At 46.8% G+C, this 70,953-nt stretch overlaps 3 protein-coding genes across 3 annotated transcripts in view; all 3 read right to left on the bottom strand.

Moving 5' to 3' along the window:
- The window catches only part of SERPINA11 (serpin family A member 11), a 9,921-nt gene extending 6,994 nt beyond the window's left edge, over nt 1–2,927 (bottom strand). Inside the window, exons 1-2 of the mRNA XM_005896207.3 lie at nt 2,285–2,927; nt 1–195 (exon numbers count right to left, since the gene is read on the bottom strand). The exon at nt 1–195 is cut by the window's left edge and continues 79 nt beyond it. Of these exons, the coding sequence (XP_005896269.1) occupies nt 1–195; nt 2,285–2,927 (838 nt within the window). The remainder of the gene's footprint in view (nt 196–2,284) is intronic.
- A 6,458-nt stretch (nt 2,928–9,385) lies between these two features.
- LOC102281257 (uterine milk protein) lies at nt 9,386–29,428 on the bottom strand. The gene is made up of 6 exons (XM_070358482.1): nt 29,311–29,428; nt 20,289–20,488; nt 16,792–17,452; nt 13,885–14,152; nt 11,926–12,073; nt 9,386–9,721 (listed from the first exon to the last, which is right to left on the bottom strand). The coding sequence occupies exons 3-6, from the start codon at nt 17,426–17,428 to the stop codon at nt 9,434–9,436; spliced, it is 1,341 nt and encodes a 446-aa protein (XP_070214583.1). The 5' UTR covers nt 17,429–17,452; nt 20,289–20,488; nt 29,311–29,428; the 3' UTR covers nt 9,386–9,433.
- A 20,008-nt stretch (nt 29,429–49,436) lies between these two features.
- LOC102281536 (serpin A12) lies at nt 49,437–58,680 on the bottom strand. The gene is made up of 4 exons (XM_005896209.3): nt 58,047–58,680; nt 56,122–56,392; nt 52,262–52,409; nt 49,437–49,628 (listed from the first exon to the last, which is right to left on the bottom strand). Exons 1-4 carry the CDS (start codon nt 58,678–58,680, stop codon nt 49,437–49,439), a joined length of 1,245 nt encoding a protein of 414 aa, XP_005896271.3.
- Between the last annotated feature and the right edge of the window lie 12,273 nt (nt 58,681–70,953).

Below are 70,953 nucleotides of genomic sequence, written 5' to 3' on the forward strand. Positions count from 1 at the left end.
CAGGGAGGATCAGCAGGGCCTGGGCATTTCCACTGTATTCCAGCTGCAGGACAGTGCAGGCCACCTCCTGGTCATAGAGGAACCTGTGCATTTCCTTCTGGTGCATCATGGGGATACGGAGAGAGGTCCTCCCATCCACAAAGAAGCTCTCTTGCTTCTGGGTCTGGTAACGATTGAAAGGATGCTTCCACTTGGCTTAGGACAAAAAACCCACAAAACCATGAGAAGACATTCTAGAAGGGCAAGCCTGGGGAGACATACACTAAGCTGCACTGGTTAGAGATGCAGGATCTCTCACAGTCCTGTCCACGTGTGCAGTACTTTCTTTCTTTCTACTTACCATCTCCACCCACAATCATCTCCTGACTTGACCTCCTGAAAACACTGGTCTTGGTGATGGGGGGAGGGGGCTGGCTCATCCTGTCCTTCATGCCCACCCCCAATCCATGACCAAGTATTGCTGATTCTGTCTCCAAAGTTACCACTTTATGTGAAGCCACCATCTGACTTTGAACCATTTCGGGAACCTCCTAAGTTGTCTTTGTCCTACCCTTAAGTGAAGTAGCTCAGTCGTGTCTGACTCTTTGCGACCCCGTGGACTGTAGCCCACCAGGCTCCTCCGTCCATGGGATTCTCCAGGCAAGAATACTGGAGTGGGTTGCCATTTCCTTCTCCAGGGGATCTTCCTGATCTAGGGATTGAACCCAGGTCTCCCGCATTGCAGGCAGATGCTTTAACCTCTGAGCCACCAGGGAAGCCCTGTTCTACCCTTATTCTCCTCCAAATCATTTTCCAGATTGTAGCCAGACTGAACTTGCACCAGTCTAATTAAATTTGTTTCTTTCTTGAAAATGTAACGGTAACTCTTTTCCTTGGACCTTTGCACATAGTGTATTTCAACCTGAACCCTCTTCCATTCATTTCTCCCACAGCCTCTTTGCCTGAGTATGTCTAACTCATCCTGTGTGTCTTAGCTTAGATGACTTCTCTTCCGAGAAGCCTTCCCTCGCTCTTTGAATCTGGAAAATTATATCTTCCAAGAACTCCAGTGCACTCGTATCTATTCAGAAGAGTATCACTTTCCTACTGAGTTGTAGTTGTGCTTTTTCTTACTGACAACTCACATGGGACTGTGGCCTCCACAAGAATGAGAAAACTCTGTCTTATTCATATTGTTGTTGTGTGGTTGCCAAGTCGTGTCCAACTTTTTGTAACCCTGTGGACTGTAACCCACCAGGCTCCTCTGTGAATGGGATTTCCCAGGCAAGAATATTGGAGTGGCTTACCATTTCCTTCTCCAGGCAATCCTCCAAACCCAGGGATTGAAACTGTCTCCAGCAGATTTCCCCAAAAGGTAATGAAAGTCCTTGTGATATAGTTAGTACTTAAGGTATGCTTTTGAATGAATGAATAACATTCCTAGAGGCCTTAAACATAAAGCCAAAGTTTACCTTGAAAATCATTCATTCAGCAAATGTCCTTAACCTGAACACATACTTAAACCTGTGTCAGACTCAGGAGAACCAATAATGATTTAGACTCAGACCCTAATGGTGCAAACCCAAGGATGTGAGGAATACACACCAACCCTAGGATACTGGTTGCCTTTAGGGAGGGATGGAAGGAGGAAAATGGGACCAGGGAAGGATTAAGAAGGAATTGAATGTCTCTGCAATATTACTTTAAAAAAAAACCTGAAGTGAATGGCAAAATGTTAGCATGTGTTAATTCTAGGTACATGGAGGTTTTTATGTAATTTTCTACATATTTCTGTAGGTTTGAAATAGGCAATAATATAAAACATAAAATATTTCCCTAATAGTGAATTACTAATAGAAAAGTAAGATTAACTGTAAATTGTATTAAAAAATCAGAGTAAAAGTAGAACAGAAAGAAACATGGCAAAAGAAATCAAATATTGATAAATTAAGAAGTAGTGATATAAGACCAAGGCTTCTCTGGTGACTCAGTGGTAAAGAGTTCACCTGCCAATCCAGGAGACGCAGGTTCAATCCCTGGGTTGGGAAGATCCACTGCAGATGGAAATGGCAACCTACACCAGTATTCTTGCTTAGGAAATCCCATGGACAGAGGATCCTGGAAGCCTACAGCCCATGGAGTGGCAAGAAATCAGACATGACTTAGTGACTAAACAACAATAAAAACAGATAAGACCAGTATTTAAATATAGGGAGGTAACTTCCAGAAGATACAGCTATAAACTTTTAGATAGGTGCCTTTTAGGGGCAGGGTTGGAGACGGAGGAGCCTGAGCCAGTCCTCACCTTTAAAGAACATATAATTCAAGAGAACCATGAGCGTGTCTGGGGTGAACTCCTCCAGGCAGTCCACGACCTGCCCGTACGTTTGCCTGCTCACGTAGCCATTAATCTGCTTCCTAGTTGCATCAGAGTTTGTGAAGTTGGCAGAAAAGGCAAAAACTCCATACAGCTCCCTGATGTTGTCCAAAATGTGCTGCTGAGGCTTCAGCTGTGTGTCCAGGAACAGAGAGTTGCCTAGTTTCAGTTCCAATTTGGGGCTGGGTAGGTCAAGGGTGTGGATGAGGCTCTGGAAACCCCGGTGGATGTCGGCTTCTGGGGTCTCGGTGAGGTTGAAGCCAAGGCCCTCCAGGATCTGAGTCCGGGTATTAGCTTGCACCCCCAGAGAGAGCAGGGCCAGGGTGCTGGAGAGGCTCACTGGGGAGAAGAAGATGTTTCCTGGGGTTTCTGCTGCCAGCTGCTTGTACAGACGCAAAGCGAAGCTGGTAAGGGTGGGTGTGATTTTCTGGTAGGCGGGGAGGGACTCTGAGAGCTGACCACGCGGGGCTTCAGGCACCCTCAGGCTCTTATCTCCATGGGCAGGAAGGGGCTGACAGTGGACAGAGGCCAGGATCCCAGCTCCCAGCAGCCACAGCCATGCTGGCCCCATCCTCTGAAAACAAGATGGGGAACACGTCATCCTTCTTCATAAACAGCCTCGTGTTTACACAGTAAACCCACATCCAGGCTGGATCCCACAGAGATGTCAAGTGGGGCACTGCAGAGGGTGAGGAGGGAGTGAGCAAGCTGGCTCCAGACACTTTCCCCCAGGGCTTCAGTCACAGCAGGAGCCCCTTCTCAGCTTTATGTACTGATTCATCTATAACATTTTGTTGATTTTTCTGAACGATTAACCCCCCTTCCCCCTCCCCAAAATAAACTCCAACAACTTCCCTGGTCTTTACCCTTTGCCTTCCTTCTCCCTGCCTCCCTTCCTTCTTCCTTCCTTCCCTTCTTTCCTTTTTCTTTCTACTTTCTAGTCATTCTTTCAATCATTCATTAACTTTCAAAGACTGGGGTGACCCTCAACAGTATAGGACAAAAGTCAGGACACTGTGACAGGAGGGATGCTGGCCTCCCCTGCACTTGGGTGTGACCTTTAACTAGCATCTTGCCTACTGGAGGGGGTAAGATGCTGCATGAACCTCCTGGCCAGGCTGTCCCAGAAAGAGGCATGCCCTCTACTCTTCTGGTCTCCATGAGCTGGAGTGTGGATGTGACAATCGGCCTCAGAGACCTTATGGGTGAGGGCAGCTCATGAGGCGGGGCAAAGCCACAGGATGAATGGGGCCCGGGGGTTGGGGGGGAGGAGAGAGATTTACTCCATCTCTGTTATCTCCAGTAGCTCTTGTCACTTGCAGGGGCTGAAACCTCTATCTTAACTGATGGAGAGATTTAGGAAAGACATCTGCTGAATTGAGTCTCCCACCCACAAATTCAAATGTTGAAGTCCTAATCCTCAGCATATCAGAAAATGGTCTTGTTGGGAAATAGAGTCATTGAGTTGTAATTAGTTAATATGAGGTTGTGTGCATTCAGGCTAAGTGGCTTTAGTCATGTCCGACTCTTTGCAACCCTACAGGCTGTGGCCCGCTAGGCTCCTCTGTCCATGGGATTCTCCAGGCAAGAATACTAGAGTGGGTTGCCATGTCCTCCTCCAGGGGAATCTTTCTGACCCAGGGATCGAACCTGCGTCTCTTATGTCTCTGAAGCTCTAATCTATATGAGTGGTTGCATGGGCCCTAATCTATATAACTGATGTCCTTATAAAAAGGGGAACTGAACACAGGGACACACACAGGGAGAAGGAGATGTAAGGATGAAGGCAGAGATCAATCAGGGTGATGATTCTACAAGCCAAGGAACACCTAAGATTACAGGAGCAAAGAGAGCAGCCTGGAGCAGACTCCCACCTTGGAGCCTCAGGACCCAGCCTTGCCGACACCTTGATCTTGGATTTCTTGTCCTCAGAACTGTGAGAATCCGTTTCTGTTGTGTAAGCCACCCAGTTTGTGAAAGGTTGTTAATGCAGCCTAGGAAACAAATACAATAGCTCCTGCGCTTTAAGGAGCTCATTGATATGACTCCATTAATATCATCCATAGTATCATAACATCATTAATATCACTCTATTAATATGAAGTGGCCAGAAGAGCCTTCATGCCACCCCTAGGGGGTCAAAGTGCTTCAGGGTGAGGAGTGCAGCATCAGCTCGGGGTGAAGGCTTATCACACACACATCCCCACATCCACACAGAGCATGCACTCAGCACCCCCCCACCCCCACCTTGCTGTCCTCGGTAAGGAGTCCCATCCCCTTGCTCCTTTCAAGACTGACCCTTCTGTTGTCCCATGCCACAGCAGCCATCCACAGCTCACCACCCCATCTTCGTTTGTCTATCCTGATATATTTTATGTTTTAACACACTATTGACCAGGGGATTTTGCAGAAACCAAATCCTATTGCTGGTGTTTTGTTATATAAGTGAATATTGAAATGACTCTGGTCAATAATGTTTCAGTAACAAAAGATATATCTCTGATCAGTACGTTGTTAATCAGCACCTTTAATGCCTTTCACCCAAACCAACAATCTCTGGGCCATTTACATATTTTTGCAGATGGTTTATAGCACCTCTGCCCTAAAAATCCCATTAAACCCCAAGGCCAGTTGTTGGGAGGGAAGAATGTAGTCTCACTATCGATTATGTCAAAACACATTTGCTGGTCAAAGTACTGCAGGCAGATCCCCAAGGCCACGTCCTAACCTCTCCACTGCAGCTCAGGACGTGGCATCACTGACTCAACGGACATGAATTTGAGTAAGCTCCAGGAGTTGGTGATGGACAGGGAGGCCTGGCATGCTGCGGTCCATGGGGTCGCGAAGAGTCAGACATGACTGAGTGACTAAACTGAACTGAATTGAACAGGCCCACTTAGTAATGATTCTCATTCATATTGGGAAACAGAACAGCTTAAAAATTGGACTGCCCCTGGATAAAATTAGAAATACAGCTGTAATAAAACTTTTTCCAGTTTATTCTTTTTATCCCAGTGAAGTTACTACCATTTTCTACTTATTGCACCCTGAGGACACCCAGACCTGCAGAGTTTCTATTTCACAAAGGACTGAACTGTAAGTCAGAGGGCCTGGGTTTGAATCAAGGCTCTGTAGTTAAATCACTGGGTGGCACTGTGTTAAGGAAGCTTTCTGAACTGCTGGTTGATATTTGCAAAATGCAAATGACAATGCCTCCCCCTGGGGGTGGGGTTGCTTAAGGATCGTAAGACATAATATAAAAGCACCTGGCATGTAGGAAGCATGCAGTGCTAATTTTCACCCCTTTCTACTGAGACTGGATGTAGTTACACCAAAGTTATTCCTTTATTCCTTTTCCCAAAAGATCTCAGAAGAAAATTAAGAATCCCATGAATTAGGTATAGTATCCCTATTTATTGTTTCTTTTGTGGTGGAGATGGAGATATTAGCTGTATTGGGTCACTAGTTCCCAGCCTGTTCTCAGATGCTGTGGGAGGGATGTGTGCGAAAGCGGGGATGATATTTTGGATCATCTCGAAGTCTGGAGAAGGAGATGCAACTGCAGTTAGTGGGAGAGAGAAAGCTCTGGAAATGCTAGAATAGACTCAAGCCAGGAAGCACGGTCTGCCCCACATCCCAGCAGTGCCCCAGTGGAGGAAGACTGCTTCTTGTCGTTTCATGGAATCCTTATGAGAACCTAAGACCTCGGTAATATTATCCCTGTTGTACGCATGGGGAAACTGAGTCTCGAGGCCAGACAGACACAAGTGGCAGGAGCATGGGTCAAATTCCAGACCAGGGCCCTGAAGCATCCCTCTTTCATAGAATAAAATGTCCCATCAAGTTGCTACGACCGTGCGATCATTTTGCTTTGGGTTGTATTGCTCTGTTTTCTTGTCTAACTGTGAGAAACTGGAATTTCTCAAAAGAAATTTAAAGGCCAAGTTATTCATAAAAGGTTGTTTAAAACCTGAAGTTCCCGCTTCAAGGCTTAGAAGCAGTACATCATCACATTTTTCCTTCAGGGGACTCAGTTCTGCCATTTACTCTGCCAAAGTGAGAAGGAGGGACTGGTTGGGGGAGGGGGGCGGTGAGCAGGGGGAGGGAGAGGAGAGGGGAGGGAAAGAGAGTGCCGTCATCCCCACCTTCATTTCAGACACGAGCGTGGTACTCACAGCAAGGTCTCTGGGCTGGGGGCCCTGGGTCTTCAGCACCTCCTGGCCTCCTACCCGCAGGAAAATAGTGTTTGACGATCACAGCAGCCTAGTTAATATTTGTCAGGTCAATTCCTAGAACTGGTATGAAGGCCGGAAGTGACGTTTTCTTTACAGTTTGCGTCCTGCTGGCCTGTCCAGCAGAGTGAATTGAGACCCTGGACCCGGCCTGGTCAGTGAAGACATTCACATATGGATGTGACGTCAGGGGGTCGTGACGTGGCAGCTGCTGACCCATTACTGGTGGTTTTGTGTGTCTGGGTCCTGTCCTTTATGAATCACTCTGAATATGAGATGTTAACTACACGTACTGTGGTGATCATTCCACAATATGTGTAAATCAAACCATCATCCAGTACACCTTGAATAAATCCTTCATGGACTCCCTCTGCTAAATGGAACTGAGCCAGGTGGTAGATGCTCCCCTCCCCCAGGGTAAGCAGATAGAGTTTATTCCCTGTGGAATATCCAAGCTCCAAAACTCCAAAAATACAATAGCAGGACCATCAGGAGAGGAAGCTGGGCCTTGCCCAGACAAGAGATAAGGGACCACATATTTCTCATTTTCAAAGTCAAGAAAATCTTCCCAACTGGAAAGCTCCTTGGAGGTTAGAAAGGGAGGGGGCACCACCCCATAGTAAGTGATGTCAGTTACCTGTAGTCCTCTTCGATGGAGCTCATCTTGACTGAGAGATGCACATGTATACATGAGAGGACCCATCTTCCCAACCCAGGAATGGAACTGGAGTCTCCTGCATTGCAGGTGGATTCTTTACCAACTGAGCTATCAGGGAAGCCCAACTATGGGTTCAGAACCAGGCAAACCCAGAAGAAACGCCCTATATAGGTGATTAAAACTGCCACGAGGCACCACTCTCTCTCTCTCTGAGTCTACCCATGTCTGTCTACGTGTCCTGTACTCTTTTCCCCAAATAAACACTTGAATTGTTTCAGTACTTTCTGTACTTATGGGAATTCTTTTCTGCAAAGCCAAGGGGCCAGGGCCTTGTCACTGACCACTGGTCTAGTGATTAGGAGCTGGCTCTCTCCCTGCAGCAACCTAACCTCAGTCTCTGACAAGGAACTGAAAACCTGCTTCAAGCCACTGCAGGTTGGGGCCACTAAAGTCAGGACCAGGCCCTCAACATCCTCTATGATCACCTTCCCTCTCTGCCTCTGCCATGCATCTGCTTGGATATGATCCGTGCCCAAGCATGGGTCTCCTGGCCTGCTTCCATTTGCTTATGCTTCTGACTCCACTTCCTCCACATTTTCTAAAACAATCCACCTCATGGTTCCTCTCTGGAGTTAGCTCTTTACTGGACTACTTTTCCAAGGTACTCTTGTGGCCCATCCCCAAGCCTCTCTTCTTGTAGCTTGGGTTTAAGTGATAATGCCAATGGCAAGGCCTTTTCTTGGGCATCTTTGTTAAAAGAATGAAAGTTCTAGCCCTGAAACGACTCCTCTGGTAGTGGATGGGGTTCCTTCGGGCTCACATCATCCCCAGAACACCCTTGGGTTGTGTCCTAAATCCCACCACAGAGGGACTTTTCATGTTTTGAGGGGGCCCAGGTCTCTCTTGTCCAGTCCAAGGCTCCTGGGTCTACTGGTGGCCCCCAGGAGGTTCTGTCTTGGTCACGTCATTACATGGCTCAGGAGTCAGTGCCCCCTGCCCCATTTTTGTCCACCCGTCCCACTCCTGGCCTTGTGTTTTCAGCACTGAACCTGGAATTTCTACCAGAAGAGTTTCATTTCACCATCTGGCCTTGTCTTCTCTGGCTGCTACGCTGAGCTAACCCATCCAGGCAAGGTCCTGCTGCGTGGGTAGCACTATTGGGTCAGCCTGTTTGGATGTCTTTGTGCCCTTGGCCTCTGGACCTGACTTGTCAAATGTCTGGTTGCCATCAAAGTCCTTGATTCTATATGTCCAAGGAAGTTCATAGCCAGCCGGGTAATACCCAAGTCCCAGCCCACACACACACACACACACACACACCCTATTCTGTGCATGATTGTCCTTTTTTTCCCACACTGCTTTTACTTCCTGTGTGGTAGGGGGCAATAACAACTCTCTCATAGAAGGCTGTTTTAGCTCAGTTGGTAAAGAATCTGCCTGTAATGCAGGGGACCCAGATTCGATCCCTGGGTCGGGAAGATCCCCTGGGGAAGGGAATGGCAACCCACTCCAGTATTCTTGCCTGGAGAATCCCATGGACAGAGGAGCCTGGTGGGCTACAGTCTGTGGGGTTGCAAGAGTCAGACAGGACAGCAACTGACTACCACTACTACTATTAGAAGCTTGCTGTGAAGGTGGAAAGAGGCCAGGGGAGGGACAGAGGAGATGCTGTCAACATACTCGGGACTTTCAACCTCTCTGGTACCCCATTTCTCCCTGGAGCTGGGTGAACATATGGAAGCCCCCCAGGGGTCTGTCCTCTTCCCAGCCTCCTCTCTGCAGTGGGACCTGCCTCTCCCTGGGGCTGCCAGGGGCAGGGGGCAGGGGGTAGAGGGAAAGTACAGATGAAGGGCCACGCTCTGACTGCCAGTTGGGCAGGAAGCAAGGCTGTGAGACAACCCCCGACTGAAACAGCCCTACTGCACCTGCTCACCCACTCAGAATTGCTTCTCTGCCTGTGTCAGCCTTGTTCCAGGATAGAAGACATCCTGGCCAAATGTCCCTGGCAGACCCCCTCAACCCCTTTATGCCGCTCTGTTCCTGGACAGAAGACCAGTGAAGACCCGTCCCCACTCCATTCCCAGACCACACTTCTCAGTTTCAGTGTCTCTGACGCACGGCTGGTGAATTGTACTCTTTTTATTCATGGCCTGCTAAGTTCCTGTGCTGCACAGTGTGGCCCTGGCTCTACTCAACTTGGGGGTTGAGGACTTTGCCCACAAAGAGGTCTCTTTGAGTCTTCTCATCCTCCACAAACAGCAAGAAGGGTCTGTTGACCTTCACGACCACTGGGACCTCCTTTGTGTTCATTGGGACTTTCACGACCACCGGGACCTCCTTTGCCTTCATTGGGACTTTCACGACCGCCGGGACCTCCTTTGCCTTCATTGGGACTTTCAACAGATTATCTGTGTGAATGGCTGTGTCCACGGTTAAGGCGTGCTCGCTCAGCTCTATCTCAGCTTGATGTAGGGCCTGGAAGACACAGATTCTGAGTTAGCCCCAGACCAAGCTGGCTGGAGTGGGGGTGGCAGTGGGGGTGGGGTGTGCCCAGCAATTTCCTATGGCAAGATCGAGAGGCAGCCTCCCCTGACAGCTGATGCCAGTTGAAAGAAGGCTGGTTTCCACTCCTGGAAAGCCACCAGCAGTTGGAGGAAGGCTAGCTTCCACTCCTGGAAAGCTGCCCTTGGCTCCCAGCAACCGAATTCGCCCTTGAACGTCAGATGTCCCCAAAAGGGGTCAATTACTAGGGTTGGGGATTGTTGGGTTCAGACATCCTCAGGGTTGGGCAGATGACTCAAGGAGTCTGCGCATTTAAAAGGGAGGAAAGGGGAAGAAAACAGAGAGGAAGTCTGGGTGATCTGAAGGCTTAGAAAAAATCCCGCAAAATAACTGAGAGATAGTCCTTTCCAACACTTCTATAAAAGGATGTGATGAAAACCACCAGGGAGCTAGGTTTTCTTGTCTCCATCCAACCAAGGACAATTTGCCCTCTGAGAAAAAGCGCTTGTGCCAGAACTCTCATGACCCCCGATCTGCAGGAGGCCCTGCTGGGGAACGTGGCCATGACATTGTTTGTACTGGATTGTGAAGAGCTCAACATCTCCCAAACCCAGCACTCAGGGCACATCTGCTGGGTGGATTTTGTTAGTGGCTCAGGTGGTAAAGAAGCTGCCTGCAGTGCAGGAGACCCGGGTTTGACACCTGGGTTGGGAGGATCCCCTGGAGAAGGGCATGGCAACCCACTCCAGTATTCTTGCCCGGGAAAGCCCATGGATAGAGGAGCCTGGCAGGCTACAGTCTACAGGACTGCAAAAGAGTCAGACATGACTGAGCCACTAGCACTTACTTACTTATACCCACTGGGCCATGGAAAGCACAGCATGCCTGTGGGGTCCCAACCTTGGGAACTCCATCCAATGTCTCTGAGCAGCAGGTCCCTCATCTCCCAATTAAAGAACAGGGTTCTTTGCGTTCATTGGGAGACTAGGCGAGAGAAACCGTGAGAAAGTGTTTTGTGGTTTGTCAAGCGCTGTACCAGGATGAGAGACTGTGATTGCTGTTTACATTCTGGGCAAAGTGTTACAGGGCAGCCACAAGGCAGCCAGCTAGTTAGTGACCTTGGCGGAGTCATTGGAGGGCAACCCCTGTGTCCACCAGGGTGGGTAAAGTTATCTCATGAGTAGATGCTTCCCGGCATCCGAATGTCTAACTGGCATCTCCAGTTTAGCAGAGCTAGTCTCTGCCTGCCCGAGACCCACCCCTTCTTCATCTTTCCTGCCTCAGACTTTGGCTCCATTGTTTCCCACTCTTCTAGCTCACAAACTGACTCCCCTTCCCTCTCCCCAGCTCTGTCTAAAAAGCCCACAGCACCTTCTCATCACCGTTAACTCTCCCTTGAATGCCCCGTCTAACCGCCAATATCTCTCACCTAGGTTACCCACCAAACTTCCTACTGGGTCCCCTCTTCCTCCAGGGACACTGCCTGTTTTCCACATGGCAAAAAGTGATCTTTCATAAAACACTCATGTCAGCCTTGGTGGTCTCCCATGTCGATCAAATAAAACCCCAGTCCTATCCAGGGCCTGGGAGACCCAAGTGACCCGGCTCTGCCTGACTTCTGCCCTCACCTCCTACCAGACTGTGTCTCACTCATCACTCTAGCTGCCTGGGCTTTCTTGTGGTTCTTAAAAAATGTCGGGTTCACATCCCCTCCAGATACACTGGTTGGTCTCTTTGCCCAGAACACGAGTCCCGAGGCATATACCCCCTTGCTTTCCCTTGGCCTTTATCCAGGACTTGGCATAAAGGCCACCCCAGCCCTTCTAATGCCTGCCCACTGCACTCCAGCCCACTGTTCCTGGTTTCTCTGCTTTCTTCCCTTCAGACAGTGTACTGCGGGTGGATGTAGAGCATACAGGTCTGTGGGCATGCTCACTGCCCTGTCAGGAGAACATAATAGCTACGAGAGTCAGATGTTGTCTGGCTGGCCCATGACTTTACCCCCGAATGCCTCCAGGGCTTGAAGCAATAACCTTTGAGTGAGCGAATGATGAAAGGACCCCCAAAGCCCAGGGATCTGGGCAGATAAGAGCTATAACTGCTGTATTAAAAAACTGATTTTCAATCAGGGCTGTGGTGGATAATAAAACAGAGACCCTAGAAATTGCCCCACTCACCTCCAAATTAGGCAGGGGAGCCTTCGATGTGATGGCCTGTGAGATTGCTGTGGTAGTCAGTATATGTTTGGGGTCAATCTTGGGAAGCAGATGCTTAAAGTTTATCTTGAAGGAGATCTTCAACTTGGGCAAAATTAAGCGCACCAGTCTGTTGAGAATGAAAATGACCAGGAAGCTGAGCTATGTCTCTGTCCTGGCATCCACAGGCCGCACCTTGCTTACGCTGAAAGATCTTTTCCTAGTGGAAATGTAATGGAAGTGTTTGCTTCAGGGCTTGCTTGGTGGGGGGCAGATTAAAGATGCTAGGGTCTGAGCTGCAAGGTTGAATTTCCAAGCAAACCACTAACTCAGAATACACTTTACTATTCAAATGATTCCCTCCACAGGCTTTCTGTACCAGAGAAGATGAAGGTCAGACCAAGGGCATCCAGCCCTGAGTCCCTCTAACCCTCCATCTGGAAGCAGCAGTTTAAACTGTATGGTGACCCTAAGCATGCTGAGGGGGTTGGGGGACATGGGGTCCTCTTGCCGCAGGTAGAGCATAGGGAGTTTTCACAGGAGAGGAAGTTCCATCTTGGATGATAATCTTTGAAACAGAAAGGAGGACTCCTCCTTCTACAGATCAGCAACTCTGTAACTAAGGGAGAGTATTAGAAAGTGATTGCAAAAAGTCAGATATGACTTAGCAACTGAACAAAACATTAGAATGTGTAGTGCCAGCCCTCTCACCCAACATTTTTGGTTGCTCACAGACCAATCGGTCTTAGCCTGTGTCAATGCAGTGTTGAGCTTCTGATTGGATAGCGACCCACTCAGCTGGGTTCCTCCACTGCTGAATTCCCTCTGCCCCAACTAGGAATACTGTGGGATGTACAACTGTGGCAGAAAATGACAGATCCACTCTGCGGTGGCTCTCAACTGTAGGAGTAAATGCTATTTACAGATTTCTTCCCAATCTGCACATTTGTTGCCCAAAGACTATTCCCCGACTCCCGCCATTAAGATCAGTGGGCCATTGAAGATCACAGTTTCGCTATGTAATTTATCCACATTGATTGGAGCCCGATGGACATGGTACTCAAGCTGGATCAATTCAATTCTCTCTTCCAGGAATATGTAATTGGAACTGAAAGATGCTCAGTGAGGTGTGGGTTGGAGCATCTGATTGAACGGAAGAGAGTCATGTCTGACCACAGCAGTCTTAGCTTGACATTTTTTACTTCCTTAAGATCATTTCCTACTTAAGATCCCTGATGAACACTCCACCACTGAATTATGTTATATACCCTACTCATTCTCTCATAGCTTTTCTACAAGTTGAAGCTACGTATTTGTTAGTTGACTTTCTACCTTCCCTACCAAACTGAAAATTTCATGAGAGCAGAGATGTGTTTGGCTAATCATTGTATTCCCAGCACCAGGCAGTTTCTGGCATAGAATAGATACTCAGAAAATATTCTGGGGGTGAGTGGATTGTGTGCTAATGTGTGTGGGAAAGCTGGTCTGCTGAGCTGGAGAGGTAGAAAGAAGGACTTGTGACAAGAGAGATGGAGTTCCAGGTGACTTTGCTGTCCCTTGTTCCAATCCCTCATGAGACCTGGCTGTGTTTATTCCCTGAAATTGCATTTCATGTATTTTGTAAGTTTCGTGAAATTCCCATGTATCTTTCCAACCATTCCTCTCTGTATCTAACTTGATCTTTTATGAAGTGGGTTTCTGATATTGTACATGTCACCAAAAGAACCATAATTAACAGTTTAAGGGGCTTCTGACTTGGTAATGGGATTCAGGCCATTATTCTTCCTGTTTGGTTTGTTTCGTTTTCTACAAATATCCTAGGAAATAACTAGATGCCAAACTCGCCCACCCTTGCCGCCCAAATAAGGCTTTTGCATAGAGGAAGTGAGGGCTGAGCAAAAATCTAATTCAAATCTAAAGTATTCCTTCAGAATAGCATACCTGAAGTCACTGATTTTCTGAAGTTTAGCTCGCTTAGCAGTCATCTTTTTAAGATCAGTGTCAAATTGTCCAGCATCTGGAAGCATGAGAGTTAGGGACACATTTCCTTTGCAAGGCATCTTAACCATCGTAGCATGTAGCTCCTCTGACCGGCTGTAAAGCATCCGTTCTGTCTTTCTCATCATGTCCACCTGCACTTTGGTTTGGTCATTTACAAAGAAGTCCTCCTTCTGGGTGAGTTTGGGCTGAAAAGCTCTTTTCAAGATGCCTGGGAAAATCAGGAAGGAAAAGTCAAAGAGTGATCTGGTGGAAAAGTCATCACCACCTTCATGTTTGGGGTCCCCAGAGGTGATCTGCTTGAGAAGGAAGCAGTCCATTTAAGGTGACACCTTGACTCTAGTGAGCAGAATAGTTAAAAATTCTAGACTGATGCAAAGGAAATAAAGGCAAACACATGATTTTCAAAAATAATCACCCTACAATTTCTTTAACTCTGTATTTCTCAAAAGATGTTTACCAAAATAACTGCCTTTGGAACTATAACACCAAGAAAGGATTTTGTCATCAAATAATTCAGGAAACATTGATCACAGCATCCTTCTTTGAAAATTTCTACTGCATTTGAGTGTTTTAAGAGTTCAAAAAATGGTAAAGAAATCTATTTAAAATTTATTAAGCTTGCTGTTAAGTAGAAGCTAACACAACATTGTAAAGCAATTATACTCCAAAAAATTAATTATTTAAAATAAAGTATATTAATTTTATTCAAGGAGGTAAGCTTTTTATCAGAAAGGCACACACACCTCAGTACACATGCACATCCCTGCATGAAATTCTATTTTAAATAATGCAATTCCCGGTGGGTTTTAAGAAACATTCAAAGTACACACCAGTTAAAAAAGGCATCCATCACCCAGAGTGATGGCCATCTGGTCTGGTCTGGAAAATCTCTACAAGTGTTAGTCTTGCTTCTGATTCTAGAGGCAGACTCACGGTCCTCTCTGTTCTGTTGCTGCTACTTGCTTTTTCTAGAGAGTGATATGGATAAAGCTTTTGGAAAACTGTTGGAAGCTGGAGGGCTACAGTCCATGAGGTCGCAAAGAGCTGGACATGACTAAACCACCACTGCCAAGGGGGAATCATGCTGGAGAGTTCTCTGGAATATCCAGAGAAGCGATCCCTCCAAGATCATTCATGTTAGGACTTCCCTGGCAGTCCAGTGGTTAAGACTCCCTGCTCCCAATGCAGGGGGCACAAGTTCAATCCCTGGTTGGGGAAATAAGATCCCTTAGGCCACACAGTGCAGTAAAAAAAAAAAAAAAAAGATCATTTGTGGAGCACTTTTTATGTCCCAGGTATGTAGTTTGGAACTGTGGGCCTAAATATGAATAACAGGTGGTCCCAGTGGCTTCAGCAAGCATCCTACGCTGGGAAGCACTGTTTTGTGATCAGTTCCCTCACTTATCATGCACAGGACAAACATTATTCATGTCCTGGTAGGAACCCTGTTTAATCAGTAATAGAATATCCATGAATTGACTCATTTAAACCTAAAATTTCTTGAACTCAAAAAATGTTCCAGGTACCATACTACATACTGAGGTTACAGCAATGAATAAAACAGAGAGCTGATTTATGTTTTAAGAAAACTGTTCTGGCCTTGTAATGGAGAAAAGGTTGGAGGCAGGCATGAATGGCAACAGCGTAATCAACTTTGGAAAGTCATCTAGGCAAGAGTTAGTGCTGGCCTGGGCTAGAAACCTCTGGGCTAGGCTTCTCAGATGGCGAGAAGTCAACACATTCCAGGTCGACTCTGCAGGCAGAACCCATATGACTTGTGTTCTTGGATCTGGAGGTTTTGTCTGGAGCAGCTGGGTAGATTGCACTGTGATTCTCTGAGATGAGGAGACACAGGGTGTTGGGGGTGGTGCCAGGTTGGGGAATTGTGTTTGGGGGTCTGTGAAACATCCCCCCAAAGGTATTAGAATCTGGACCTCAGGGGAGGTGGTCCGGGCCTAATCTAGAGACTAGGGAATAGAGTACAGATGGTGTTTGAGGTTGTGAACCCAGGTGAGGTGAGAGACATTTCTAGAAGTCAGGAGAAGAGAAAACAGCAAAGGAGACAAGAAAGGGATGGGCTCTGGGCTAAGAGGAAGGTGGGAGGAGTCCTTGGGCAGGGAAGACAGAAAGGGAGCCACCTTGAGGATGACGAGGGCACAGCTATTTCTTCGCTGTGATGGAAGGGGAGAGTGAGAGGAGAGGCGTGTGTGCCTCAGACAGCACGTGGAGGACATCTTGCCTGACCTGCTTTCTTGTCCCCATTCGGGCAATAGGAGAGGTCACAGCTGAGAGTCAATAGAAGAAGGAGACAGGAGATACTGAGTGGAGGAAGAAGACGTAAATAGACACCAGCGAGGGGTGACTGAGGCCACCTGAAGAAACATTGGTGATGTCAAGATCTGTGACCAGGAATTCACACTGATATTTTAGACACCTGGTGTGTGACCCTGAATTCAACACTGGACGCAGCTGCAGAAAGCATCTCATCTTGCACTAATCCGAGACCATACACGACAAGTGAATTAGCCGATGTTCATGGCTCTGCAAAAAAAGATTTCTTTGTTTTCCCCTTTTTTATCAGCGAGAGTGATCACATTTTATTCCAAAATATCTTAAGCACCACAAACAAGATGACTGAGAGGATTAAGAGAAGAGACGCTGAAAAATGCTAGACAATGCAGTGATATCAAAGTCAATTAAAAAGCTGGATCTACTGGTTGCTGAGAAAATGGGATATACCGACAAAAATTATGGCTTTTTCTTTTTTTTCCCCTGACTTAAACCTGTTAGGAAACGCAAGGGCAAAGATTACCCAAAACAGGAATTCATGCACTTAATAAGCCTCACCTTTGAAGAAAATGTGGTTAACAAGACACAGGATGGTCTCAGGGTTCAGGTCGGTGATTAAGTCTGTGATTTTCGTATGTGTTTTTTCAGCCACATGGTGGCTGATGGTCTTCTTGGCTTTTTCTGTATCTGTAAAGTCAATCATCTGGATGTCCATTCCCTGCAGCTTGCTTATCTGCTGTAGAAGCATCTGGTTGACCATCATTTTTCTGTTGATAAAGAGAATGTGCTGGTGCTTCAGTAGCTTCTGCTTCACTAGCTCACGCCCCACGTGGACCAGAGGCTGTAAGTACTTGTGCACATCCAACAGTTTGGGCTCAAGTTTCATGTCCTCAGGGTGGTGGGTTCTCATTGTAGACTTGATCCCCAGGGAGAGGGTGGCCAGGGTGGTGGTCATGGCCATGGGGGAGAAGATGATATTCTTTCTGGGATCCTCAATTATCAAAGCCTTGAACAATTCTTGGGCAAAATCCTTAGGGTGAGCTTCCATCTTCTGGGAGAGAGCTGAAATTTTCTTTAATAAGACTAGGTTCATGTGCTTTTGAGAGTGTTGTTGCTTTTCACAGAAGATGCTATTAAACAGGCCACAGAGGATGAAGACCAGAGACAGGGCCAGATTCATTCTCCCGTGGGACATTTCTGCGGCAATCCAGAGCTGTTACTGGAAGGAAGAGGCATACGGGTGAATATTCTATGGAACGTGTTCTCAATGCTGTAGGGGCTGAAAAAGGCTCATTTTATCTATATGCAGCTCACCTGGGTGGGGTTGCTATTAGTCCTGGATTGGAGAATGTTAGCTAAGTCCAATGGAGAAGGTAATGGCACCCCACTCCAGTACTCTTGACTGGAAAATCCCATGGGTGGAGAAACCTGGTGGGCTTCAGTCCATGGGGTCGCTAAGAGTCGGACACGACTGAGCGACTTCACTTTCACTTTTCACTTTCATGCATTAGAGAAGACAATGGCAACCCACTCCAGTGTTCTTGCTGGAGAATCCCAGGGACGGGGGAGCCTGGTGGGCTGCTGTCTATGGGGTCGCACAGAGTTGGATATGACTGAAGTGACTTAGCAGCAGCAGCTAAGTCCAATGAGGAAGGTCTAATGAGGATTTTGGAACCTGACTTGGGACAAATTAAAGTGATTTGGTTAAGAGGGATTTAGTTCTGCCCCTAGCTGACCCTGCAAGTGGATCTTCTCCATCCACACTTTTTTTCTTTTTTTAAATACAGGGTTCATGACTCAATCCTGAAAAGTGTGGAAAGGAAAGAAACAAGAGGAGAGAGAGAGAAAAGATTGCAGATTCAAACACCCATAGAGGTCTGGCCAGAAATACTCACACAGAAAGGCAGCTAGTTCAGTGAAATAGGCACTGGGGACTGTGGAAAATGGGCCAGTGTGCCCAGGTTGAAGGGGCTGGCATTACTTAGCTCCAGCTGTGACTAGGATCAGTTCTGGGGCAGTGGTGTCAGGTGTCTTTTTGTTGTTGTTGTTGGTTTGTTTCTGAAGCATCAAAAAATCTGGATTTTAACATGAAAATTCAACCTTTCCCAAAGCAACTTGCTAGCAGCCCAAAGTCCAGATGCAGGCCTGCCACATCTGACCTTAGAGATGCTGGTGTGATTTCTAAAGTGAATCCCGGGTGGTGCTCAGATGACTTGAACAGCAGCTGAACCAAGGGCCTGGCAAAGGTCATCTCAGGAGATCCTGGTCGCCTCACTTAAGCCCTCTCCCTGCCGTCAGCTACTGCTCATCACCCACTGTCAGGGCAAAACCCCCTCTGTCCCCCTGTATGCAGGCTTCCCAGGTGGCGCTAGTGGTAAAGAATCTGCCTGTCATTGCAGGCAACGTAAGAGACACGGGTTTGATCCCTGGGTCAGGAAGATCCACTGGAGTATAAAATGGCACCCTACTTCAGTATTCTTGCCTGGAAAACTCCACAGGCAGAGGAGCCTGGAGGGCTACAGTCTATGGGGCCACAGGGAGCTGGATACAACTGACTGAGCAATCATAAATGAAGGAATGAATGTCCCTATATATGACCCCACAATTGAGACCAGAAGTCAGGCCTTGCACCTGAAGGGAGCACAGATGGCAGGATTTCTGGCTGCACTGATGGGAAGGAAACAGATGAGAACCATGGCCTGATTTTGTGCTCAATTTTACCTCCTTCGGGCAGGGCCTGTCCTCACTTCCTTAGTTCTCTATGGCACCCAGCTCAGCTCCAGGTACAGGATCCACTTCTCTGCATTATCCCTGCCACCCCTGGTGTCCCTTAAATAGCATCTACTATGGACTGAAAGTTTATGCCCCTCGAAATTCCAATGTCAAAAGCCCTAGCTCTGAATGGAACAGTATTTGGAAGGAAGGCCTTTGGCAAGTAATTTGAGTCGGATGAGGTCACGAGTATCCCTTGTGTGTAGGCATATATTAGTTTCCCGTACAAGAAGAGACACCAGAGTACGGGCTTTCCCCACTCTGTCCCTGCGTGCACACCACAAAGATGAGGTCCGTGAGGACACAATGAGAGGACAGCCATCTGCAAGCCAGAACTCGCACCAGAATCCAGCCATGTTGGCACCCTAATCTTGGACTTCCAGCCTCAGAGCTGTGAGAGAATACATATCTATTGCTTAAGCCACGTGGGTTATGGTATTTTGTTATGCAGCCCAAGTTGCCATGACAGCATCACCCGCCTGTCAATCTTTCCCCCACCAACATTTCTGGACACCCTGCAGCCAGAGTGGGCTCCTCAGAGTGTCAACCACTTCTGTTTCGTGGTTCCCCATGAGTTTCAAGAGGATGGAGTCCAAATTCTTCAGGTGGCAGATAAGTCCTGCCATACCCTGGTTCCTGCCAACCCGACTCAGCAATCCAGTCCTAAGCAGTTTACATCAGTCCCGCATTGTCTCCTCCAATTAGCCCCTACCTCTCACTGCCAACCATTGTTCTCCCAGCCTTCCTCCCTTCATCACCTCCTCCATCTACCTCATCTGAGCGGGAGTAGGGTTGGTGAGAAAGGAGGACATTGTGGTTGAGGGAGCCAGTGAGTGGAAGAGAGCTGTGGGGTGGGGAGAACAGTGGATGCAGGAGATTCTAGAAAATATACACATCCTTGTTATCCTGGATCCTTCATCATCTTGCCCAAGGCAGAGGCTACTTGAACCATAGCAAAAGAGCAATAAAACACTTACCCATGTAGAACCTCACTGTCCCCAAGAGAAGAAAGCTGACTTACCCTTCACGGGAGCCTGCTGTTATCTACTGATGTTGCTCTTTGCCTCTGTCAGTGACTTATTTATACTGCCATTGGTGTAGTGAAATGGATAAACCTGGATTAATACTAACTTGGCCAAATAACTGTGTTCAAATACTGTGCAGACAAAACAAGAACTGAATCATTTCAGTTCCAGTGAAGCAGTGAACAAATCAATGGATTGTGGTACTGTTGGAATGACCATTCATTCAATTACTCATGCATTATTTCAACAAACACTTACTTAGCTTCTAGTAAGATTCATGCTCTGGGCTAGGTATAGGGGGGGTAGGGAGGGGCATGATGCTTAAGGCCTGATTTTCACCCTTGAGGAGAACCCCCGGCTTCAAGGATATCTTCGTGTTGAGGAAGAAACAAACATGAAAAAGGACCGTGGGCCACCTTTCGGCTGGTTCATGAAGAGCACACACTGCCACTCAGGAGCTGCGGACGGAAAGAGAAGGGCACAGTTAAGAATCAGGACAACTCAGATAGGTGGAGTAACTGTTCCTGGGAGTCTTAAAAAACAGGCAGGAGTCAGCATATAGTCAAGGAAGCCTGAAGAGGGAATTCTGGATGCTGGGATTGGCTGGGGTTCCCTGGAAGAGTGGTGGTCAAGGCTTTACCTGCAAGGTTTTCCCAAGTCAAGGCAAAATTCAGTTCTGACATGGTGGGGTACAGTGACTCCCAAATGTTCTCTTCAATAGCAACTAAAGAAGTGGGCAAAATTGACCAAAAAACAACCATTTCAGTGCTATAGAAATTCACCACAGGCCCACAACAAAGATGAAGGGTGATGAAAATAAGGGTTCATTAATGAAAGTACTGAACTCTGTGTAAGGACAGAGGGAGTCTCTGACATGCTTGTCCGGGGTTCTGCTGGTGGGTGGTCTATCCAGAGTCCAACTGCTGCTGCCGGAGCAGACTCACCTGACTTGGAACATTGTCCGTTAAAGTGATAATATTGGTGACAAGCAAAGCATGTGTGAGCATGGGTTGGGGGGGCAGTGGTTCTGTTAACCTGCAGCTGTATTTGGATCAATCAATGGATTAATCAGTGGATTAACATGGGATTAAACAAGAGTTCCAAGAGGTGTGACAGCTGTAGGGGGCTTGATGAGCTCTATGCATGTCCCAGGTTGAAAGGTGCTTCTGCACATGGGCACCAGAGACTGGAGTAGACCCACGCTACCCACACCTCCCTGGCCCTTGGGGAAGCAAGAGAGAAAGATGGAAAGTAAAATATGGTGGTACGTGAGGTTTCAATGGGCTCATCAGCCTGTACACAGACCCATCATCAGAAAGTAGAACTTTTATTGGCTTGAGGTGTTTGAAAGCAATTTCTTTCAAAATATGGCTGAACAATAAGCAACACAGCTCTGTGATGACCTAGAGGGGTGGGATGGGGTGTGGGAGGGAGGTTCGAGAGGGAGGGGGTATATGTATACATATAGCCAATTCACTTTGTTATACAGCAAAAACATATAACGTTGTAAGGCAACTATTGTCATTCAGTCGCTAAGTCATATTCGACTCTTTGCAAACCCATGGATTGCAGCACACCAGGCTTCCTTGTCCTTCACCATCTCCCAGAGTTTGTCAAACTCAGATCCATTGAGTTGATGATGTCATCCAACCGACCAGCTCATTCCCTGTTGCCCTCTTCTCCTCCCTCCTTCAATCTTTCGCAGCATCAGGGTTGATTTCCTTTAGGATTGATGGGTTGGATCTCCTTGCTGTCCAAAGACTCTCGGGAGTCTCCTCCAGCACCACACTTCGAAAGCACCAATTCTTCAGTGTTCAGCCTTCTTTATGGTCCAACTCTTGCATCTATACATGGGTACTGGAAGAACCATAGTTTTGACTATACAGACCTTTGTCGTCAATGTCTCCGCTTTCAATATGCTGTCTAGGTTGGTCATAGCTTTTCTTCCAAGGAGCAAGTGTCTTTCAATCTCATAGCTGCAGTCATTGTCCCCAGTGATATTGGAGCCTAAGAAAATAAAACCTGCCACTGTTTCCATTTTTTCCCTGTCTATTTGCCATGCACTGTGGGACTGGATGCCGTTATCTTACTTTTTTGAATGTTGAGTTTTAAGTCAGCTTTTCCACTTTCCTCTTTCACCTTCATTTAAGAGGTTCTTTAGTCCCTCCTTGCTTTCTTCCATTAGAGTGTTATTATCTGCATATCTGAGATCGTTGATCCCAGAAATTTTGATTCCAGCTTGTAATTGATCCAGCCTGGCATTTTGCATGATGTACTCTGCATATAAGTTAAATAGGCAGGGTGACAATACACAGCTTTGATGTAATCCTTTCTCAATTTTGAACCAGTCTGTTGTTCCATGTCCAGTTCTAAATGTTATTTCTTGACCTGCATACAAGTTTCTCAGGAGGCAGGTAAGGTGGTCTGGTATTCCCTTCTCTTTCAGAATTTTCCACCGTTTGTTGTGATCCACACAATCAGACGCTTTAATGTAGTCAATGAAGCTTAAGAAGATACTTTCTTGGAATTCCCTTGGTTTCTCTGAGAGCCAAAAATGTTGGCAACTTGATCTCTGGTTCCTCTGCCTTTTCTAAATCCAGTTTGTACATCTGGAAGTTCTCAGTTCATGTACTGTTGAAGCATAGCTTGAAGGATTTTGAGTATTGCCTTGCTAGCATGTGAAATGAACCCATGCCACGATGACAGAGTAGAAGGACTCATGTTCTCCTGTGAGAGCACCAAATTTGCAATTAGCTGCTTAACAACCCTCTACAGGAGGATGTTGGAACCCACCAAAAAATGATATCTGACATCCAAGGACCAAGAAGTAACAATGAGATGGTAGGAGGGGCTCAGTCATGTTAAAATCAAACCCTATATTTGCCAGAGACTCTTGGAGGGCACAAACAAAACCTGTGCACACCAGGACCCAGGGGAGAGCAGCAGTGACCCCTACAAGAAACTGAATCAGACCTGCCTGTGAGTGTTTGGAGGTCTCCTGTGGAGGCATAAGTCAGCAGTGGCCTGCCGTGGAGACAGAGGCACTGGCAGCAGCAGTTCTGGGAGGCATGTCATGTTGGCATAAGTCTTCTTGGAGGAGATTGCTATTATCCCTACTATAGAACCACTGGGCAGGTGACCCATAAACTGAAGAACAATTATACTAAAGAAGGGGTCAGCTTATACCAAAGTAGATGTGCAACATGCTACTGTGGAAGGGCATAGAAATAGCTCCAGAAAGAATGAAGAGGTGGGCCAAATCGGAAATGACACCCAGTTGTGGATGTGTCTGGTGGTGAAAGTAAAGTCTGATGATGTAAAGAACAATATTGCATAGGAACCTGGAATGTTCATAGATCCATGAATCAAGGTTAGATGTGATCAATCAGGAGGTGGCAAGAGTGAACATTGGCATTTTAGGAATCAGTGACCTAAAATGGATGGGAATGGGTGAATTTAATTCAGATGACCATTTTCTCTACTACTGTGGGCAAGAATCCCTTAGAAGAAATGGAGTAACCCTCATAGTCAACAAAAGAGTCTGAAATGCAGTACTTGAGTGCAATCTCAAAAATGACAGAATGATCTCGGTTCATTTCCAAGGTAAACCATTCAATATCACAGTAATCAAATTAATTATGCCAAAGAGCTGCCACTAAGAGTGGTAGTTAGTGCACCCACTACTGCCAACGAAGCTGAAGCTGAATGGTTCTATGAAGACCTCCAAGACCTGGTAGAACTAACACCAAAAGATGTCCTTTTCATCATAGGGGACTGGAATGCAAAAGTGGGAAGTCAAGAGATACCTGGAGTAACAGGCAAGTTTAGCCTTGTGATACAAAATAAAGCAGAGCAAAGGCTAACACAGTTTTGCCAAGAGAACATACTGGTCAAAGCAAACACCCTCCTCCAACAATGTAAGAGCCAACTCTACACATGGACATCACTAAATGGTCAATACTGAAATCAGATTGGTTATATTCTTTGCAGCCAAAGATGGAGAAATTATACAGTCAGCAAAAACAAGACTGGAAGCTGACTGTGGATCAGATCATGAGCTCCTTTTTTCAAAATTCAGAGCTAAATTGAAGTAAGTGGGGAAAACCACTGAAGAGAAGTAGGCCATTGAAGTGAAGTGAAGTGAAGTGAAAGTTGCTAGGTCGTGTCTGACTCTTTGCGACCCCATGGACTATACAGTCCATAGAAGTCTCCAGGCTAGAATACTGGAGTGGGTAGCCTTTCCCTTCTCCAGGGAAGGGAATCCAACCCAAGGATAGAACCCAGGTCTCCCTCATTGCAGACAGATTCTTTACCTGCTGAGCCACAAGGGAAGCCCAAGAATACTGGAGTGGCTAGCTTATCTCTTCTCCAGTGGATCTTCCCGACCCAGGAAGTGAACTGCAGTCTCCTGAATTGCAGGTGGATTCTTTACCAACTGAACTATCAGAGAAGCCCCGTAAGGCCATTGAGGTATGACCTAAATCAAATCCTTTATGATTATACAGTAGAAGTGACAGATTCAAGGGATTAGATCTGATAGAGTGCTTGAAGAACTATGGATGGAGGTTCATAACATCATACAAGAGGCAGTGACCAAAACCATCCCAAAGAAAAAAGCAATTATGTTCCAATAGAAAAACAATAAATGGGGATAAAAAGCATTACAGACACAAGGTGACCTCTAAGAAGAAGGTTTAAAAATAAAGATTGAGAAGGAGCATCACTAGTCAGTAATTGCAGGGGAACCACACTTCACAGGTCAGTCCAGGCAAATTTCTAAATAAATCAAATTTCTAAACAAACAAAAACAAAAACCCTCAAAAGGGAAAGAGTCAGAATCCAGAGTTACTACTATATGTTATCTAAAATATCTAGTATTCAACAACAGAAAATGTGTAATAAATGCAAAGAAATAAGAAAGTGTGACCCATATTCAGGAAAAAAAATAAATCAATAGGAATGGTTTCTGAGTGTCCAAAGATGTTAGATTTAGCTGCCAAAAACTGCACAGCAGCTATAACAAATACTTCTAAAGAAATAAAGGAAACCATGTTTAAAGAATGAAAGAAAAATGAAGACAGCAATACAATATGTAGGGAAACTCAATAAAAAGATAGAAATTATATTTAATAGAAATTCTGGATTTGAAAATAGGCATAATAACTGAAATAAAAATTCATTAAAGGACTCAACAGTAGATTTGAGATGGTGGGAGAAAGAATCTGTGAATTTGCAGCTAGACCAATAGAAATGATCCAATATGAACAGAGAAAGGAAAATTTAAAAACTGAAAAGTAAATGAACAGACCTCTTATTGACCAGTGATACAAGATCAAGCATACTAACATAAGTGTAATGGGAGTCCCAGAAGAAGGAGAGAGAAAAGAGTAGAAAAAATATTTGAGGAAATACTGATGGAAATCTCCTCCAAGTTGGTGGAAAAACATTAATCTACAAACCCAAGAAGTCCAAAGAGATCCACTGTAATTAAATTGGTGAAAGGCAAAGGGAAAATCATGAAAGCAGCAAGAGGAAAAATAACTTATCACATGCAAAGGAATAATAAAACAATTAATGGCTGACTTCTAGTTAGGAAGAATGGAGGGGGAAATGCAGTTGAATGACATAAAGTGCTGAAGGAAAGAAAAACCTGTCAACAAAGAATTCTGTCCAGCGAAGAAAATGAAAGTGAAATAACATTTATAGATAAATAAATATTCAGAGAATAATTGCTAGAGAAACTTTTTTTTTTACAATAAATACTAGAGCAAGTCCTTCAGATTGGAAAGAAATGATACCAGATGGTGGCTTCAATCTACAGAAAGAAATAAACAATGGTAAAAAAAAATTGTTCTTGTAGCTCAGTTGGTAAAGAATCTGCCTGCAATGCAGGAGACCTGGGTTCGATTCCTGAGTCAGCAAGATCCCCTAGAGAAAGAAATTGCAACCCACTCCAGTATTCTTGCCTGGAGAATCCCAAGAACAGAGGAGCCTGGTAGGTTCCCAGTCCATGGGATCGCCAAGAGTCAGACACGACTTAGTGACTAAACCACCACCACCACCAAAAATAGTAAATATGTAGGTAAACATAAAAAACTATAAGTGTATATTCTCATTATTGTTTTCTCTAAATTGCATAAGATTGTATAAAACAATGAATAGAACAATGTGTTGTTGTGTTTCCGACAGAGGATGAGATGGCTGGACGGCATCACTGACTCGATGGACGTGAGTCTGAGTGAACTCCGGGAGTTGGTGATGGACAGGGAGGCCTGGCGTGCTGCGATTCATGGGGTCGCAAAGAGTCGGACACGACTGAGCGACTGAACTGAACTGAACTGATACATACAATAAGATCCCCTTGAGGAGGGCATGGCAACCCACTCCAGTACTCTTGCCTGGAGAATCCCATGGACAGAGGAGCCTGGTGGGCTACAGTCCATAGGTTTGCAAAGAGTCGTACACAGCTCGAGAAACTTTGCATGCATGCAGATACATGCAATATACAAATAGACAATAATAGCATAACCTGGAGGAGGAAACAGCAGCTCACTCCAGGATTTTTGCCTGGAGAATCCTATGGACAGAGGAACCTGGTGGGCTACAGTCCATGGGGGCGAAAAGAGTTGGACATGATTGAGCACGTGATGGAATAGCACAAAAGAGGGGAGGAAATGAAACTATATTGGGCTCAAGGTTGTATATTTTACTGAAATTAAGTTAATACTACTTTGAAGCAGATTATGATAAATTAAGATTATATTGCAATCCCTAGAGCCAACAAAAAGAAAAAAAATTCAAAGAGAAATTAAAGTGATTCACTAAAAATTTTTACTTATCCCCAAAGAAGGCAATAAACAAGGAACAGAAAAGCAAAATGGGTATGAAGTTGGCAAAATGTGAGATATAATTCAAATATATCAATAAATACAAATGCAATAAACTTTGCATTTAATTGAAACAGACTGTCAGGCTGAATAAAAACCCAAGACCCACCTATATGCTATCTATAATGGATACAGCTTAGATTCAAAGACACAAATAGGCTAAAATGATGGGAAATCCTGTTAAGGGTAGTATATCGTCTTCTCAACAAAATAGGTCTAACAATAAATTAAGAAGAGAAATTATAAGAACTGTGTTGTCTGAGTGGGCTTCTCAGGTGGCTCAGTGCTAAAGAATCCTCCTATCAGGCAGAAGACACTGGTTCAGTGTCTGGGCCGGGAAGATCCCTTGGAGAAGGAAATGGCAACCCACTCCAGTATTGTTGCTTTGGAAATTCCATGGACAGAGGAGCCTGGTGGGCTATGGTTTATGGAGTCACAAAAGAGTCAGACACAACTTAATGATCAAACAACAACAACTTGTTGTCTCACTATGACATTTATAACAGAAAGAAATCTAAAAAAAACCCATAAATATTTGGAAAATAAACAAAGCACTTCTACATAATTCATAGTTCAAAGAAGATATCATGGGGAAAGTAAAAATATTTTAAACTAAATGAAACAAAAATATCAGCATATCATAATTTATGGGATGCTGCTAAAGCAGCTGAGAGAGGGAAATTTATAACTTTAAAGACCTATATCAGAAAAGAAAGTGACAAGATAATTAAATGGGGAGCATGCTCAGTTGCTAAGTCATGTCTGACTCTTTGTGACCCCATGGACTATGGAATTTTCCAGACCAGAATACTAGAGTGAGTAACCTTTCCCTTCTCCAGGGCATTTTCCCAACCAGGGATTGAACCCAGGTCTCCTGCATTGCAGGCAGATTCTTTACCAGCTGAGCCACAAGGGAAGCCCAAGAATACTGGAGTGGGTAGTCGATCCCTTCTCCAGGGGATCTTCCCAACCCAGGAATTGAACCGGGGTCTTCTGCATTGCAGATGGATTCTTTACTAACTGAGTAATGAGGGAAGCCCATTCATATGCAAAGGTAAAACAAACAAACAAAGAAAACCCCTATATCCTTACTTCTCAGTTCAGTTCAGTTCAGTTCAGTCGCTCAGTCGTGTCAACCCTTTGCAACTCCATGAATCGCAGCACGCCAGGCCTCCCGGTTCATCACCAACTCCCGGAGTTTACCCAAACTCATGTCCACCGAGTCGGTGATGCCATCCAGCCATCTCATCCTCTGTCATCCCCTTCTCCTCCTGCCCCCAATCCCTCCCAGCATCAGGGTCTTTTCCAATGAGTCAACTCTTCGCATGAGGTGGCCAAAGTATTGGAGTTTCAGCTGGTTGGATCTTCTTGCAGTCCAAGGGACTCTCTAGAGTCTTCTCCAACACCACAGTTCAAAAGCATCAATTCTTTGGCGCTCAGCTTTCTTCACAGTCCAACTCTCGCATCCATCCATGACCACTGGAAAAACCATAGCCTTGACTAGACGGACCTTTGTTAGCAAAGTAATATCTCTGCTTTTTAATATGCTATCTAGGTTGGTCATAACTTTCCTTCCAAGGAGTAAGTGTCTTTTAATTTCATGGCTGCAATCACCATCTGCAGTGATTTTAGAGCCCCCCAAAATAAAGTCTGACACTGTTTCCACTGTTTCCCCATCTACTTCCCATGAAGTGATGGGACCAGTCAGCATATACCAAATTCAACTCAAATGGGCCATCGTTTTATGTTTGTGTTAAAATCATAATGTTTTTGTAAGAAAACAGAGGAAATTATTTTTGTGACCTTGATTTAAGCAAAGTTTTCTTAGATCTAACACCAAAAGCATGAATCAGACAAGAATAAAAAAAATTTGATAAATTTCATTAAAATGTTGGTGTTTTGGACATAATGAAAATGAAACATCCAGGCACAGACTTGGGGGAAATTTTTGCAAAATGTAAATGTACTTGGGGACTTTCATCCTAAATATGTGCATAACTCTTATAACTCAATATACACTACTGAGACTGTATTTAAAATAGACAGTTAATGAGAACCTACTTTATAGCACAGGGACCTCTACTCAGTGCCCTGCAAGTGAGCTAAGTGGGAAGGAAATCTAAAAAAACGAGGGGACATATGTAAACCTATAGCTGATTCACTTTGCTGTGTAGTAGAAAGTAACAGAACATTGTAAAGCAACTATACCCCAATAAAAATTCATAACAAATAATAATAAAGAGAAAAGCTATCTAATTTAAAAATGGGCAAAAGACTCTATAGACATTTTACCAAAGAAGACATGTGAATAGCCAGTAAGAACATGAAAATGTGCTCAGCATCATTAGTCATTAAGGAAATGCAAAAGAGGCCAGACTCAAAAAACTACGTACCATATCGTTAATGTAATAAGTCCAGGAAAGGTAAGGTTTTAGGAAGAGCGGATTACGGGTGACCTGGAGCTGAGAATGAAACAGCAGGATCTTATGATTCTTGCCTCCCCAACCCCCTCGCCCCAAGTCCTCCGCCTGCCTTTTGTTTGGGGAAAATGTGCGTGGCAGAATGAGTTTAATCAAAGAAATGAGGAAAGCAGAAACAAAGGAAAACAGCCAAAGGAGACCAAATAATAATAATGTAGTCATTAAGCACAGTCAAGGACCTTTAGTTCCTTCTCAAGGACTAAACACAATATTCTGAGCCGTATCCTGTGAGCTGTCTTACAGATACTAAAGCACCAGGTGGAAGACGTTAACTACATGATGACCACGCTGTAGCCATGACATAAGCTGCTACCATTCTGAGAACTGGCCTCAACGAAATAGGAACAAACAGAGCCTGGAACTGATGATTAACTGTACCTAAAACACCCAGGATGACGCTGGTCAGACCACTGATGACCGATGTCAAGATGACTGCCAGAGATGACGGTGCTGTTTCTGCTGTAGCTGCCCCCATCCCCACCCCTCACCCCCCAGGTATAAAATCTCTTGCCCCATGGTTACCTAAAGGTGGGGAATTAGCCTTTGAACAGACATCTGCCACCGTCCACACTCCATCCCCCGCCTCCCAGTTGCTGGCATCTGAAATAAAGCAAACTTTCCTTTCCACCAACTTGGCCTGTTTATTGACTTTTGAGCAGCCAGCAGCCGGACCCACCGCACACACTCTTTTGGGAACAAGAACACCTACTAGAACGGGCTAAAATGGGCTTGAGGACATTTCTGGTAATTGAAAAAAAGTTCTATATAACTGGATAGAGATGATGCTGCAGAATGTTACGAACGAACAAAAAAAAAATAATTGAATTAGACATGTAGAACGGATGAGTTTTTCATATGCAAATTATGGGCTCAGTAAAGCTATTGTTGTAAAAAGAAAGATGAGCAGTGGCCGTAGGCTACCTAGGAAATATGATGAGCTGGGGTTCCAGGGACCTGAAGGTGAATACCAGAGTCCTGACTGTGGGCGTCTGTGGGGCCCCTGGAGCGAGTTACTCATCTTTCTGAGTCTTAGCTCCCTCCTTTGCAGTAGAGAAATAGTATTCATTTTGCAGCTTGTTCTGAGAGGTTGTCCCTGCAGCAGGAAATGGCAACCCTCTCCAGTATTTCTTGCCTGGTGAATCCCATGGGCAGAAGAGCCTGGCAGGCTACAGTTCATGGGACATGACTAACTGAGCATGCTGAGAGCTTGATGATTTAATGTATGTACCTGGTAGGTACCCAATACATGACACTCTCCTGGCTTACATCTGACGTTCTACGGGGTTCAGAGTCCCCTGGGAGCCAGCTGCTTTTTCCCACTGTCTGGAACCCTGTCTCCACTCCTCCTCCTTCTCAGGCTAATTCAGCTCCTTCTTCAGGACTCAGTTCAAATCTCTCCTTGAGAAGGCCTTTCCTGACAGCCACCCTCTCTCCTTCCACCTGGGTGGGGCTAGGCTCTGTGAGCTCCTACAATGCCCCATGCTCACCTCTCACGACTGTGTCTCACTAAATACTTGGGTTCATTTCCTCCCAGTCTGAAATCTTGGAATCATCTGCATGTAATTCGTGATCCTCTCCTTTGTGCTGGCACACAGCAGGTGTACAGATACTCAGTAAATGAACAAATGAGCACATTAGATTCCTTTGAGGGATCCTGTCTTTACAGAGAAGCCCCCACTTCCTCCCAAGGGCCATGCCTCTGCCCGTATGTGGTGGGTCCCTTGGGGGCACTTCTTTTTTTGATTGGGGAGCAGAGGTTGAGCTAGAGGAAGGAAGGGCTGCAGTATCCAGCCCTCCCTCTGTCCAGACCCCTGTGAATATTGAATAGCAACAGTGGCCGCCTCTATGCCGAATGACGCTGAGTATCACTCCTGATCTTCGGTGTCTCATTCAACCCTCACAACAATCTCACCGAGGCAGGTAGCATTCTCACTGTTCCTGTTTTAGAGCTATGGACCCAGGCTCAGAGAGGTTCAGTAACCCACCCAGAGTCACACAGCTAGTGGGGGACAGAGCTGGGATTCACGCCGGTGTCCACCTGACACCCGAGCCACGCTCCTAACTCAGAGTCCCTTGGCCAGTCATCTCATCTTTATGGTAATAGATCCTGGACTATTATGTGTCGAAAACTCTTGGAGAAAAGGGCTTTTAAAAATTCTTTAACTACTTCCTCTCATCTTCAGTAATGATAATATTTTTTTGAAGATTTTTTTTTGATGTGGACTGTTTTTTAAAAGTCTTTACTGAGTTTGTAACAATATTGCTTCTGTTTTATGTTTTGTTTTTTTGGCTTGAGGCATGTCCCGACCAGGGATGGAACCTGCACCTTCTGCAATGGATGGTGAAGTCTTAACCACTGGAGGACCAGGGAAATCCCTGAAATGACATTGTTACAGAGAGCAGCAACATCAGCCTCCTTTCTTAAGTAACTTTTGTTCTTTGGTACAGATACATTTTAATTTTCGGCTTCAATCGATATAAATAAGTTCTATGCGTGTGTGCTAAGTCTCTTCAGTCATGTCCAACTCTGTGCAATCCTATGGACTGTAGCCCACCAGGCTCCTCTCTCCATGGGATTCTCCAGGCAAGAATCCTGGAATGGGTTGCCATGCCCTCCTTCAGGGAACGTTCCTGACCCAGGGATGGAAGCCGCATCTCTTACATCTCCTGCATTGCACACAGATTCTTTCCCATTAGTGCCACGTGGTAAGCCCGAATAAGTTCTGTAGCATTTCATTTTAAACTGGGGCTTCTGAACACACTTCCTGCGAATCTGCTGAGCTGGGGAAGGTAGAGGGTGTATTAGTACCAGAAATCAGCCCCACATTGCAGAATGCAAAGGGTCCCCTGGGTTGTGGATGGTCCTGAGCTGGAGCGGGTTGGAGGATGCTGGGCAGACAGTGAGGGATATTGTGGAGGACAACATTCTGCACAAACAGGTGTCTTTTCTTCTCAACTCCCAGCTTGGAAAGGAGCTAGAAAGAAACATCTTTGTTGTTTTAAAATGTTCCTGGTATGGAAACAGTCAGAACAATGACATTAATGGGTAGACTTCACGCAGTGCCAACAGTTGGCAAGGTATTGTCCCGAGGACTGTCTATGTTGACTCATATGACCGCCCAGTGATGCAGGAGCCCTGGGTGTCCGACCGTGACTGGGAGCTGGAACTGGGGATCTTTTGAAATCCTCTTTCCCGACTTTCGTCATCCCTGTGCTGTGTTATTCATCCAGCACAGGGGTGGGGGTGGGTGGGGACACAGGTGCCACACCCCCAGTCCCAGCTCCTGCCTGCCTTGGCACACGGGTGGCCGTCATCCCCCAGGAAAGGCAGAGATGCCACTTGGGTGACTGCCCTGCCCTGGGGGCTTTCTCAGTGCTTGTGCCCAGGAGGATGTTTTTGAGTCACATCACTAGCTCCAATTTCTTGTCCTGAAATCTTGTGAAAGGCTGTATTGAGCCATCACTTACAGTATCTCCCCCTCTCAGGATTATAAGCCCCATGAGGCAGGATTAGTTCCTTGTTGTAGGCCCAGTCTCAGCACTCTGTCTGGCCCATAGCATGCGCCCAGTTCATCTCAGTGGCTGCACGTGGACTCACTGGGCAGGGCACTGGGCAGGTGGAGAAGTAACACCCACCTAGAGAAGCCAGATGTTCCGAAGTTTTGAGTGGTCAAGTGTTTATGATGCCTTTTAAAACACTCAGCACAGACATGAGGGAGGTGGCAATTTTTTTTTTTTTTGTACATCCTGCTACTTCTGCTAAGTCACTTCAGTCATGTCCGACTCTGTGTGACCCCACAGATGGCAGCCACCGGGCTCCCCCATCCCTGGGATTCTCCAGGCAAGAACACTGGAGTGGGTTGCCATTTCCTTCTCCAGTGCATGAAAGTGAAAAGTGAAAGTGAAGTGGTTCAGTCGTGTCCGACTCTTTGGGACCGCATGGACTGTAGCCTACCGGACTCCTCTGTCCATGGGATTTCCTAGGCAAAAGTACTGGAGTGGGTTGCCATTGCCTTCTCCTAAGACTATCATTAGGTATATCTAAAACCCAGAAGTTAACAAAGAGGCCTTTTTCACCTAGAACTGAGTGGGATTTTCAACTTTCCTGATGAAGACCAAGGTCTTTGTGGCTTTGATTACAGCCAGCAGTATGAAGGGCCTGTTAAAGGAGATGGTAGGATAAAGGGGGCCATCCTTTGACTGGACTATGAGCTTGGTATCATTGGCTTCTGTGGCCTGTATCCCCTCCTCGCTGATGTCCAGCACAGCCTTGTGGGCCACCTGCCAAGGGAAATATAAACATCAGCAATTGCCATGCAGACACCTTTATTTACTGAGTTTTGGTGTTTTGTCTGGGAATGGGGATACCCCCTCAAGAGGCTCCAAGGTGATACGTGGCACTGGGTTTCCTCAACTAATTGCAGCTGTGGTGGTTACTGGTCAGTCGGCTCTGAAGTACAGAGTTAAATGCTTACAAATACAGACTGGAAAGACCTGGTTTTGAGCAATTGCAATTGCTACCATTGTTGTATAGAAAACCTAGGTTAGGTATTTCTAAGTAGTACCTCCTGGTTTGGTCAGATAGGGAAAAAATTCATGTCCTCCTAAACTGCAGGGGCCTGGAGGACTCTCGACAATTACAACCTTTGTTTTTCTTTTTTCAGCTATGTATAAAATTTTAATTTTAATCATTGTTTTTGGTATGTGCAGAGAAGCATGCCATGGAAAGGTCCATGAAGGCCTTCATGTTCCAGTGAGATCTCTCTGCACTCCTTCCCTGAGCACCAGTGATGAAGAGCCTCTTCTCTGGTCCAGGACCACTTCTGATCATTATACTCTGTTATCGAAATAAAATTTCAGGTTAGGGGTCAGAAACCCATGTGGACGGGGGCTGGGCAGGTAACTCCCGTGAGATGAGGAGGTGTCTCGTAAGGGCAGAGGGCACAGGGGGAACCTGGGGGGCTCCCTCGGGCTGACTGTTTGGGCTCACTGAATTTGGCTTGGTGGCTTCTTGCAGGAGAATCAGAATCTAACATTTTAGATCCAGTATCTTACGGAAGTCAGCTGTTTCCCTCCCTCCCTCTTCCTTCCTTCCTTTCTTTCCTCCCTCTCTCCTCCCTTCTTTCTTTCATCCTCTCTACCTTCCTTCCTTTCTTTCAGTTGCAGAGCAAACACCACGCCTCTACAGGGTACCCCTGGCCTATGAGCGTCACATGATGACTTGTGAGCACCTAGGCTTTAGGAAGATGAGGTCAAATGCGGGGCAGAAGAATGGTGCCAGGCAGCTGCTCGTCTGCACAGCTTCCTGACAAGCAAAGACTTGACTCTCAGAGCCCTGTAGTTGGACCTTAGGAACACTTACTTGAAGAAGGATAAAGGATGCCAGGGTATCAGTGGTGTGTATGCTCAGTCTCTCAGTCGTACCGACCCTTTGCGACCCTTGGGGCTATAGTCCACCAGGCTCCTCAGTCCCTGCAATTCTCCAGGCAAGAGTATTGGAGTGGGTTGCCATGCCTTCCACCAGGGGATCTTTCTGACCCAGGGATCGAACCTGCGTCTCCTGCATCTCCTGCACTGCAGGTGGATTCTTTACCACTGAGCCACTGAGGAAGCCCCTATCAGTGGTATAACAGCCATAAAGCCACAGGCCTGGTAGCTATGAGATCCAGTCTTACTTCTGTTGTAGAGAAGTCATTTTGCCTCTTGGGGCTTCTATTTCCTAATCAATGAGATGATTAGGCCTCCACAAGCCAGGCCTTTCGGACTCACACTTACATACAATATGCTTCTCAACCAACTCACTTTGTAAACTTGCAGGGAGCCTGTCTTTGTGATTCCAGAAAAATCAGCATTTTTGTCAAAGGCATCCTGGATGCTCATCTTTGGGAGGATGGTTTCCAGGTCATAAGAGGCAGAAAAGGAAAATTTTGGAATGAACACTTCTAACCACCTGTGGAAAAGAAGAAATGACCAGGTGTGGTGGTAGCCCGAGGTAGCCATTCTAGGTGGATCTCAGAAGACTCTGCTCTTCCTCCAGGCACTGGCTGCTGCTAGAGAAGTCAACACATCCCGGAAAACAACCTAGGTTGCTCTGGAAGTAAACCTCATGGATGAGCAAGTCCAGCTTTGAAGATCAGTTCAGTTCAGTTGCGCAGTTGTGTTCAACTCTTTGCGACCCCATGGACTGCAGCACACCAGGCTTCCCTGTCTATCACCAACTCCTGGACCTTGCTCAAACTCATGTCCATTGAGTTGATGTCGTGTTCAACTCTTTTCGACCTCATGGACTGCAGCACACTGGGCCTCCCTGTCCATCACCAACTCCTGGAGCTTGCTCAAACTCATGTCCATCGAGTTGCTGATGCCAACCAACCATCTCATCCTCTGTCATCCCCTTCTCCTGCCTTCAATTTTTCCCAGCATCAGGGTTTTTCTAAGGAGTCAGCTCTTCCCATTAGGTGGCGAGAATATTGGAGCTTCAGCTTCAGCATCAGTCCTTCCAATGAATATTCAGAGTTGATTTCCTTTAGAATTGACTGCCTTGATCTCCTTGCTGTCCAAGGGACTCTCAAGAGTCTTCTCCAACACCACAGTTCAAAAGCATCAATTTTTCGGCGCTCAGCTTTCTTTACGGTCCGACTCTCACATCCATGCATCTGGAGGTGGTGTAACACCCTGGTCACACATCTAGTGTGTGTTCTGCCTGGGATTCCAAGTCAGGTCTCAGATCCCATGATCCCAAATTCAAATCCCAGATCCCACATTCTGCTTTTTCTGCTTCATGCATGCTATGCATGCTAAGTCACTTCAGTCGTGTCCGACTCTGTGCGACCCCATAGACGGCAGCCCACCAGGTTCCCCGTCCCTGGGGTTCTCCAGGCAAGAACACTGGAGTGGGTTGCCATTTCCTTCTGCTTCATAGGGTTACTTAAAAAAAAAAAAATCTTTTTAAGTTAGGGTATGCATACACACTAAGTCACTGCAGTTATGTCTGACTCTTTGCAACCCTAAGGACTGTAGCCCACCAGGCTCCTCTGTCCATGGAATTCTCCAGGCAAGAATACTGGAGAGGGTTACTGTGCCCTCCTCCAAGGTGATCTTCCCAACCCATGGATCAGACCCACATCTCTTGTCTCCTGCATTGGCAGGCAGGTTCTTCAGCACTAGAGCCACCTGGGAAGCCCAAATTGGGGTTCAGCCATTTATAATGTTTTGGTAGTTTCAGGTGAACAGTGAAGGGACCCAGCCATTCATATACGTATATCCATTCTCCCCCAGACTTCCCTCCCAACCAGGCAGCCACATACGTTGAGCAGGGTTCCCTGTGCTATACTGTAGGTCCTTGTTGGTTATCCATTTTAAATATAGCAGTGTGCATGTCCCTAAGGGCTTCCCTGGTGGCTCAGTGGTAAAAATTCACCTGCAATGCAGCAGACCCAGGATGGATCCCTGGGTTGGGAAAATCCTCTGGAGAAGGGAATGGCAACCTACTCCAGTATTGTTGCCTGGAGAATCCCATGGACAGAGGAGCCTGATGGGCTACAGTCCACAGGGTTGCAAAGAGTTGGACACAAATGAGTGTTAAATGTACAGCATGTCCCTGCCTAACTCCCTAGCCATTTGTTGTTCAGTCGCTCAATCATGACTCTTTGCAACCTCATGGACTGCAGCATGCCAGGCTTCCCTGTCCTTCACCATCTCCCGGAGTTTTTCTCCAACTCATGTCCATTGAGTCTGTGACGACATCCAATCATTTCTTCCTCTTTCATCCCCTTCTCCTCCTGCCTTCAATCTTTCCCTAAATCAGAGTCTTTCCCCTAACCATAGGGCTACTTTTTGTTGTTTTGTTTCACATGTGATATTTTACATGTTTCAGTGTCATTCTCCCATATCATAGAGGCTACTTTTTAAAGAAGTGAGAAAGAGAAATCAGACTTCAAAGTCCCAACCTCAACAGCCAGAAATGCTCTTACCCCTTAGAGATTCCTCCAAATACCCTTCATCCCTTTTGTGTAGATCTGATAATTTTCTCACCATGGCTGCCTGCCCCTCCCTAGCAAGAGGTGTTTGCTGGTGTGTAGATGCCCTTCGAAAAGTGAAAACTCAGAGTAGAAGCCTACCTACAACTTTGGTTGTCCAGATGCCTCCTCCCTTACAGGTGTCCTCCTTTGGCATAAGGAGGATTTTAGACTCAGTGACCCGACTGCCACTGGAAACTCCAGCAGTTTTGGAGTAAGTAAGTCAGGGTTGAGATTAAAAAAATATGTATTTATTTATTTGGCTGCATCGTCAGGTCTTAGCTGTGACACGTGTGATCTTTGTTGTTTCATCTGGGAAGGCTCGTTGTGGTGCGTGGGCTCAGGGGTTGCGGCACTCGGGCTTAGTTGCTCCACAATATGTGGGATCTTAGTTCCCCAACCAGGGATCAAACCCTTGTTCCCTGCATCACAGGGTGGATTCTTAACCACTGGACCACCATCAAGGAAGTCCCAGGTTGTGGTTGTATCAACTCTGAGTCCATGATGGGCAATTTTTTAACCTCTCTGGATTTCAGTTTTCTTATTCTGCTCTGTGACATTGAGATAATAATACAGCCCTGTAGAGCTGTTCAGAGGATTGACGGCAATAAGGCTTGTCTATGTCAGGCCAGTCCTAACATGATAGCCGCATTCCCAACAGCTTCTTTGCTGAAACTAAATTTATGTAAGTTGGACATTTTATCATACCAAATATAACTAAAGTTTGAGAAATCTTTTTGATGAATGAATAAGTACTTTCAGTTCAGTTCAGTCACTCAGTCTTGTCCGACTCTTTGCGACCCCATGAACCGCAGCACGCCAGGCTTCCCTGTCCATTACCAACTCCAGGAGTCCACCCAAACCCATGTCCATCGAGTCGGTGATGCCATCCCACCATCTCATCCCATCGAGTCGGTGATGCCATCCCACCATCTCATCCTCTGTCGTCCGCTTCTCCTCCTGCCCTCAATCTTTCCCAGCATCAGGGTCTTTTCCAACGCTACTCCCTCTTCTCCTCCACGTCCTCATGTGTCGGCAAGCCTTTCAGTGCCTGTACTTGGTTGTGATGCCCTCCTCACTTTAATATCTCTGTTTTACCCAGCTCATCTCATCACACCCACGGGTTCACTACTAAGATTCAAATCACTCATTACTTTCAATCTCCATCTCATCTGAACTTCCTGTATCTAACCACCTACTTGATATCTCCTTCTGATGTCACAAGTGAACCTTAAGCTCAACGTGACCCAAATGGAACTGACACTCTTTTCCAAACACACTCTCCCAAGGAAAGTTACAACTGAAACTTCCTTTCAACATCTCCATCTATGCCACCACCACTCAACTAGCTATTCAAATGTAGGATTTGTCCTTGAATCTCCTTCTTCCTCTTTCTCCTTATCAACGCATCACTTACCAGTTTAAATGTACCCATTCTGAAGGGTGAAACTGACCAGAAACGAGCAAAAGAGTTTTTTTTTTTAGGGTCTTAATTAGGGCGATCATTCCACAGTTTTGAAGGTAATTTTCACTGTCAAAATCAGTGTTACACACCATAGAGGAAGACAACAAAATCTGGATAAAATATTGCAATGCCACAGTGTCCAGCATCCAACCAAAACTGCTAAATATTCTAAGAAATGAGAAAATGTTATCTATGTCCAGAAGAAAAAAATTAGCCAATAGAAACAGATGCAAACGTGACTGAAATTACGGAATTAACAGACAGCAACTTTAAAACAGCTGTTTGTGTGTGTTAGTCATTCAGGGGTGTCTGACTCTTTGCGACCCATGGACTATAGCCTGCCAGGCTCCTCTCTCCATGGGATTCTCCAAGCAAGAATACTGGAGTGGGTAACCATTCCTTTCCCCAAGGGATCTTCCCAACCTAGGGAAAGAACCCAGATCTCCTACATTGCAGGCAGAATCTTTACCTTCTGAGCTACTGGGGAAGCTTTTACAATAAAGCATGATATAAATCAAATGTATAAAAAGAATCACATTGGCCTTTCAGAGATGAAAAATTCAGTATCCAAAATGAAAAATTGGCTGGCTAGCCTTATGAGAAAATTTAAATTATACAAGAGATCAACAACCTTGAAAATAGAGCAGTAAGAGAAACCCAAACTGATGAGAGCAAACTGGTGGAAAAAAACAGGAGTCTCAGGGACCCATGGGAAAAAATGAAGTGGCCTAATATCCTTGTAATTATAATCTAGGCAAAAACTGGGTGTGGGAAGACAGAAAAAGCTTTGAAGAAATAATTGCCAGAAATACTGTGTAATTTGCCCTGTATACACTATACCTAAGTAAAAAAGACTAAATGCAATAAAATGAAATGAAGGCAACCCTGCCAGTTTTTCCCTTATGCTGTATGATCATGCATGACTGTCCATCTGTCTAGATTGCCCTGGACATTCTCCCCACCTGACAAACTCCTTTTCAAACTTCCAGCTCCAGTTCCAAATCACCCGGTCACCAAGTATTCCTGAATCCCACAGAATGTTTGACCCTCCTTTTACAAACCCCTGCGACAAGCCATAGTGATCTACCTTCCTATGTGTCTGCCTCCCTGGTTAGAGAGTGTGGACCTTTTGTGGCTTCCTCTGGGGCAGGAAATATGATCAGGGAGTAATGGGGAGAAGACTAAAGGGGAATATAAAGATGATGGAGGCTGTGGATGGGAAAATGGGAGCCCCGAGGGCCAGGTTCTGCTGACTTACCCATACCCAGGGACTTCTGAACCATAAAGAAAGCTGAGTACTGAAGAATCAGTGCTTTTGAACTGTGGTGCTGGAGAAGACTCTTGAGAGTCCCTTGGACAGCAAGATCAAACCAGTCAATCCTAAAGGAAATCAACCCCAAATACTCATTGGAAGGACTGATGCTGAAGCTGAAGCTCCAATCCTTTGGCCACCTGATGTGAGAAGAGCCAGCTCATTGGAGAAGACCTGATGCTGGGAAAGACTGAGGGCAGGAGGAGAAGGGGATGACAGAGGATGAGATGGTTGGATGGCATCACCGACTCACTGGACATGAGTTTGAGCAAACTCTGGGAGATGGTGAAGGACAGGGAAGCCTGGCGCGCTGCAGTCCATGGGGTCCCAAAGAGCCGTACAGGACTTGGTGACTGAACAAGAAGAGCTCTGGGTCTTTGTTGCTGTGCAGGGGCTTTCTCTAGTTGCAGTGAGCAGGGGCCGCCTTCTGGGGGCAGTGTGCGGGCTTCCCACTGTGGCCGCTTCCCTGACTGTACAGTGTGGGCTCCAGGGTGTGGGGGCTTCAGTAAGAGCAGCTTGTGGGCTCTACAGCTCGGGCTCAATAGTTGTGTCACATGGGCTTTGTTGCCCCGCAGCATGTGGGATCTTCCTGGATCTTGGATGGAACCCATGTCCTCTGCATTGGCAGGCAGATGCTTAACCACTGGACCCCCAGAGAAGTCCTATTTAATGTATTCTTGCTCTTAACTGTAGAGCGGATTGGGTGTCTCAAGGCTGACCCTGCAGCACCATCTTAACCAGAAGTGACGCTTCAGAGCTTCCCAACAAGGACCCAACGTCATCCACTGTGGACCTGTGCACCTGCCTCGAGGGGAAGGGCTCCCCAGAGCTCCCGGCAACCTCTTTTGCTACAACACTGCTCATTTCTTAGCTTGCCTTGGATGGTCGCCTGACTTTCAGGAATCTGAGCCAAGCTGAGGGTGGAGATGGGGAAGGGAGGCAGGTCTAGATGGATGCCCAAGCCCCGAGGAGGTTTTTTTTCTGTTTGTTTCTAGTTGGTTTTTCCTAGTCCAAGAATCTGTGAATCATCTGTTCACAGCATGCCAAGAAAAACAACAGCCAAAATGTGACTCGTGCTGGAAGGGCAAGCAGCTTTCATGGGAGCGCACACAGTACAATGCCCTACAGACCTGGTGCCTTTAACGGGCGTCTCAGATATGGATGGGTGCCCCCCAGGTGCAAAGTAGATTCACATGCATTTCATCACCTAATCCCCCTCAAATGCCCCGTGAGATGGATATGATGATTCTCCAGGCAAGAATATACTGGAGTGAATTACCATTCCCTTCTCCAGATCTCCACTTCACAGAGAGGAAAAACTAAGGGTCGGGCCCAATTAAGTGCCTTGCCTAATGTCACAAACCAAATGCAAGGCAGAGCTTTGAACATGAACTTCAGCCTGTCTGACACCAGGGCCTCCTGCCCCAATCTCCAGCCCCTTGAAGCCCCTGTCAAAGTCCTTAAAGTAAAAGGTCATTAATTTGCAACACAATACCTTGGGTTTTAGCCTGGAACAGATGAAGAAACATTAGTGAAAAAAGCTGTTGAAATCCAAATAAAGTTCAGTTAATAGTACTGTACCAGCTTCAGTTCTTTGTGTCAAATGTCTCCTGATTGTATGTGGGCTTCCCTGATAGCTCAGTTGGTTAAGAATCTTCCTGCGATGCAGGAGACCCCAGTTCAATTCCTGGGTGGGGAAGATCCCCTGGAGAAGGGACAGGCTACCCACTCCAGTATTCTTGGGCTTCCCTTGTGGCTCAGCTGGTAAGGAATCTGGCTTCAATGTGGGAGATCTGGGTTTGATCCCTGGGTTGGGAAGATCCCCTGGAGACGGGAAAGGCTACCCACTCCAGTTTCCTGACCTGGAGAATGCCATGGACTGTATAGTCCACTGGGTTGCAAGGAGTCGGACACAACTTAGCGGCTTTCACTTTACTGGTTATATAAGATATTAGTATTGAGGATATTGGGGCCAGAGAATGCAGAAACTCTATACTATGTTCACAACATTTTTGTAAGTCTAAAATTATTCAAAAATTTAAAATTTATTTAAAGAGAATGGCCAATCAGGTAAGTAAGTCATGAACACATTCCAACATTGATCTGAGACTCTGGGTGGTGGGGCGTGGGGTGGGGAAGGTAACTTCCTTGCATTCACACATTAAACGTCTGTGCTTTTTGCCCCTGACATGGACCCACAAAGTGGCTGTATCCTTCCCTTACCAGATCTGCTTCCTGATCTCCTAAAGCAGACAGTCTCTTCTTCGTTCCAGCATGTCTTTACAGCCGTTGGATGGCTGCTGACTTTCCTTTTCAACAAAGTAGACCAGGCTTCATGTTCAGAGGCTTTAGGAAACAACAGTCTCAGTGGAATTTAATCACTGGCTTGGTTTTGCTGTATATTTTTATAATTTTTATTTATGTCAAGTTTGGGGGGGTTTCTATACATGACTGTGATATTAATTTTCCTGTTGAAACATATTTTCTTTTTAATGTGGATTGATTTAAAGGTCAATCTAGGTAAATAACAGAAGGAAAGAGATGAGGACTCAGCCGCAATCAGAAAAGGGCTTCAGGAATGGATGTAAGTTGGGAAATTAAGTGGAAATGGAAAGAACAGTTCACAAAGAGAGATGATGTGTTGGCCTTGACAGCTTAAGGTTACACTTGATCACTGACCTGGTGACCCAGTGGGGTTGGGAAACGCTCTCTGGCTGGGCCTGAGCCAGAGGAAGTCAGCCTTGGGACCCTAAACTCTCACCTGGCTTTTCCACACGGGTACCCTGCCTGCATGAGTGTGTGTTAAGTCGCTTCAGTCATGTCCGATTCTTTGCAACCCTATGGACTGTAGCCCTCCAGGCTCCTCTGTTCATGGGATTCTCCAGGCAAGAATACTGGAGTGGGTTGCTATGCTCTCCTCCAGGGCATCTTCCCTACCCAGGGATCAAACCCGCATCTCTCATGTCTCCTGCCTGCATTGGCAGGCAGGTTCTTTACTACTAGGGTCACCTGGGAAACCTGGCACCCTGCCTGGCACAGACTCAAATGCTCAAAAACTACTTGTTGACTAAAGGCGTGGAAGAATGAATATGCACATAAAGCTCTGGAGTTAGTTCTGTGGATTTCCAACACGAGTGTCGAAGTATTGTCCAAGACAGCAGGGCCTTGGGGGCCATCCAGGGACACCCCATCATGGCACAAAGGGGAAACACAGGCCGGGCAAGAAGGAGGTGTTTGCTCGAACCACACAGTGCGGGGAAGAGCAGGCTGGGAAGGAGCTTCTCACCTGTGATTATCCTCGCCAGCACGCCAGCCTGTCACTTCCAGTGTGTGACCACAGGAATGACCTCCGCCCAGGCAAACAGGAAGCCAGCCTTCTGGCACCCAACGGGCACTTGAAAAGCCATCTGCTCAGAAGCTGCCTGAAGGCGTTCTGCATTAGTTGGAAGGTCAGGTTGGATCACATCCCAGGGTCCTTCCTACTCTGGGATTGTGATGTCGGGCACTTCCGTGCAGGGGCACTTCCATCCTCTCCTCTCGAGGAGTACACCCATCCGTGGGCATCTTCTGGCTCAGAAGGCTCCAGGCACTGCCTCACAGACTGAGGAAAGGAGCATCTCAGTGGTGCCACCTTCCCCAAAAGGGCAGACTGACCACCATTGTCCCTCCAATCACCATGACCTGCTCTACACGATGTTCTTATTTATTTATTACTCATACTGTTTATGATCTGCCTCTGCCTCCAAGCCTGGAACTCCCGCAAGGGCAAGGAGTTTGGTACATTTTGTTTATTGATATGTCCCAGCCCCTAGAACAGTCCCTGGCACTGTGTAGACACGGCAAATATTTGTTGGATGGCTGGCTGGCTGGACAAATGTTCCAGAGTCCCAACTCTATGGCTTCCTAGCTGTGGGGATTTGGGCAAATTAAGCGATTTTGAGCCTCAGTTTTCTCATCTGTAAAATGGAATGGCCATACTAACTTGAAGAGTTGGGCTGACAGGGACTTGGGGGCAGGTCCTATTCAGTACCAGGCTCCTAAGAGGCATTTAAACATATTCATTTGCTCGTGAGGTCGGTCAGTCCACAAACACGTGGCCTGGTGAGGCCTGCGTCTGACTCCTACATCTTTCTTAGAAGACGTAGGAGTCAGTCTTTTCTAGAAAGATGAGTAACACGCTGAGAGGAACTGCGGGAGGCGGAGAGTATGGGAAACACTGGGAGTATCTGGGAGGGGTGGAATGGCAGGAACAGAGGCTGGAGAGGGTGACGCAGAGGGTGTGTTCAGCAGATCCTTGTGAAGAAGAGGCATGGACGAGCCCCCTGATGGGCCTGCCAGGTGGGCTAAGGCACGTGGCCTTCCCTCCGTGAGCAGGGGAGAGCTCGGGAAGGGGCTGGCCGTGCCTGGAACATGGGCAGTGACTGGGGCATTCTTTCTTTTCAGCAAACATGTGCTGGGCATCTTCTCCATTTCATGCATTGGCACCTGGGCCCCAGGGGACTCGGAGATGCCCAGTCTGCAGCCTTAGCGACACTTACAACACAGAGTCTGTCTGGGTCACCCTCTAACTAAACGCCTGCTAAAGTTCCCCACAGTCCTTCAATTCAAGACCACCATTCTCCCTGTAGCCCAGGAGGACCCACTCTACCTCTCCAGCCTCACTGCCCACTTCTTCCTGCTTTATTTTGTTACTCTGGTATATTCATCTCATTTCAGTTTTTTGTCCACATCACTTTCTGACCTCAGAGCCTTTGCACACACTGTCCTCTCTGCTTAGGACAGTTTCCCTCTGCTCCCCACCACAGCCTTCCCTCTCTTGGTTACCCAGATAGAATTTATTTCTGTAGTGAAGAATGAAAATATAACTGTGCTCATTTCACATGCTAGCAAAATAATGCTCAAAATCCTTCAAGCTAGGCTTCAACAGTATGTGAACTGAGAGCTTCCAGGTACAAGCCTTTAGAAAAGGCGGAGGAACCAGAGATTAAATTGCCAACATCTGTTGGATCATAGAAAAAGCAAAGGAATTCCAGAAATGCATCTACTTCTGCTTCGTTGACTATGCTAAAGCCTTTGACTGTGTGGATCACAACACACTGGAAAATTCTTAAAGAGATGGGAATACCAGATCACTTTACCTGTCTCCTGAGAAACCTATATGCAGGTAAAGAAGCAACAGTTAGAACCAGACATGGAATAGTAGATGGGTTCTAAATTGGGAAAGGAGTACGTCAAGTCTGTATTTCCTCACCCTGCTTATTTAACTTATATGCAGAGTATGTCCTGTGAAATGCTGGGCTGGAAGAGCACAAGCTGGAATCAAGATTGCTGAGAGAAATATCAATAACCTCAGATATGCAGATGACACCACCCTAATGGCAGAAAGCAAAGAGGAACTAAAGAGCCTCCTGATGAAGGTGAAAGGGGAGAGTGAAAAAGCTGGCTTAAAACTCAATATTCAAAAAACTAAGATCATGGCATATAGTCCCATCACTTCATGGCAAAAAGATGGGGGAAAAAAATGGAAACAGTGAGAGACTTTATTATTTGGGCTCCAAAATCACTGCAGACTGTGACTACAGCCATGAAATTAAAAGACACTTGCTCCTTGGATGGAAAGCTATGATAAATCTAGAGAGTGTATTAAAAGCAGAGACATCACTTTGCCGACAAAGGTCTGTATAGTTAAAACCATGATTTTTCTAGTAGTCATGTATGGATGGGAGAGTTGGACCATAAAGAGGGCAATGAAGAATTGATGCTTTGAACTGTGGTGTTGGGAAGACTCTTGAGAGTTCCTTTAACTGAAAGGAGATCAAACCAGTCAATCCTAAAGGAAATCAACCCTGAGTATTCATTGGAAGGACTGAGCTGAAGCTGAAGCTCCAATACTTTGGCCACCTGATGCAAAAAGCCAACTCACTGGAAAAGACCCTGATGCTGGGAAAGATTGAAGGCAGGAGGAGAAGGGGATGACAGAGGATGAGATGGTTTCATGGCATCACTGACTCGATGGACATGAGTTTGAGTGACCTCTGGGAGACAGCGAAGGACAGAGAAGCCTGGTGTGCTGTTGTTCATGGGGTCGCGAAGAGTCAGGTAGGACTGAATGGCTGAACAACAAATAAGTAGGAAATCTTACAGAAAAACTGGGACAGTGACTGCAGCCATGAAATTAAGAGACACTTGCTCCTTGGAAGAAAAGCTAAGACAAACCTAGACAGTATATCAAAAAGCAGAGACATCACTTTGCCAACAAAGGTCCGTCTAGTCAAAGCTTTTGTTTTTCCAGTAGTCATGTACAGTTGTATGACTTGGGCTATAAAGAAGGCTGAGTGCCGAAGAATTGATGCTTTTGAACTGTGGTGTTGGAGAAGACTCTTGAGAGTTCCTTGGACTGCAAGGAGATCCAACCAGTCCATCCTAAAGGAAATCAACCCTGAATATTCATTGGAAGGACTGGTGGTGAAGTTAAAGCTCCAATACATTTGCCACCTGCTGCGAAGAGCCAACTCATTGGAAAAGACCCTGATGCTGGGAAAGATTGAGGGCAGGAGGAGAAGGCAGAGGATGAGATGGTTGGGTAGCATCACTGACTCAATGGACATGAATTTGAACAAACTCTGGGAGACAGGGAAAGAGGACTGCAGTCCATGGGGTCACAGAGTCAGAGACAACTTAGTGACTGAACAACACCACTAGTCCTATTTAGAATACAGCTGGTTAAAATGAAGATGAATGAAGCACTAGACAGTGACCTTCATTTCTATTAATATTTGAAAGACCAATCAAGGTTTTACATATTATTAACTATATGAGGAAAAACACACCCTTATGCAGTTTTAATTAATAGCTATGATTCAAAACAGACATGCTCTCAACATTCAGAGCTGTTCCCAATTGTCATGTTCTCAGTGTCTGAGTCCCCAGACAAGGTCTGGCCAACTTGTTACAAACTCTGAAAGCACCTGTGACCAGCTTTCATCATGTTCACTAGAGCCCACGGTCATGTCATTATTTGATTCATGCTTGTTTCTTTCATTGGATTTAACTCCATGAAGGCAGGGGCCAGGTCTGTTTGTATTAACAACTAGCCCAGGGGTTGCTGTCCCTTGAGTCAACATTTCAGGCAGGATTTATTGTAACCCATGTGGAAGCGGTGGGGAAATTCAGATCCAGGAGCCATCACAATGCATGGGAGGTGAGTATTTTATTGAACAACTGCTTGGTAGACAAAATTCCATAAAGCGATTATTATGGATTGGGCATTGGAGGATGAGTAGGAGCTCGTTGGGCAGGAGGTGAGCATGACCGGTAGAGGAGATAGCAACTTTCAACACATGAGGAGGTGCTCAGGCTCAGAGGCTTTAAACGACATACCCAAGTCACCCAGCTACTAAATGGCTTGCCCTCTTGTCCCATGTCCCCAGTGGCACATGCCATGGACCTGAGCGAATTCCTGGGGATTCTGGTGTTGCCCTGGTGTCCTCCCACCCCCCAGCCCCCAGGCTGGTGCCTGGGAAATGGTGATTGTCAGCAAAGTGCTCCAGGGAGTGCTTTTGCCCCCACATCTGTGTCCTGGGTGCAGAATCTCAACCTTCTCACCCTTCCCACCTTCTTAAACAGAGGCTGCTTACTCTGGTGCTGCCTGATCTTAGCACTTAGCATCCTAAACTAGTCCTCTCCCTCTCTAGGCTACCTTCCCTACCAGCTTGTGTGGCAGCTGCGTCTTCAGGGCCCTGCAAGGGCCCGGGACAGAGGAGGAGGTGCTTACTGAACACACGTATGCGCAACACACACACACACACGTGCGTGCACGCACATGCCAAACGGGCAGGGCAGCTCTCTCACCTGGGACTGGATCTGAGAAATGCAATAACTAGCTGGGCCCCCAGGTCTATGTGGAACCCCTCCCTTCCCGCCCTAGACCAGATGGCATGGCTGTTTGCTGCCTGTCACTAACCACGAAGACACAGGAAGTCACTTAGTCTCTCTGAGCCTCACTTCCCACACGTCTCATACGAATGTCCATTCTGGCTGCGGGCAGGGTAGCTGTAACCAGGACAGAAGAGGCATGGTGAGCCGTGAATTGCCAGGGGATGGCAATTGCTGCCAGCTCAGACTTCTTGGAGAAGGAAATGGCAACCCACTCCTGTGTTCTTGCCTGGAGAATCCCAGGGACGGGGGAGCCTGGTGGGCTGCCATCTGGGGTCGCACAGAGTTGGACACGACTGAAGCAACTTAGCAGCTGCAGACTTCTGAGTGCCAAGCCAGTGAGGATCCCTTCCTCCTTAAACACCTTCAGCACTGGCTTTGGGTATTCACCAAGCAATCAGGTGCTTAAAGAAACCCCACACGCATACTTAGTCCTGTGAACACAGGTGCCCTCTAGTGGTTATAGGCAGACCCTGCATGGCCATGCTTTCTGGGTAGGTGAACCGAAATGATTAACTCTTCAGCTGAGCTTGCTGACAGGTTCAAACTTCATGCTCTCCACGCTGTGCCCAAAATAGCGGCTCTGGAGTCAGACAAACCTTGTGCTGGGTCTCCTGGCTACTGCTACTCTGGGTTTCATCCGCCTAATGCTGGACCAGCCCCACTGCTGTTTTGTCATCTGCCTGGATGCTTGGCTGAGCACAAAGCTCCCAAGGGGACCCTGTGCGGAGGATATCTGTGTAGCTCACATGCCAAACACCCCAAGCCAAGGGCTCACAAAGGGGAACTAACTCTTCTCAAGTGGTGTGCTAGCCTCCTCGGAGCCCTGGAGAAGTATCATTGTCCTCAGTCTTGGTCTAGTTCTATGGGGAAACATAAGTGCGGAGAGCGTATGACTTTCCCAAAGACTCTTTGTTTCTGAGATTTGAGCCCAGGTCTCCTTCACTCTGAACCCCAGGCGGGTACTCTCCTTGGCTCACAGCATCCCCATATTATCCACCAACAGTCAGCAGATCTTGGGAGTGTTGTTTATTAAATCATAAAACCCCTCTGCCTACCAGGGGCGGGGGAGAAGGTTACTATCAACTGGGTGGGAATGGGGCATCTAATCCTGAAATTTGAATGGGCGGTGAGGGGGCTAAGGGGGGGAAATGGGGCCCAGAAGCCAGTGGTGCTGCCTCTTTGGACGGTGGTGTGGAGAGCTCAGGATAATGTGAGATGAGATGAGAAAGTCCCTGTGGTCTCAAGGAGACAAAACGCATCCAACCCCAGGACATAGCTGGGGTCTGCAGGAGGTCGGGTTTCTGCCTTATCTCCCAGAAGGATTAACAATCTTTCCAAAGAAGAGCAGGTTATTCATTTTAGTCTCCCAGATCATCAGCAGGAAGCGGTGGTTTATCTTGACCCGAATCGGTGTCTCCATGGGCAGCGTCTGCGCTCCGGAGCCCGCGGCTCCCTCTGTGCCCTTCTCATCCATCTTCAGGGTAGCCTTGTGCACCGCCTGCGGGAAACGGGAGTAGGGTCAGTGCTTGGGAAGCCACTTGGAGGCCCTGGATAGGCAAAAGCTAACAAGAGGCTGTGGAACAGAGCGCTTGCATGCGTGCTAAGTCGCTTCAGTCCTGTTCGACTCTTTGTGACCCTGTGAGTGGTAGCCCACCAGCCTCCCCTGTCCATGAGATTCTCCAGGCAAGAGTGCTAGAATAGGTTGCCATGCCCTCCTCTGGGGGATCTTCCCAACCAAAGGATCAAATCCTCTTCTCTTACTTCTCCTGCTTTGACAGGCAGGTTCTTTACCACTAGCACCACCAGGGAAACCCTTGAAATGAAGTATTTCCTGCCATATCAATAAATAAGGATGTCAGAGCCATCAGCTATTCCGGCCCTCCAGATGGGACTTCCTGAGCCTGGGGAGCACTCAGAAAGAACAATGCCTAGGATCCAATGATGGTCAAGGAACTAAGGATGTGAAAAATCAAATCACAGGATGCTGGTCCCAGATAGCTGAGATACATATGAAAGGAATGATTTCAGTGAAGCCAGACTCTTGCATCTTCCCAGACAGAAAAACAGTGAATTCCTTAACTTGAAATCTCTGGTTTTCCTTAATTAACAATAATCTTTTGATGTTCAGACTACCTGCCCCTTGTCACCAACTTCTATATAACCTAACTCCTTCACCCCCCCCACACCCCTACTTCCTCTGAACAGTTTTCTCAGGGTTACTTGAGATGCTGTCTTCCAGGCTTGCAGTCTTAAAAATTCCCACCGAATAAAACATAACTCTCAACTTGGAGACTGTGACTATTTTTTAAGTCAACAAGGCTCAGAGAAGAAGAGGCCTCTGCCTGAGTCACCCGGTAACTTGACTGGTGCCAGTGACCCCAGGGCTCACAGCTGCTCTGCTGTCATCAGTTAAGGATACTCAACAAGCAGATGCAGCTTGAAAGAAAAAGTGATGCAGGAGAGCATCAGTTACTGGGAGGGGAGACGGAGTGGGATTTTCTATGTTTCCCAAGACTCGCAGGGATTCATCAATGGTAATAATTGCAGAAAGGCTGTGCTGAACTTTAGCTGGATGGGAGGGAGGTGAAGGCACCCCTGGCCCAAAGCAGCCAGCCCCTCTGGACTCCTTTCATCCTCCTGGTGGAATGTTAAGAGGGAGTCTGATTCCAGGGTGGCTGTTAGAGATAACTCAGGCCCCAGATCCACCCCAAAGGTATCAACATCCGTGAGGAAGTAATGGACACTGGAAAATTGATGGGCTTCTGTTAAATATTGATACATTTCACTCCATTCTGCTGCTGCTAAGTCCCTTCAGTCATGTCCAACTCTTTGTGACCCCATGGACTGTAGCCCGCCAGGCTCCTCTGTCCATGGAATCCTCCAGGAAAGAACACTGGAGTGGGTTGCCAGGCCCTCCTCCAGGGGATCTTCCTAACTCAGGAATAGAACCCGAGTCTCTTACATCTCCTGCGTTGGCAGGTGGGTTCTTTACCACTAGCGTCATCTCACTCTGTTCTACAGAATGCTAATTATTTTACTGGCAAGTCAATAGTTGATGTCTACACATAGAATCACAGCTGTCAACTCCAGCCCCTAGACTCCACGCCTTCTCACCTCCCAGCCTCAGGCTGAGGTGCTTTCCTCCTGGAAGATCTTCCTCCCACCTGTCTCTGCTTGCTGAAATCTTCCCCGATCTCAGTGCCCTTTGAACCTCAAAGTACGATTGCCATAAAAGTATGGATAAATTTGAATTTCCAGTTAAATTTGAATTTCAGATAAATGATGAAATTTTCAGCATAAGTATATCCCATGCAATATTTAGGCTATACAAAAAAACATTCATTCATCACTTATATGAAATTTGAATTTCGCTGATGTCCTGTGTTTTATTAATTTAAGATTTTTTTTTTAAACGTGGACCATTTTTAAAGTCTTTACTGAATTTCTTACAACATTGCTTCTGGTCTATGTTTTGGTTTCTGGGGTCATGAGGCATGTGAAATCTTAGACCCCCGGCCAGGGACTGAACCCTAACCCCCTGCATTGGAAGGCGAAGTCTTAACCACTGGACCACCAGGGCAGTCCCTGGTGTATTGCAGTCTGTCTGCTACGTCTGGGCGCCTCCCCGCACCATCTGGTCCTTCTGACTGTCACCAGCAGGCAGGGGCTCAGCCTTGGTGGAGACCAAGGGGTCCTTAGCTTGCTTATCTCTACATTATGTAGAAAAATGTTCACAACTTACTCCTCCCAAGCCTGGGTCACTTCTAGGCCTGACGACTGCTCCAAGCCTCCATCCATTGTTGCACTGAACCAACTTCCAAAGTAGGACTAGGAGATCGACAGGTCTGATTTTGAAGACTAGAAACATGAGGCTTGGGAGGGTACGTGATTTGCCCAGGATGGACAGGGAGGCCTGGCGTGCTGTGACTCATGGGGTCGCAAAGAGTTGGACACGACTGAGTGACTGAACTGAACTGAACTGAACTGATAGGTGGTTGGGGCAGTCAGGCTTGGCCTGACTGGTGGGGGCACTCTTGGCTCATGCAGCTGCTGTGAGAGTGTGTCTGGCCCGGGGCGGTAAGGCGGGTCCCTGAGCTGGAGGAGGGCCGCATCCCGGCCAGGCAGGCTTACCTCACCCACTTTCAGGTTCCAATGAGGGGAGATCCTGGTGAGATCACCGTGTTCCTCAAAGATTTTGCTGATGCCCAGGTGGGAAAGCATCTTCTTCAGGTCGTAGTTACTGGTGATGGTCAACCTGGGCACAAACACATCTGCGACCCTAGGGAGGACAAAGTGACAAAGATGAACAGCGGGGCCCTGCCGTTTTTCCAGGCAGGCTTTAGGATGGTGACGAGGCATCTGGCCTCCCAGCCCCCGAGGTCTCAGAATTTTTCTCTATCCACAGAATAAAGAGAGACTCCTTAAGCCTGGACTTAAAAAAAAGAAAAAAATTTAGTTGTGCCGGGTGGGGTCTACTTCCCTGACCAGGGATTGAACTGGGGCCTCCTACATCAGGAGCTCAGCCTTAACCACAGGACCATCAAAGAAGTCTCCTGGGATGGGTTGTTAAAACATCCAGGCTCTCTGACTTGCGTTCTTATTTTTCTATCAAACTACCCGAGCCCTCATCCACAGCAATGTCCCCGAGCCCCCCTGTCTCAGGACCCCTTCAGGGCAGCCATGGAGGGTCTCTCCACTATAGCCTCAGCCACACCCATGCGCTGAGCTGATGCCAGCAATCTGGTGCTCTCGAGGTAGCAAGGCCCTGAGATGGGAAGCTGGCAGAACTGAGTTCAGATCTACTCTGCCTTCCAGGAGCTCTGTGGTTGGGATCAGATGATGTCACCTCTTTAAGCCATTTGTATGAAAATGAGGACGGTGACCATGGCAACCACAGACCAGAAGGGGCTAAAGTGCGTGCCTCGTGCATCGTGCATCGGAGGCTCAGCAGTCAGAGAGCAAGTGTTCATCCTCTCAGCCTTGAATGAGCCGCTTCAGATTCTCTGTGGTCGGGACCTGGGTTGGCGTCCCTGCCCTGGGGTCAGCCATGCTGAGGCCCCTGTGGAACCTGGGTTCCTGTCCACGGGGTCACGGACCCCGTTTCTTTCTGCCTCTCCAAGGACCTCATTCCTGCCTATGTTTTTTTTCCCTCCTGCACAGTCCATAAATGGCTTCTACTGGACTGCCCTCAGGGGCAGACCGCAGGCTCGAACAACCCTCGTCCTCAGTTCAAAAGCAAAATCAATTCCCTTGGCCTCTAGTCACATCTTCAGCTTCCAGCCCACGTCTTTCTTTCAGAGCAGAGAGGAAACGAAACAAAACAAAACTTGTCCTCCCATTATTTGTTGCTGTTGTCTCTCAGTTGCTAAGTAGTATCGGACTCTTTTGCGACCCCATGGACTGTAGCCCTCCAGGCTCCTCTGTCCGTGGGATTTCCCAGGCAAGAATACTGGAGTGGGTTGCCATTTCCTTCTCTACGGGACTGTCTGGACCCAGGGATCGAATCCGCGGCTCCTGTGCTGGCAGGCGGATTCTTTACCACTGAGCCACTAGGGAGCCCACTTCTATTACTGGCTCAAACCATTTTCCAGAGCGGCCACTGACCTTGGCTTGTTAGAGCCAGAGCCAAAAATCAGGAAGCGGCACCTGATAGTCAATCCATTCTGAAGCAGTCCCACCCAGATCCATGCCCTCTGCCCTCCCCTCCATCCCTGGGTGCTCCTTCTCTCATCCTTTGCTGGCTCCACCTCCTCGCCTGTCGCTCACCATTGAAGTGCTCCCAGCCTGCCTCCCACCAGGTCCTCCTTTCTTTTTTTTTCCCCCATCATCTGTTCTATCTTTTTTCCCTCTTGGAGGATTTCATTCTGCGCCTTGGATTTTAACATCCACGATAGGCCCAATGACTCTCAAACTTACCTTTCCACTTATCTGTTCATTTGACACAAGCTTATTTAGTGCCTACTGTATACCAGGCTCTGTTCTACATGCTTAGATGCATTTAGAACAGGCAAAAATCCATGCTTTTGAACTTGTGCTCTACTAGGGAAGAAAGACAATAAAACCATCACAACAAAAGGGAGACAAAGAGTAGATACATGGACTGGGAGTCTCAGTAAGTGCCATGGGAAAAATACACAGATTGACTTGGGGATCAGGAATGCTGGAGTAAAGGGAAAGGCTGAGCAAGCTTTCAAGGGGGCAGAGGAGTCCGGCAAGTTTCTTTTTTGTGTGTGTGTGGTTATTATTATTCTTTTTCTGAATGAAATGGGGAGTCATAGTAGAGTTAGACTTTATCGTTCAGAAATAGAATTTCTCTCCCATGAGCTGGCAGCTAAATCTGGATATCTAAGACGCGTTCTTCAATTTCTCCAAAGACTTGTTCCCATGTGAAGGAAACTCTGTTGGTTCACTTATCACTCATGGACAGCCCAGCTCAGTCCTAGCATTGTCTCTGCCTCTCTTAGAACCCTCCGCCACTCCTGACAGCATGTTGGGCGTGGCAGAGGTTCTCAGAAAAGGACTTTTGGATGGAGAATTATGGTGGAGCCAAGGTGGAAGAGAGAACAAAAGGACCAAGGAGATATCCTGACATTGTTTCTACCAAAGTGGAAGCTCCCCTTTCCATCTCATAGACCCACTGAAATGGAGCAGGGCCCTGTGGTCTCTTCCCTGCACGTCCTCCACCTGCTTTTTGTCTGTGGGAAAACTTTAGCCAAAGAATAAGTTTAATCAGAGAAGTGAGAAAAAGGCAGAAACAAAGGAAGGCAGTCAAATGAGACCAAATAATTATAGTTTAATCATCAAACAAGGTCAAAGACTTTTAGTTCCTCTCAAGGGCTCAGATAATATTCTGAACCATATCCTTCGAGCTGTCTTGTAGATACTGACAATGCTACCAGGTAGAAGCAGTTAGCTACATGATGATCAGACGATAGCCATGACACAAGTGGTCACAGTTCCGAGAACTGGCCTCAAAGAAAAGGGAACAAACCAACCCTGGATCTGAAGACTTAAAACAATCCAGATGATGATCAGACCACTGATGACCAATTTCAACATGACTGCCAGAGGTTTCTGCATGGAGCCCCCTCCCTCCTTCTATAAAAGCTCTTGGTCACTGATTGTCAATCGGCCTTTAGACAGCAGTCTGCCCTTCCTCCCATTCCCTGCCCCACTGCTGGCATCCAAAGTAAAGTAAACTTTTCTTCCCATCAATTTGTCTCTTTATTGGCTTTTGAGGAGTGAGCAGCAAGACCTCCAGTTTTGGTAATATCACCATGTCTCCTGGCTGCCACAGACCCTGTCCTAGCCCAGAAGCCTTCAAGGCGCCTTGCAGGTCTACACTGATGTCAACTCCTCAGTTCTTAATTCTAGCTCTCATCCTTCCCAAGAAAAGCTGTCAGTAGGCTCGTGCCTGGGTGAGATTCTGGAGGCTTACCTTAAATCTGTTTTAATTTTACGTTTGAAAAGAAAAGTATTTAGTGACTTCAGTCCCTCAACTATTATTAATACAACTTACTTGGCTCATCCTTCACTGGTTTCATTATGACACCATGGTTGAAAACATCCTATGTACAATGTACAACTCACAGCTCCCTTTGACACCCCACTTGGGCTTGTCCTCACCTAGGACACCTCACCTAGGGTTTCTCCTCCTTCTGCCTAGGATTCTGTCTCTCCTCATCCTTCCATATGTACTGCTATTCAGCCTTGAAGATGTGGCACCAATGCCACCTACTCCATGCAGCCCTCCCTGATCACCACTGCCCACCAAGTTGCTTCATCCTCTGCACTCTTACAATGTTTAAGTATCTACATTTCTATGACTTGTTCTCTAGCATACTTCCTACCAAAATATAAATTCATCATGGAGCCCAGAATGGGCTTATCCATGGGGTAGGAGCTCAATGAATCTGAGAAAGAAGAAGCAAAGACAATGGAGGAGAGGGAGGAAGACGGAAGGTACTGCATACGTCAGGCACCCTCCTTACCTTCGTACGAGTAACTTCTTCCATCTGGCAAAAGTGTCCGGCCCCAGGGCTTGCTCCACTTGCTTCATTCTGCCCTCCTCAGGAAGAACAAAGATGGCCGTGAAGTTGCTCTGGTAAGGCATTTCCAGGATGGTACAGGAAAGCTGGTCGTCATGCCCCACTTTATACATGCCCACATGGAACATCATGGGCACCTTCACGGTCTTGTTTCTATCCAGAATGAAATCTTCCTCTTTCGTTTCCTTTGGGTCAAACTCATGTTGCCACCTGGCTTAAGATGGAAGAATAACAGAGTGACGTAAGTGTCCTGAGGGAGAAGGGGCTACTGGATCCTGTTAACCATGGGGTCTCTGTCCCCACGGACTTAAAGAAGGAGTTTGGTTGCTCTGGTGTATCAGAGCCGGTGCACAGGAATCCTTGGCCTCATGCCATGCCCTGAACACCTCAGGGGACGTGAGCTTGGTCCCAGTTATCATTTATTCCAGTAAAGCCAAGACCAGGGCTGCTGACTAAGAGGGGAACTTCAGACTGCCCCAAGACTCAAGGCTCCTGAGGCTGAGAAAGCCTGTGGATTCTGTTACAGAAGCAGACCCTGGATCACACTTAGTGGGGGCTATTTGGGTCTGAGTGAAAATTCTCATGTCTACTCCAAGTCAGCCCTGGAGAAGCCACTCTCATGTAGGACTAAGAAAACTAAACTAACAGACTGCCCTTGGGAGCATGCTGAAGTGCAGTGAACTCTTAAAACTGGGCATTTTGATTCTCTATTTTTGACCCGGAGACCTCTCTGATGGCATAAACTCAGACCTGGGTCTTTCCACTTGCTACCCTCAGAGCCCCCAATATAAGGCCCTTAGGTCCAACTCCCCAAGCTCAAATGTCTGGCTTTATTGCCAGACAAAACCTTGGTCAAGTGTCTCAACCTCCCTGGGTTTCTGTGTCCTTGTTTGCCAGCTGGGGGTATTGATGGGAATCTCACAAGGCTGCTGTGAGACTCGGTGGGGAAGGGCAGCACAGCTCAGTGACTGTGGGTAGGTAAGTGTTGAGTGGATGCTCGGCACCATCACATCACTGTCGCTATGGTTCTTGCTGTCATACAGAGGACGTAGGGCCTTTGGGAAATTCCTAATTTTCCTTTCTTCCCTGCTTTGGACAGTCTACCATTACCACTCCTGTTTTACCCCATAACCATCCATCTCCTTGTGGATTTTGGGAGAGCTGAACTTCCATATTCAGGATCATGTTGTTGACAGCCCCAACAGCCTTGCCTGGTCCTAGGGATGTTGGCTTCTCATTCTCACCTATGTTGGCCAACATTTGTGTGTGTGTGCTGTGACTGGGTGTGTATCGTGTGGTAGATGCAGCTTGAATTAGGGAATATACTTTCATCTTCTTTTTCAATACCTCATCCTCAGACTTGGGGAGTCTATAACATGTGGTGAGAAGACCAAGGCACCTACCAATGTGATCATGGTCATAGTGTGATCATCAACACGGTCACCATCCTGGGCATCTACTTGGAGTGATGGAAAGCATAGCCATCAGGTCAAGAGAAGTGAATTCTACTCCTGACTTTCATTAGCTGGCTTTGTAGCTTTGAGTAAATTAATTAATCTCGCTCTGAATTTCACTTTCCTGATCTAAGAAATAGGGAAACGGATGACACTTCAACCTCTACAACCAATGTTGTCTTAGGATAATCAGTAATCATAAAAACGCACATATGAGGCATTCATTTATCATTCATTTTCACTTTGAATACTAATAACCACCCTATCAGCTATGTATCAAGGTACTCCTTTTTCAGACAGGAGAAGTAGGATTCAAAGAGAGCAATTACATGTGACTTCAGAGTCACAGAGCAAGTAAGTAGACAACCATTGAATCTGACTCAAGTCTACATGCCAACATACTCTAAGCCTTACCTCGAAAGAAAATATAGTTGATAAGAAGCATCACAGTGCCAGGGTCTATATTCTTGACTAGGTTGTTGATTTTCCCCTGGGTTTTCTGACTGACATAGTTATTGATCTGCTTCTGAGCATTTTCTGAGTTCCGGAAGTTGGTGGGGATGGTGTCTGCCTTGTACATATTCCTGACTTCTGTCAGAAACTTCTGCTGGGGCTTTACCTTCTGGTCAATAAACAAGGCATTCCCGAGCCCCAGCCTTTGGTCCTGGTTCCTCTGATTCAGCCTGTGGATGAGGTAATGGAAGGCTTCATGGAGGTCTTTCTCAGGGATGTTCCTGAAGTTGAAGCCCTCCTTGATCTCAGCCAGGGTGGAGTCCTGGGCACCCAGAGACAGCATGGAGAAGGCCATAGAGATGCTCCAGGGGGAGAATAAGATGTTATTGTCAGGGCTGCTGAAGGACAGTTTCTTAAACAGCTTGAGTCCAAAGTCTGCGTTTCGCTTTGCGAGCTCCTGAGCTGTCCCCTTTCCCTTCTCTACTTGGCCCTGACTCACAGCTTCATGATTCTCTGGAGAGAAGTTGGACTTCAGAAGACCTTCCGCAGTGAGGAGGCCAGCCAGAAGCAGGCCCAGGCCCAGAAAGGGGTTCATTTTTCTTGGAGCTTGTCCTGTTGAGTAGTAGACCCAAGGTTAGCAGAAAAGAGAACAAAAGAACTCCATTACCCTTGTCTTATCCACAAGGAAAACCAATGAAAGAAGTGATACTGTGACCAGCGTGTACTGGGCATAGCAGTTCATAAATGCTTTGACATTCATTACAACGTCTAGCCTTTGCAATCACCTCGGAGACTAGAAATGATGACATGAATAAGAAGTCTGAGTGTAGAGGATAGCTCTTGCTTACCCCTTCCCATGTCTTATAGTAACAGGATCTCAGTTCGTTTAAGGAATTGCTTCCTTCTCTGCACTGGATCACAGTAAGAATAATCCATGGTGTGGGCATCTGACCCAAGCTAAGTCATCATAGTACTCCATCCCCCTGCCACCGAGTACTTAAGGAATGAGAAGGGGACAAAAGTCGGATCAATCAGTGTCTTTCTTTGAGAATGCAAAATCCATTTTATCTCTGGGGTAACTGGCTTAATGTTAAAACCTGGGACCTGAATGTGAACAAGACATCCACATATAGAAGGAAAGGTGAGAGAGAGAGAGACAGAGAGAGAGATGGAAAGACAGACGGAAGGAGAGAAAGGAGAATATGTATTTGGTGACATCTTTGAAGTTCCTGGATTGACCTTTACCTGCAGCCCACCCACTTCCTTTTTTCCAAGTTATAAGAGCAAATGAATATCCCTTTTAGAGCTGGCTGGCTTGAGTTGGTTTATTTTTCCTTACAACCAGAGCTAAAGTTTCCTAGAGAGGAGAGGGGAGCTGTGAGCTGGTAGCAGCCAATGCTCACAGCATCACCAGCCCCAGGGACGTGCACCAGTTAGGCTCCTTTCAATTGACTGAAAGAGAGAATAAATGAAGAGCGACCCATGGACAGAGGAGCCTGGTAGGCTGCAGTCCATGGGGTCGCTGGGAGTCGGACACGACTGAGCAACTTCATGCATTGGAGAAGGAAATGGCAACCCACTCCAGTGTTCTTGCCTGGAGAATCCCAGGGACGGGGGAGTCTGGTGGGCTGCCGTCTATGGGGTCACACAGAGTCGGACTCGACTGAAGCAACTTAGCAGCAACAGCAGCAGCACAAGGCCTCACGGAGGAGAGCCCCATATCCTCACTTTTTTCATGCCCCCAAACCCTCTATGCCCAGGTCCTGTGGATACAGCCATCTTCACAGCAGACATGAGTCTTCAGGAAGCTTGGGACCCTGCGTCTGAAAATTCTATTCGATACTGCCTTTGCTTCCCATGATCCCTTTCTGTCTTCCAAAGGAAACTTTTTTTCAGGTATCTACCCTTCCCTTGGGCAGCTCACATTCCTCAGGGACAGGACCCCAACTCCACCTCTAAGGATAGCCCTGAATGGGGCAGGTAACCTCCACTCTTCTACTGCTGACCGGGGCCTGAGCCAGGCCTAATCCAGTCAGCGCACAGAGAGTTTCTTTTGTTAGTTTTCAGAGAGGGACAGAGGACTTAAGTGATCCAGTGAGGGGGTATGTCAGGGTTCTTTGCTGAAATGTTGGGGTGCTGTTTTCCTCTGTCTTCCTCTGGATGTCCTGACCAGGGAGATGTAGACCCAGGGACTACCATAGCCCTTAGTCCCATGAGGGGAATGACTCCAGGGCAAACCCAGAACATAAATAGGGTGCCTACAAGGGCTTTGCTGAGAAACTGAGGTTTGGGTCCCAGAGTAAGCTCACCTGGAGCCCACTATACCCTAAGACTTTCCATGATGCCAGTGTGCGATATGTGGTCAGTTACCTCAAGGCGAAAGAATCCTAGCAAATGCAAGTTTTGTTTTATTTCAAATGTTGGGACTACCAGGCAGACAAGAGTCTTGACTCTGATGTGTGACACTGAGGAAGTGCCTTCCCCTCTCTGAGCCTGGGTGATCTTCAAATACCTTTCACTCCTAATGACTCACTGTTTAGTAAAAATTAAAGACAGTCAGTGATGAACAAGGGCTCCAGGGGCTGTCTGAAAATAGAGTATAGAAATGAAGATCAGTAAAATTCCCAGGGTTGTTTCAGATAAAGGGAAGAAAACAAGAAAATGGAAAAGATTCAATGTCTCAGGGTAGTGGGCTGGACCGTACAAAGACTGCCTGGATTAAAAATAGAAGTTTTTCCTATCCAGAGGGGCAGGCCACGTATGCATTATTTTCCAATGCCTGGGAATGAAGAAGTGAAGACGTGGCTGTCAAGGAGCTGAGAGAACACTCTAGCAGCAGGATGACCAGCCAGGTGGGTTGGGAAGCGGTTTGAGCAACTTGCCCTGGGAGCCGAGCATGGATCAGGGCAGGACAGGGCCAGAACTTGGAGCAGGGAAAGGAAACTGCTGGAACTCCATCCCAGAAGCACAGATGACTCACATGCATAGTTCTACAGTGATGCCCTGTCAGTGACCCCCAAAGTTGATTCCCTACTTCACTGAGTTTCAGGAATAAGATCTGACTATTGGAATAAGACCTGGAGAAGGGAATGGCTACCCACTCCAGTATTCTTGCCTGGAGAATTCCATGGACAGAGGGGCCTGATGGGCTACAGTCCATGGGATTGCAAGAGTTGGACACGACTGAGTGACTAACACACTCACAGGGCATAGGAAGTCTGGATATTGGTCTTCTCTGGCTTATGTGTTTGTTCAGTGACTCCCCAGAAAACTTTACAGAGCCTCCACATTTGCATCTAATAAATGGGGAAGGAGTGATATCCTACCCTTCTCCCCACTGGATGCTGCTACTCAGCTCGCTGCGCCCACCCCTTAGGACACAGCCCACCCTGCCAAGCCTTAGTGTCCCCTGCCTCTGTAACCTGTGTCACAGCGGTCCCCACAGGCCTCCGACTTAGGCTCATGCAGTGCTGACAGTCTGGCCTTCCTCCCCCGCAAGCAGCCCACTCTACCCCCCAGTTCTGGGCCCTTCCATCTGTCATCACAGGCCCTAAATCGACCTGAACTCGTCAGATGGGTACCAGTCCCAGATGCCTGAAGAGGCCACTTTTTTTATCCCATCAATTAAAATACCCGAGGGACTGGTTATTTCCCAATAAGTTGATAGATTGTCCAAGTTGAGCAAGTCTTTGCTCATTTTTATTTTGGGGTGTGTGTATTTGGTAGTCAAATGAAATATTGGGTTGGTCAAAAAGTTTGAATTTTTCCATATTCTACAGAAAAACCCGAGTGAACTTTTTGGCCAACCCAATAAAATAGGTAAATAAAATAAAGGAAAAGAGCAAACTGGAAACCTAACTTTGTGGACTACACAGGGGGCAGATAAATCTGTAGCAGAATTTCAGCTCATCTGTGACCATCTTGGTTTTACATTCCCTAGTAATGTGGGAAAAAAAATTTCTTCTCTTACTAGTAGTAATAGCGTGGCATGGACTCAGGACTTACTTATCCTAAAGACAGATGCAAACCAAATATATTCCAGGTATAAACCTGAAGCCCTTTGGACTAGCAGTTCAGGTGCTTGAAGTCTACCTATGGGGTGGGGGTAGGTTTACTCATGGAAGGGCAAGCCAGCCGGCACTGCATTTACCCGCAACACCATCCTGCCAAGCCCAGTAACTGGAATCTCCTTATCACAGCAACTCAGGGAGGGCGTGAAAGTGAAAGTGTTAGCTGCTCAGTCGTGTCTGACTCTTTGCAACCCCATGGACTATGGTCCACTGGTCTCCTCTGTCCCTGGAATTCTCCAGGCAAGAATACTGGAGTGGATTGCCATTCCCTTCTCCAGGGGATCTTCCTGACCCAGGAACTGAACCCAGATCTCCTGCACTGTAGGCAGATTCTTTACTGTCTGAGCTACCAGAGGGCAGTGAGCTAAAATAGCACTTTTAACAATAAGAATAGTTGTAATTTTGCAAAGTGCTTTCATCCTTGTTATCACCAGTAGTTTGAGGAAACAGCACTAACAAAGGGAGCACACACAGGGTACAGCAGAACAGTTCCATGCATGGAGCTTCGGAGCCATTGTCTTCAAAGAGAAGAGACCTCCACCCACCCTCCCCAGATCTCCTGTCTCCTCCCTGTCTGCTCTATTTCTCTTCCCTGTGATAAAACCGAACAACAAGGAAAAGTTTAGGCAGTATCCGTCCTCAAGTCAAAGTTTAGGATGCTTGGGGCGAGCTCCCATCCCCTAAAACTCGAGCCCTAATGAGTGAGAGCCACCAGCCCAAGGGCCGCACTCAAGTGAGGGGGTTGTTGTTGTTGTTCAGTCACTGAATCGTGTCCAGCTCTTTGTGACCCCATGGACTTCAGCACACCAGGCTTCCCTGTCCCTCACCATCTCCCAGAGGTGGTGGGGGTCTCTGTCTTCAAAGGCTGGACACAGGCATCCTGCTCCATCCCAAGGAACCCCAGGCCCTCAGAGATCCCAGCTTTTCTCCAAGCCTTTCCAAAGTTCTCCATAGAGTGCACAAGACCTGGATAAACTCAGAAGGCACCTGAGGGACACTTCCTTCCTAAAGATGTACCTTAGCATCCCAAAAGACCAGCACAAAAGCCCCACACCAGAGGAGACATCTCAGGCATGCTCTGTGGTCCAACCTGCTTTAAGGGATTGATATTGTTAAAAGAGATCACTCTGGACATATTAGAAGTTATTATTTTTCAAAGCAAGTTTAGAACTCAGTGGAGGTGAGACATATCCTCCTTCCCCTGTTGGAAGTGACAGAAGACCGATCCATGAAAGAACTCTAGTGACTATGGCAACAGACTTCATTCTCCTTCCCGGGAAGAAGAGGCTGAAACACAGGTCCATCATCTCATCTCTGGATTTACCCTGGAGATTTCTGCTTTCATCTTTTTAAGAACTATTTTGAGCCCTTGCTATGCATTAGGCACTAGGGCATTTGAGCAGTCCCCAAGAAGTGGTCCATGCCAATGCTGCTGACTAGCCCATGGTCTCCTTTGAAACCCAAGCATGGAGCTCCCTCTATTAAGGCAGTGTCAACAGCCATCCCCAAAGACTTCTCCAAATCCTCAACCACTTTCCAGTTCTTTGCCTAGCCTGTTCCTCCTACCTTATGACTTCATTCTAGGATGAGGGATTATGTGGGTTGAATGACCATCGACTTTGGGCCACTTGTGCTATAAAGGGAAACCAAGGCCCTGAGTGGACAAAGGAGCTATCTGAGGTCAAAACATGCATTCTGATGGGTCAGAACAGGGATCTAATCTATTAAGACAATTCTGCAAAAATTCATGAGATGGGCTGCTTGGCCTCACTTTCTCCATGGAATAGTTGTTGTTTGTTGTTCAGTCGGCCAACTCATGTCCAACTCTTTGTGACCCCATGGTCTGTAGCACGCCAGGCTCTCCTGTCCTTCAGTCTCTCCTGGAGTTTGCTCAAACTCATGTCCATTGAGTCAGTGATACCATCCAACCATCTCATACTCTGTCACCCACTTCTCCTCCTGCCCTCACTCTTTCCCAGCATCAGAGTCTTTTCCAATGCTGGAATAGTACATGGATGGATGCAGCCTCTGTCCTTGGGAAGAGATAAAGATATACAAAAAGCTCACAGACAGGACTGGCTATGGCCAGAACTACAGGGAAGACACAGACCCGATTTGGAAGGGTCTCTTGATCTTCCTAGGCAATCCCCATCCCCACACCCTCTAGAAAAGCACAAGAGATAGACAATCTGGGAAAATGATCAGGGCCTCACCTGATCAGCACCCTCTCCAAAAGAGGGGTTTCCAAGCTCTAGAACTCCTCCAGAATTTTCTTCTAGACAACCCTTCCAGGACTCGACTGTACCCTCCTTCAAGCTGAAGCAAACTTTGTGTGGAATAAATAAGAAGCAGTTGACCTTTTCAAAGAGAAGGTCTCATACTCACAGTACATTCAGAAGAAATCTACGCAGCCAGACAAATGGATCTGCTTTTCTTGCTTTATTATTTATACTTCCATGGCCTCTTGGAAAAGTAGACCATAGGCCAATAAAATTAGATGGCCTGATTGGGCAGATGATGGAGGTTCCAAAGTAAAGGCCACACCACTTCCTCCAGGGCTTCTCATCTCAGGAGGCAGCTGCCTGATATTTAGACCACACCCACTGGGGTGTGGCTTCCCTAATGAAGTCCATTCATAACTTTTGCAACTATTATATTTCCCAATCATGCTGGCCCTGCAACCTGGGGTATTCTACCGGTAGATCATTCTGTAGTTCTGATGCTAAATATTCGACCCAAATATCACCACTGTCATCAGTGGGAGGAGGTGGAAAACAGGATTTTCTGGTCTCTAACTCCCATTTCTTTCTTTTGATAATTTTTTCAGTCTCTTTACGATTGGCAGTTCTATCAGCTTAGCTTACATGGAGTCCTTTGAGAGAAGAGAACTCAGAGAGAGATGAATAGACAATTCAGTATATAGTTTTGGTTAGGGAGAAACAGGAATCAAAAATTCACATGGACGTTTGTGATCATTCAAGAAAATTACAAATTGGTTTTTGATGGCATATTTGTAGCTCTGAGTGATGAGACGAGGGTTGGTTTTCTGCCTCCTGGCTTTTCTGTATTTTCCAAGTTGTCCTTCGGAAACAGGTATTACTTTAGAGTTCATTCTAAGAAGATTTAAGATAAGATGGCATTTTTATCTTCTTTATCAGAGGGTGGTGATGATGTCTGAAAATGTTTCAGACCGACTGATGCTGCAATGGATCCAAGGGACCACTTTTCAAGTCTGTTTTCATTCATGAACGCTAATGAGGAGAAAAATCATTCGAATATTCCTTCCCCATTTGGAGGTGTTTCACACTAGGTTCTGTATGAGCAAAGCACCAGGAGTTGGGGACAAACAAACCACCAGGAGTTTTCCCTCCTTTGGGATACTACTTTTGTCAGACCTGACTCTCATCCCCAAGAATGTATAGAGCAGGTGACCCAGCAATGACTTCTAGAAGAGAGGTGACCCTGGCTCTTCCCTGAGCTTGGTTCAGCCCCAGACTCGCTCACAGACCTGGCTAATCAGGCAGTGGGGATGTGGGCGCCAGATCTCCCGGAAGCAGGAAGCTGCCATCTCTCCTCACTCAGGGAGGTAGGCCCGTCCGCTGTGATGCATCTGGGTCAGGTGAGAGGCCTCCCTGTGTGACTCTGCTCCCTGAGCCCCTGACTGAAGGACAGGCGGACGGGAAGGCGGTCCTGACACTGATGGGCGCTGACAGTCAGCCACACAGACGCCGGCCCAGAATCCAGGTCAGGCCGGAAATAACCCTGCCTGCTAATGACAGGGTGAGGCCAGTGGGTGTCGCCAGCCACACCTGCCGGCCGGGCCCAGACGCGCTCGGTTCCAGGGCAAACTCCCATGAGGATGCATGGGTGAGGCCGGGAGGGTCAGTACCTGGGCGAGTGGGGATGCCCATGGAGCCACTGGGGATGCCCAAGCACACACAGCTCCTAGGGGACAGTAGGTCACAGCGGAGGGCAGCCATGGGTGGGCTGGAGGCCAGGCCAGGCACTAAATCTCAGTGAGGAGCCGCCCACCCTTGCCGGAGGAAGCCATATTCAAGTCCTCCATCAGCCAAGGTAGACTTGCAGGGGTAGTGTCAGTGCGGAGCATCAGGGGTCGGCTACAGGAGGTCCAGCTCCCATCTAGCACCATCAAGGGACCACAGCTTAGACTTGAGGCCTCCCCAGTCCCCTGTGGATAATGGGATTGGAGCCTAGTGTCCATCAATGGCTGGGAGGATAAAGATGACAGTCAAGTCTGGGGACATTGCAGGGAGCTGAGAGATGAGAGGCAATGCCCTGAGACTGGGCAGTGGCTTGAATATGTTTTTACAGCCTGGCCATGTGCAGGGGTGAGAGGGGAGCAAGGAGTTTCCATTTTACCCTTGCTCTTTGGTTCTCCCAGATGCTGGGCTTGTGAGAGGTCTCAGTTCAGTTCAGTTCAGTTCAGTTGCTCAGCCGTGTTCTACTCTTTGCGACCCCAAGAATTGCAGCACGCCAGGCCTCCCTGTCCATCACCAACTCCCGGAGTTCACTCAAACTCATGTCCATCAAGTCAGGGATGCCATCCAGTCATCTCATCTTCTGTCGTCCCCTTCTCCTCCTGTCCCCAATCCCTCCCAGCATCAGAGTCTTTTCCAATGAGTCAACTTTTCGCATGAGGTGGCCTAAGTACTGGAGTTTCAGCTTTAGCATCAGTGCTTCCAAAGAACACCCAGGACTCATCTCCTTTAGGATGGACTGGTTGGATCTCCTTGCAGTCCAAGGGACTCTCAAGAGTCTTCTGCAACACCACAGTTCAAAAGCATCAATTGTTTGGCACTCAGCTTTCTTCACAGTCCAACTCTCACATCCATACATGACCACTGGAAAAACCATAGCTTTGACGAGACGGACCTTTGTTGGCAAAGTAATGTCTCTGCTTTTGAATATGCTATCTAGGTTGGTCATAACTTTCCTTCCAAGGAGTAAGCGTCTTTTAATTTCATGGCTGCAATTACCATCTGCAGTGATTTTGGAGGCCCCCAAAATAAAGTCTGACACTGTTTCCACTGTTTCCTCATCTATTTCCCATGAAGTTATGGGACCAGATGCCATGATCTTTGTTTTCTGAATGTTGAGCTTTAAGCCAACTTTTTCACTCTCCTCTTTCACTTTCATCAAGAGGCTTTTTAGTTCCTCTTCACTTTCTGCCATAAGGGTGGTGTCATCTGTGTCATGCGAGTGTATATTCCTCAGTTCTTTGTCTCGTCACAACAAAGATTTGGAGCGACGGATGTTAAAGCCCTTGGTGCGTCACAGCTCTCGGGTCTTGGACAAATTGTGCTACAGCTCTTAGGCAAATCAGTGTTACAGCTCCATTTTATTTAGAAGATAGCAGGAGAGAGAGAGAGAGAGAGAGAGAGAGAGAAAGAAAAGAGCGCATGCACGCGGGAGAGAGAGTCTGTGAGAAAGCGCTTTGGCTCCTCCTTTTATATGTTTTTTTCCTCCACCTGGGCCTGCCCTATGCAAATTGGGCTTAGCCAGGAGTGCTGTTTGTTCTGCCTGAAGTCTTCACTCTGGTCTCGGACCTTCCTTTGACCTTCCTTGTCTTTTAGCCACCGCCATTTTGGACTCCTTTTCCCTAGTCTACCTACCTAACAATCTGCATATCTGAGGTTACTGATATTCTCCCGGCAATCCTGATTCCAGTTTGTGCTTCTTCCAGCCCAGCGTTTCTCATGATGTACTCTGCATAGAAGTTAAATAAGCAGGGTGACAATATACAGCCTTGACATTCTCCTTTTCCTATTTGGAACCAGTCTGTTGTTCCATGTTCAGTTCTAACTGTTGCTTCCTCACAGTCAAAGGCTTTGGCATAATTAATAAATCAGAAATAGATGTTTTTTCTGGAACTCTCTTGCTTTTTCAATGATCCAGCAGATATTGGCAATTTGATCTCTGGTTCCTCTGCCTTTTCTAAAACCAGCTTGAACATCTGGAAGTTCACGGTTCACATACTGCTGAAGCCTGGCTGAGAGGTCTAGGAACATATTAATGACTATGCCAGGCCCTAACTCCAAGAGTCCAAGTCTGGTGGGAACACAGGAGAGTCCAGAGATACAGACAAGCTTGGTAAAGACTGAGGTAGAGGTAGCTGTGGGAGGTGAGAGCAGATGAGAGGCACCTGATTCCTCTTGAAGCGCTTGGGTTGGTTTCATAGCTGGGGCAATCTTGAACTGGGTCCTGAAGGATGAGTAGGAGTCCTCTGAGTGAAGACTGAGAGCAAGGGTAGCACAACAAAGGTCTTGCAGCCTGGAAAAAGTGAGTGGATGATCTAGAAAAAAATGACTCTTCTATTTCCTTTTCTCCAAAAATGGGCATATCCTATCTCTAAAGTAGTTGTCTCAGGTCTGGGAGCATGTTAGAATCATCTGGAAGCTTTAAGAATATTCATCCCCTGAATATCCCTTCTGAGCTTCTGATTTAGTTGGTTTGGGGAAAAGCCAGTGAGAGGCCACTTTTAAGAACCTCTCCTGGGGGCTGTAATAAACATCCAAGTTTGAGATTCTCTGCTCTAAAGCAAGTAATTCCTGCCTGATGATTGTGGGAAGATTCTGGGACATCTCTGAAAACACTGAGCTTTCTTACATGACCAGCTATCAGTCATGGCTGTAAAGCTATAGCGATTAAGACAGTGAAGTATTGGCACAGATGTACTACTTAACAAATGGAGTAGACTAGAGAATCCAGGTCAGACACGCCTAAGAAGAGTCACCTGCTATGCGGCAAAGAGACCACTGCAATTCAGTGGGAAAGAAAGATCCTTTCAATGAACAGTGCTGGAAGGTCTGAATATTCACATGGCAGAAAAAGAACTTTGACCTCATCTCACTCCACATACAAAACTAATTTAAGAAATAATAGACCCAAATGTGAAAGATACTAGAATGAAACATATTAACTGCTGATAGTCAATGTTATTTTTACCTTAGGAACGACAACTATTGGACTTCCCGGGTGTCCCAGTGGTTAAGGATATGTGTTTCCACTGCAAGGGGTGCAGGTTCGATCCCTGGATGAGAAACTAAGATCCTGCATGCCACACTGTGCGGCAAAAAACAAACAAAAAGCCCCACTACAATTGTCAACACAGTCTTCTAGAAGAAGGTGTGGTAGAATATCTTCATGATCTTGAGATAGCAAAGACTTCTTAAATGGCACACAAAACATATGAGCCATAAAAAAGTGATGAATTGACCTTCAGGAACATTAGGAATCTCTGTTCACCAAAAGTCACCTAAGAGCATGCAAAGGCAAGACACTGACTGGGGGATGGTACTTACAAGATGTCTGTCTGATAAAGGACTGATACTATCCGAGTCTTAAACGTTTCTACAAATCAATAAGGAAAAGACAATAACTTAGAAGCAAAGGCAAAGGCTTGAACAGATACTTCATCAAAGAGGATATCCAAATTACCAAGAGGCATCTGAAAAAAGGCTGAATAACATCAGTCATCAGGAATGCACAAAAAAAAAACCCTACGAAAACCAAAACCAACCAAATAAAACGACAATGACCCACAGCAAGATACCACTACCCACCTACCAGAATTGCTGGAATTACTAGGACTGACAACTCCCTGGTGCGGAGAAGTGGAATGCTCTTTCAAGGGTGGTGGGTATGTAAAGACTGAACACGCATTTCTTACTGTATAACAATATTACACTTGCCAATTTGATTTTGGCAGTGTGCCCATGCATACACAAATGCACACACATAAACTTAATTCTTACAAGCCCATGGGGGATGGACTGCTGTCCCCCACTACGTGTGCATGAGTGCTAAATCACCAGTCTTGTCTGACTCTTTGCAACCCTACGGACTGTAACCCGCCAGGCTCCTCTGTCCATGGGGTTCTCCAGACAACAATACTGGAGTGGATTTCCATGCCCTTCTCCAGGGGATCTTCCCGACCCAGGGATCAAACCCACGTCTCTTATGTCTCCTGCATTGGCAGGCAGGTTCTTTACCATTAGCGCCACCTGGGAACCCCTCACTCCCACTCTAAGATTAGAAAATTGAAGTTATCTCAAGCCAGATAAAGAACAATCCCTGGAATATCATATCATTATTAAGTAGATGCATGTCCTCTTAAGAATATTTTGATATAAAAGAAAGAAAAAAATTCAATGTAGAGGCCATTTAGTGAAAAAGTTTGGGAGAAATTGAGGAAAAACTAGGACTCTCTCCACAGCTCCACATTGCCATCAAGTGCTGAATCCTTGGCAAGACTTTGCAGTTTTCTGTCAAATTTTCCCATCACCCTGGGCTTGGGGACAGAGAGAAGAGACAGGCAGATGTGAGCAGGCTAGGAGGAGGGAAGCAGGGACAGAGGATGAGGGAGGAGATATATGGGCCCCAGGCTGAGTGGCTGGTATTCGTCCCCTGAGGACAGACACTTCAAGATCAAGGTAATGTTAGCAGCAGAGCACAGTTGAGCCCCACATGGATCAAAAGTTAAGGAAGCTACACACTTCTCATTCTTGCAGTCAAGGTCAAGGAAACCTCACAAACTTCACATGCACAGGAAGGTTCCTCAGGGGTCAGCAAAGGGAGAGGGCACTAGCCCATAATATGACCTGCCAACCTCCCAGAGATCCCCATGTTTGATTCTGTCTTGAATAAAAGATGCCGTGCACATCTGGAAGGACCCTGAGTCAGACCAGATATGGACATGGAGTCAGACAAAGCAAGATGATTGGCCAGAGGGGACCCGGAAAACTGCCCCCTTATAAATGATTTAAATCACCCCAAAA

This window comes from Bos mutus, chromosome 21, assembly GCF_027580195.1.
Source record: "Bos mutus isolate GX-2022 chromosome 21, NWIPB_WYAK_1.1, whole genome shotgun sequence".
Classification (NCBI taxonomy): domain Eukaryota; kingdom Metazoa; phylum Chordata; class Mammalia; order Artiodactyla; family Bovidae; genus Bos; species Bos mutus.

Excerpts from the sequence above, each read along its gene's own strand:
- LOC102281257 (XM_070358482.1), bottom strand. The coding sequence starts at position 17,428 with ATGTCCCACGGGAGAATGAATCTGGCCCTGTCTCTGGTCTTCATCCTC. Across the intron at positions 14,153-16,791 it reads TAACCACATTTTCTTCAAAG|GCATCTTGAAAAGAGCTTTT; the intron begins GTGAGGCTTATT and ends TGATTTTCCCAG. Across the intron at positions 12,074-13,884 it reads CAGAAAATCAGTGACTTCAG|ACTGGTGCGCTTAATTTTGC; the intron begins GTATGCTATTCT and ends CATTCTCAACAG.
- LOC102281536 (XM_005896209.3), bottom strand. The coding sequence starts at position 58,680 with ATGAACCCCTTTCTGGGCCTGGGCCTGCTTCTGGCTGGCCTCCTCACT. Across the intron at positions 56,393-58,046 it reads CAACTATATTTTCTTTCGAG|CCAGGTGGCAACATGAGTTT; the intron begins GTAAGGCTTAGA and ends TTCCATCTTAAG. Across the intron at positions 52,410-56,121 it reads AAGAAGTTACTCGTACGAAG|GGTCGCAGATGTGTTTGTGC; the intron begins GTAAGGAGGGTG and ends TGTCCTCCCTAG.